At 39.5% G+C, this 72089-nt stretch overlaps 2 protein-coding genes across 2 annotated transcripts; both read left to right on the top strand.

The window, feature by feature from the left end:
- Nucleotides 1–28923: 28923 nt before the first annotated feature.
- Nucleotides 28924–35768, top strand: LOC311041905 (scavenger receptor cysteine-rich domain superfamily protein-like; the record flags this gene model as incomplete). Its single annotated transcript, XM_084052387.1, has 4 exons — nucleotides 28924–29076; nucleotides 31977–32050; nucleotides 33102–33416; nucleotides 35416–35768. Exons 1-4 carry the CDS (start codon nucleotides 29009–29011, stop codon nucleotides 35766–35768), a joined length of 810 nt encoding a protein of 269 aa, XP_083908513.1. The 5' UTR covers nucleotides 28924–29008.
- Nucleotides 35769–36350: 582 nt separating this feature from the next.
- LOC311041462 (serine/threonine-protein kinase/endoribonuclease ire-1-like) lies at nucleotides 36351–49393 on the top strand. The gene is made up of 12 exons (XM_084051843.1): nucleotides 36351–36471; nucleotides 38605–38739; nucleotides 39149–39196; nucleotides 41650–41697; nucleotides 42031–42078; nucleotides 42867–42968; nucleotides 46625–47158; nucleotides 47275–47429; nucleotides 47528–47748; nucleotides 47949–48063; nucleotides 48316–48413; nucleotides 48571–49393. Exons 3-12 carry the CDS (start codon nucleotides 39163–39165, stop codon nucleotides 48719–48721), a joined length of 1506 nt encoding a protein of 501 aa, XP_083907969.1. The 5' UTR covers nucleotides 36351–36471; nucleotides 38605–38739; nucleotides 39149–39162; the 3' UTR covers nucleotides 48722–49393.
- The last annotated feature ends 22696 nt before the right edge of the window (nucleotides 49394–72089 follow it).

The following is a 72089-nucleotide window of genomic DNA, read 5'->3' as shown; positions in this document are numbered from 1 at the left end:
TCCTGACCGCATCACTGGCGTGCCAATAATGACGGTAAAGCACCCCCTCTCGTGTAATATTGCTTAAATCAAAAACCACCAGCTCAGTTTCTCATTTTATTGCGAGAACGCTAACGCGACTCTAATCTGCTCTGAGGAAAGCTGCGGCCGAAACGTGTTAGCGTTCTCGCAAATACAATGAGAAACTGAGCCACTGTCTTGCATTTATTTTGGAGTGCCGCTTTTTCCACTTAGGTGGTTTTTGATTTGATTTGTATACATAGCTGAGCACCCACTGCCTAAACTAAGAAGGCATCCAGAGGAAGCGCACCAGTTTTTCTTTCTTATTATTGAATGTCTGTCACATGTTTTACTCATATTCATCCTCAAGCCATTGACATGCAGAACAGATAACTGTCATTATGGAAGATCCCACCAAGATGGAAATATTGCACCTTAGGAAGAATGATTGTAATGACATTGGCTGCGTGTGTTTGCTGGCATTTCTTTCTAAATAGAGGGACTTATACTGTACAGTATATTACTGTTTCTCAATCTATGGTCTGGGGCCCATCAGGGGTCCAAACGGCCCCGTATGGGTCTATAACTCTGAGAGCGTACAAATGGAAGCATAGTGCTATCTTAGGGACCCCAATCTACACTGTAAAATTCTCAGTGTTCATTCAATTGGGAGTGTACAAATGGAACCAAATGGACCTGACAGTGCTGTGTATCACATCCTGACAGAGTTACCGTCATACGGAATACAGTCCAGCACAACTTTCAGCTTCAGTTGTTAAACTTAAATAGTCTGCTGTGAAGTTGGTTTAGTTATGTACCGTAAGTGCTATGAAGTCCTTTAATCGTAATCCGAGGTCAATGATTAGTTGGACAGAGAAAACGAGGCCTTGAGACCAGTTGGTGCACTTGAAAAATTCTCACAAAGTTGCCGCACACATGCCAACTACTGTGTGTGTGTGTGTGTGTGTGTGTGTGTGTGTGTGTGTGTGTGTGTGTGTGTGTGTGTGTGTGCGTGTGCGCGTGTGCGCGTGTGCGCGCGTGCGCGCGTGCGTGTGTGTGTGTGTGTGTGGGTCTCCATTTATCTCACCTGGGGAAATGTGTTTCATAAAAATGTAAAATATTTCTTACATGGAATTGGTCTGCATGTGATAGGGCTTTCACCAACTAGTCGACTAGTCGACTAGTCGACTAGTATAACCACTAGTCGACTTTGTTAGTTGATAGTTGATAGTTGAAAAAAAAAAAAAAAAAAAAACTTTTTTTTTTTTTTTTTTTTTTTTGTTTTTTAATTTTTAATGCTATAGTAATGGCCCATCTTACTATTATTATTATCCTCCTGACTTTATTTTTTATCAAAAGGGGGTCAAAAGCATGCCCAATAAAAGCCTATTATTGGGCAATGGGGATCCTTGGAGACGCTGCTGTGGTGCTGTGCTGCTGTGCCAGAAGCGCTTCCCTTAAAACGCCATAAAAATAAGGGCAGGAAGATAATAATAATAGTAATATAGTAGTAATATAGTAGTATTAAAACAGTGCCACCCAAAAAAAAAAAAAAAAAAAAAAAAAGTTTTTTAAAAAAAATTTTTTTTTTTTAAATTTTTTTTTTTAAATTTAAATTTCGACTAGTCGACTAGTCGACTACCACTGGGTCAAATTAGTCGACCTGTAAAAATCTCTAGTCGTGAAATCCCTAGCATGTGATTGATTGTTAATGACAGTTTAAAAGTACAGCAGTATGTAAAAGAAGAAAGAAGTAAAAACATGTCTGTAGCACCTTTATCCAAATAGCTTTTAATTGCATTTTACATTCACATAATGACAGCAGTGGCAACCATGCAAGGTTATTATAGTTTACTAAACCTAACAAAATACTATAACTTAAACTAGAATTGACAAAACATTTTAGTCAACTGAAATAAAAATTAGGCTTTAGGTAAAAATTATGACTGAGCTAAACTGTAGCAAACTGTAGCAGTTAGGGGTTCCATGTCTTGCTCCAGGATACAGGAGGAGCTGATATTGAACCAGGCACCTTATTACAACTTACTACTCCAGATTCTGTCCAAAATAGGCTTCATTTACTAACCAATGGCTGTTCATATTTTCCATGGTCTATGATTGGTACACAGTATCTTTATAGTCATTAAACCACACAGGTCTGTCAGATTTTTCATATTCCATCCTGATTGGCTAAGATTGGCTGCCAAAGTTTGCAGGAGTGCTCCATTTTAAGCAAAATGCCTCAAATCATGAACGCAGCATCCGATTGCGGTAAAACTTTGCACACACATTTGCACTACGTTGACAAACAAATGCAAGCCTTTTCACATTGCCCTATTATAGCACCACCAGGAGGCCGATTTTTGCTAAACAATTTTTTTTATATTACTCCTACAGATTTTGTCCAAACATCACCCGTAAACATTATCTCTATAGTCATGTGATCAAGGTGGATCTATCCGATTCTTCATATTCTATCAACATTGCTGGCCCATAATAACCTGGTGGAGACATGTGCTCCGAGGAGCACTTTTTCTATTTTTTTATGTTGCCATTATAACCACAACCACCCAAAGGTTCATAACGTGACACGTTTGTAGAACAGCTATTTTAGCTATTTTACATTTGAGTGGCACAAACCTGTGTTCTGTATGGGTTCCCAGAACTCAGGGTTAGTATCACCAAATGAGGTTCTGAGAACCTTAACCCATTAAGACGTGAGGCCGATTCGGCACATCATCTCTGTCGGGTGGACACCTCATACAGATGTGCCACTTCAAAACTTCACACGTTACTGTTCTTTCCCTGAAAGTGCCCTGAAAAGGCATGTTTTCCTCCCTGTTCTGCCCTTAAAAAGGCACTGTTTTGCCCCTGAAAAGAAGTTGTCACTACACACCCCCGTTTTTCCCTTCAACAGACATCCATATACATGAGAACAAAAGAATGTGTGTCAGACTCATTATGAGGCGAAAAGTGATTTGAAGAGGTCCTTGACCAGTTGCTCAAATTAATTAGCATCATAAAAGCAGTGATCATCAAAACAATTCACCATTTTAAATGCCCTTCTTTGTCCCTCTTATTGCCCTGGGAATCCCCTGAAAATGTACTGTCTTGGCGATGGCAGGACATGTGAAGTTTTGAAATGGCACATCTGTAAGTCCAAAACTGCTACTTTTCAGGATTCAAATTCAAAAACAGCAAAAGCAGCAGATCTACAAGCTCAAAATGTGACGCTTTGCGCCGCGTTTCGAACTTGTGGATCTGCAACGTTTGATGCTTTTGTGTTAATTTACAAAAAAAAACACAAAAAGTTAGAATATAGAGGTATCTACACAACAGTTAGGAAATGCCTATGTTGCTATATATATACATTTGACCACTTTGACCATGTTACATTCACATTAACACCATCCTGATCCTCATACTGTACAGGTGCATGAATCTATAAACCAGTAAGTTCTCAAAATGGGGTCCAGGGACTAAATGAGTTTAAAGCATTAAGATAATTTTAACCACTTACCCTGTACCCTATACAGCGCATTGGCCCATTTGAAAATACCCAATCTACATGCTCACAACACGTGACACCACGGCACATTGTGAACTTGTAACTACTTTTCTTAAAAACAAAACATTTTAACAACACAAATCTTGAATGGGGTCCCTGGCACAAATTATTTTCAGATGGGGGTGAGCGGTCTACATGTTCATTTGGGGGTCCTAGACATGAAAACGTTTGAGAACCAGTGCTATAAACAATATAAAGTAAAGGCCAAATCACTGGAGAGCAAGACCAGGATGAAAAGGAAGCTGGGGTTAGATGGGTTAGATGTCAGGTTGTGTTAAAAGAAAGCTACACTAAAACTAAGCCTTTAAAAAAAATACAAACTAAATTAAACCAACAAACCCACATTAAAAACAAACTTAAACTAAACTGAACATGAAAGCACACAGTCAAAACAATATAATCATAAAAACTAATGAAAAAGGCAAAACTATTAATAACCTTGCTCCTGATGCACAGGTGCAAAGTTCCCACATGTTTATTTCCCAGCATTTGGCATGAACACATTTTTCCAGTCAGTCAGTGATAGAAGTTCCACACAAACATGTTGACATTGAACACGTTTGGATGATGTGTACGGTAACCAGCACATACTGTATATAAAGGACCCTCACCAAGCCTGCTGTCTGGACTCTCTGACCCAGGATGGTAAGTATTTCACTGACCTGGAGAGGGATTTGTATATTCAGTGGTGGACAATGAAGTACATTTAGGCTACTTACTTAAAGCGGCACTATGTCACTTTTTTGTATTGAATATAATGTAATTTAGTCCAATCTGTATGGTAGAGTATGTTAATACAATATAACTTATACAATTGAGGTGGTTGTATTCTGTCTCCCTGCTCTTTTATTGAGACATTTAGATTGTGTCAAAGGTCATGTCTCACCTAGACACAGGATCTGACACCAATATATCCCCTGAGCAAGCAGGCTGGCTCTTTTAGCACAATGGTAAACATGTCAGCACTTATGCGCAGCAAACCGGGTTCAAATCCAGGGTAGAAGATGAAAGTTACATAACGCAGCTTTAAGTACATTTCTTTATTATTTTTACTTTACTTGAGTTGATTTGTTTCTGTCAAGCCACTACATTTCAAAGTCAAATATTGTACTTTTGACTCCACTACAGGAAAGGAAAATATAACATTATTAGTAGAATTACAATTATCCACTTAAAGTAAGTACGTTTTCAAATGAAAAAAGCAGATCTATAAGCGCACAACGTGTTGTGATGTGACGCGTTGTGAGCTTGTAGATCTGCTATTTTAATGCTATTATTGATATTTTGTGTACTTGGTCATTTGTACTTTTTAATACTTAAAGGGCAAGACCACTTTGGTAGAGGTTTGGGTTGTGTGGTTGGTTACCTTGCCATGATGTAACTCCAAAGGTGGACAAGAAATCAAAAATAATTGCTCCATTGATTAGAAATTGATAATTCTAAATTTGCTCTTCATTGACTTACATTGTACGGTAAAACGGCTCTCAAAGTCACTCTTTTAGCACGTAAATGAACACGAACAAAGCTAACTCAGACAATATAGAACATCACCAAACCCAGTACTGTTTGTTTTTTTAATAAAAATGTTAACTTCCTGCTGATTTTACTATTTGCGGATGCGGATCCGTGAATCCAGTCCGGGTTTTCTTCTAAATAAAAATACAAAAATCAACAGGAAGTTAACATTATTATATAATTTTAAAAAAACAGTACTGGGTTTGGTGATGTTCTATATTGTCTGAATGCGTTTGTTTACATGCTAAAAGAGTGACTTTGAGAGCTGTTTTACCATACAATGTAACCCTAACCCAAAGTCAATTAGGAGCATATTTTGAATTATCAATTTTTAATCAATTGAGCAATTATTTTTGATTTCTTGTCCACCTTTTTACAGTTACATCATGGCAAGGTAACCACACAACCCAAACTTCTACCAAAGTGGTCTTGCCCTTTAAAGGTAGAGTAAGTGATTTACTTTGGTGAAAATAAGTGTTAAATAGCTCAATATTCTGATAGTACTTATTGCTATAGGGTGTTTGTTCACTAAAAGGAGTCTCCCATGTCTCTACAGCTCTTTATTAAGCAGAAAATGCATTTTCAGTGCTCTCTCCTGATTGGCTTAAATTTTGTCACCTACCTGAAAATGTACTATATTCTGTTTACTAAGGAGCTGGAGAGACCCCTGTGACCGAACGAACACTCTGTAGCAATGATGATTACTATCAGAATATAGTAGTACAAAAATAAATAAATATATATATATATATATATATATATATATATATATATATATATATATATATATATATATATATATATATATATATATATATATATATATATATATATATATATATATATATATATATATATATATATATATATATATATATATATATATATATATATATATATATATACCCTACCTTTAAGTACATTTAAAAGCAATTACTCCAGTACTTTGTGATATTTGACCAGGAGTATCTACCAGGGGTCGACAACCTTTTTAACATGACAGGTTTTTTTTTCTTCTTGATAGTCAGCATGCCATATTAACATTAAGTTTAATTATGATACCACATCTACATAACATATTTCCAACCGATTTTGATTGTCCACATACTTTACATGTGGACAGTCAAGCCTTATGTTTTTCTTCTTTTAAAATATATTATTTCACATCAGGACATTGTAATGATCATTAGACTCAGAGCAATTACCCATATCTCCCAGTCTCCCTCCAGTCAGAGTTCAGAGTTTGAATCTAGAATTATGAGATAATTTGCATACAGATGTGAGGGGAATTAAAGGGATATTTCACTTTCAAACATGTTTGAAAGTGAAATATCCCTTCTTTTTTATATATATTTTATTTTCTCTCACACGTATGTGAATTCAAATAGCAAAATATATCGGGTTTAAGAGGTAAAAATGTTTCTTTTTAACCAAAATGTTGCTATATTAAACAATTTTGCTGGGGGTCCCCAGAAACCCCTTAAGGGCCCCTGGGGGTCCGCCGGCCCCACTTTGAGAATTTGTAAATCAAAATACTTTCAGATGGGGGTCTGCAGCCAAATTCATAAAGATTCGGGGGTCCTTGACATGAAAAGGTTTGCCAAACACTTTGTTATGGCATAATTGTTGTTACAAATAACTTATAACATATTGGTAATTGTTTATTTTTGTATCCACATTTGGGATGGTAGCCATTTGAAGTAGTGTTGGTTCTGTGTCTCCTGACCCCGGTGGCTGTGAGTTCCCTGCCAAGAGACTGTGATGATGTCTACACCCTGGACAACAGTGCTCTGAGTGGAGTCTATCCTATCTATCCTGTTGATGATGATACTGCTGTGCAGGCCTACTGTGACATGGACACTGATGGAGGAAAATGGACCGTAAGAATATTTCAATGTCCTACAGGATGATTGTATCTTTATTTCACTTTTATGTCATCTTACTACATTATACAGATTTCTACTTTTTCCTGAATGCATTGAAAGAGTATAAAATGTCATATCCATGGGTGGCAACAAGTTAGTATTTGTTTTGGTAAAAACAAAACGTTTTTTTCTTTTTTTGTTAAAATGTTAAAACTGTATATGCAGATAGTAATCATTACTATAGTAACACGTTGTTCAGTAGGGGTGTCCCCGTCTCTCCAGATATTTAATCAACGGAAAATAAATGTTCAGGTTGGTTGCCAATCTTCAGCCAATCAGGATAGGGTGCCCATTTGTCAGCTTAAATTTTATAGTGTTCCAGCTGCTCACTTCTTTGTGCCATCACTTCCATTTGTCTATCCTTTATTCGTTGTGTTCTCACTCCTGATTGGATCAAATTGGTATCCTCACCTGAACATGCATTTTCTGTTTACCAAAGAACTGGAGAGGTGGGGAGACCTTTACTGAACATACATTCTTGTCTACAGCAATGATTACCATCAGAAAAGAGCTATTTAACACTTATTTTACAAAACAAATATTACTTCTGCACCTTTATTTTTAAAAAGTCACATAATCCAAGGATAATCCAAAGGATATGGGACATTTTGCAGCAAACAAAGGAGTTGGTTCTTACTCAATCTTAATCTTTTGTTTTGATGTCTGGAAGATCTGGGGCTGCCATCTTACAACTCATACTGATACGTGTCAATGTGGGCTACTCCTTTGTTCTACACATGTGAGATACTGTAAGCATGTGCATGAAATTGTTCAATAATAACATTAAGTCAATGTTATTCTATATTGGACAAGCCCAATTTCTATCCCCTCTATTTCCTTCTTTCTGCCCCTCTCTCTCTCTCTCTCTCTCTCTCTCTCTCTCTCTCTCTCTCTCTCTCTCTCTCTCTCTCTCTCTCTCTCTCTCTCTCTCTCTCTCTCTCTCTCTCTTTCTGTTTTTCATTTCCCCACTCTGTGTTTTAAGGTTTTCCAAAGACGGATGGATGGCACGGTGTTGTTCACCAGACCCTGGGACCATTACAAGAGAGGCTTTGGCAATGCTGATGGAGAATACTGGCTAGGTGAGTAAGTTACTAATATAACATGCCAACAGGAGCAGAGATGTAACCAAACTACATTAAATGGTTGAGACACAACACACAACACTCTTTTTGAAAGAATGTGTGACAGCTTTCTTGGTATAATTATTGTCCATGCTCATATGGTCAAATAAATAGTTTACTTATTTCTATTTCTACTACCTATGCTGCCGCATTCTGCCAATTCTTTTCAATGCATGGGAACGGAACGCGTGTTTGCAGAAATTCCTTCTAACATACCGCTCCGTTCCCATTGAAAAGCATTGTCAGAATCCGCCCACATAGACAAAATTAAAGTTTGGTGTGACTAGCCTAAAATTAAAAACTGCTGCAGGTCTTAATCAGTGTTTTACTTTAATTGAGTGTTTCCATTTTTCGATCATTTAAACTTCTACTCCACTACATCTCAGATACAAATATTTTAAAACTTAAGTTACTAGTTACTTTACAGATTTAAATCAATATTACTCACAATGGTTTGCTATGCAATACATTGAGTTTGTAGATCAGCTATTTCGAAACATTGTGGCATATTGTTACAGCTTTAAATGGTGCTTTTACTTTGGTACTTAAATATTTGATGCCAATAGAATGCTTTTGTACTTTTACTCAAATAACATTTTGAATGCAGGACTTTTACTTGTGACAGAGTATTTCTTCATTGTGGTATAGAGGATATGCGCATGCTGTGAATGGCACATCGAGTGGCAAATCAAGTGGCAAAGAAACATGCAAAATGAGTTTAACATTGTTTAATGTTGTTTAATGCAATCAGATATGACTTTTCTGTTTGGATGCATGGGCTGTCAAGGCCAGAAAGTATTTTTTTGACACTCAGTAGGCATTCCTGCATAACTTCCGGGTTTGATGATGATGTCACACGCATATCCTCTATAGCTACTTTTACTTAAAAGAAATGTTTTTATGTCCTGTAGGGCTGGAGAACCTGTACTATCTGACGTACAAAAGAAGTGAGCTGAGAGTAGACATGGAGGACTTCAGTGGGAGCACTGCGTTTGCTCAGTACAGCTCCTTCTACATCGACTCAGAGAACTATGGATACATGCTAAATGTTGGTCGTTTCACGGATGGAGGAGCAGGTATGTTTGTACAGATGCAAAGATGTGGGTGAAATTTGTTAAGCTCCATTATTTATTTTTTTGTTTTACAGAAAGGGAGAAGAAGAAAGGGGGGAGGGGTGTATATATATATATATATATATATATATATATATATATATATATATATATATATATATATATATATATATATATATATATATACATACACACACACACACACACACACACACACACACACACACACACACACACACACACACACACACACACACACACACACACACACACGTTGTGAGCTTGTAGATATGCTACTTAACCCTTGCATTGTGTTAGTAACCTGCATACACCTTTGGTGTTAGCGGGTCAAATTTGACTCAGCCAAAAATAAAAAATAAAAAAATATTTGCATGTATTTTTTTCTCCTACCTCATAGCTGACTTCCTATCCATGTAAACACTTTTAAAAAATGTAAAAATTCACTCATTACATTTCCTATAATGAAGACGATGGATAATGATGTTATCTAGCTATGATAGACTAACACTTCCAAAAAACAAAAATAATAATAAAATACTTAGAAAATGTTAATATTAAAAAAAATAGTGACACTTGGTGTGTTAAGGGTCAAAATGTATCCGTATACCATAGGCATAGTAGGTAAATTAAAAAAAAAATCATTTTTCATAAACTCAAACTTTATTTTACTCATGATAACAAATGCTCATTGAGGACAAGTCTATCTCACTCACAAACATGTAAACATTGAATATTGACAATTTGGGGGGAATTGAGTCACACTTCTCTGCCGGATCAAATTTGACCCTTATAGAGACCATCAGAATAAACAAAAATGGTGGTAATTTATTTTGTTGCGTTAAAATAGCTTTTTCTGAGGATATCATGAAGCCTTGTTCCAATAAAGAAATGTAAAGGGTACTTTTTACCTATTTAAACTTGAAAACTTTTACCCTAACACAATGGAAGGGTTAAAATAATTTAAATAAATGCAAACTATAATCTTTCAAATCTCATTCCTTAATCCAGCATTTCAGCCAATCACCCATCAATATAAACAGTAGCAAAAATCCATTCACATGCAATTATTTTCATTCTCAAACCAGATTAATTATTTGGGAGATTAACTGGTGGTTTATTACATGTTTAGTATACAGTATTTGTTTTCTTCTTTTTTTGGATTTGTGCTGGTGGTGATGATGATGATGATGATGATGATGATGATGATGATGATGATGATGATGATGATGATGATGATGATGATGATGATGATGATGATGTGGTCAGTGTCGTACTGCATTTATCTTCTCTTTTTAACTCTTTCCACACAGGTGACTCACTGACCTATCACAATGGACAGAAATTCTCCACTCTAGACCGAGACCATAGCCCAGGAAATTGTGCTACACCATTGCTGGGGGGGTACTGGTACAGCAATTGTTTTTATTCAAATCCCAATGGACTTTATCTGTGGGGAGAATACGATGCGTGTCGAGATTATGGTGTTACGTGGTATCATTGGAAAGGTTACAAATATTCCCTGAAGTCCATCAGTATGAAGGTCAGACCTCTACCAAGAAGAGAAGAGCAGGATGAACAGACAGATGAATAGATTCATTGTCTGACACTTCAAACACAGGTCAGGAGTCAGGACTCAAATGTGTTAAACCCAGTTTATAGACTGTCATATGCAGTGGTCGAAAGTAACTAGTACATTCACTCAAGTATTGTATTAAGTGCAATTTTGAGTTACTTTAACTTTAACTGCTTGAGTATTTCCATTTTTCAATACTTTATGCTTCTAGTCCACTGCATCTCAGAAGCAACTAATGTACTTTGAATACTTGATTCCACTAAAATAATTTAATAATAATATTTCACCTATAATATTTCACCTATTCAAAAATAGCAGATCTACAAGCTCACATGAATCTAGTGATGCGTTGTGAGCTTGTAGATCTGCTATTTTTGAAAAGGTTTGACAAATTATGAAACATTGAAAAAGTTATTAAACACTGGTGTCCCCCAGGGATCTATGGTCAGCTCCTTTTCCCCTCTACACCAGATCTCTTTGTCAAAAATAGCTGATCTACAAACTAAGACTTCTACTGTAGCAATTATAACATGACTCCTGAACCTTCCTGTGTGGACTCCTGATTACCTGGCTCTGAATATCTGTCTGATCCCTGTCTGTTAAGTTAGTTTGATCTCCTGGTTATGACTCTTGCCTGTATACTGGATAAAAATATAGACTGTTTTTAATTGTAAAATTTGATCATATTCAGTGAATTAACTCCATGTTATTCCCTTCTCTGTAATGACTCAAATAAAATAAGTAAGCAACATTATTTTTCATGTATTTCATTCATTTATTAATGATTTTTTGGGGGGCTATCGATTCATTATTCAAGTAGTATACAGTATGTATCTTAGAAAGATAAGATAAAAGGATCAAATTCCTAGTAAATGTACATACTTTGCCAATATACAGATTGTGTTTAAAATGTTCCCTACACTGGATATTTGACATTATGAAGGTTATGTGGGATGAGGTCTTCTTCTTTACATCTTTCCTCTAACACCACCAGATTACGATTTTTCTGCAAGTCAACTAAAGTCAAGTTAATCTTTACTAGACCTCAAGAGTGTAATTCAATTGTCCAGACTCCAGCCATTGCACATAAAAGAAGCTCATAAAACATTAAATAATCAACAAAAAGGCTCTTTGACTAAAGCAAGCAATAAGAGGAGATTAACAAACCTGGAGGCTCTACCCGAACCTGATCAGTCATGTCTTTATTGTCATATTATGTACTGTGTGGTAAACAGTGTTGCATTGCTCATGGGACGGCCTTGTACGCCATGCAGGAACCTATTTGAACAGGAGCACTCGCAGGCACATGCATAGATTTAAAACAACTTTAAATTCACACCTCAACAAACACATAAAATAAGCACATAAAAGATTAAATAATGAACAATAAAGTTTTAAAATACTCTTTAACTAAAGCAAGCAATAGCTGGAGATTAACAAACCTGGAGGCTCTTCCAGAACCTGATCAGCCATGTCTTTATTGTCTTATTATGTACTGTGTGGTAAACACTGTAAGACTTGCAGTCTTGTTGGTTTGAATGAGATTAGTTTGTTGTGCTGTCCTATGAAACAAATGGCCTTTAAAAAAAGTCTGAGAGTCTCTCTTGAGAGCCTAATATAAATCCAAATGGACCCATAAAGGTCCATTTGGTTTCATTTTACCCTCCCAAGAGTTAAAGATCTTATAAGGGTACCAACTCCATCATTTATCTGGGGACCACCTGGAACCCCCTCAAGAACCACTGAGCTATGAGAATCAAGCCATTTATAGTCATACAGGTCTATCTATGTCATCACGCAACATGTTTTCGTTCACATGATGTATTTAAGATTGGACTTTTGATATAAAAATACACAAATGGATTTCTTTTGGCATCTATTGTTGGGTATGTCCATATTCAGACCTCAGATATGCTCTAAAGTGTGAGAAACTTCTTTTTCATTGCACTACGTCTTAAATGTGTAAATGTATTTCAGGCTCAAATATTTGTTGACCAGACCACCATCGCAGAAGTAAAAGGTATTTTCACCTACAGTAATGTCTGTACATTGCACAATTAATCTCCTGGTGTACATGTTGGCTTAAATTGTTGTTCTCTTCATAAGTGTCCTCTATTCAAGTGATTTTGTGCCTTTTCCAGAGCAGTCAAAGGTATACTCACCTACACTAATGTCTACACATTGAACCTTAGAGTTCATATTCTGGGGTGAACATTTAGCAAAAATGGCCGATTATACTAGCTCACAACACGCTGAGCTTTCAAAGTAGATCTGCAATTTTTGGAAAAAAGATGTAATGTAGAGGGACATATAATAGCAGAGGCTCTACTACAGACTAGAGCAGGGGTTCTCAAACTTTTTTATACCACGACAACATATTATGAGGGTTTTTCTTTTTGGACAAGGGAATTTTAACTGTCTATGTTTTATATGGTTGACTTAACTTCTCTCTCTTAGATTTCCTGCATTACAGCTCAGATTCTCGGCTGACCGTCAGCGCTGATGACCCGTCGTTCGTCCATCTCCCTGAGCAGTAAAAGGTATCCTCACGTACACTAATGTCTACACAAATAACATTAACCACTTGAACCCCTAGGTCATTATTCTGGGAAATACATTTGTCCAAAATGGCAAGCTTGCAACAAGTCGTGATGTGTTGTGAGCTTGTAGACTGGCTATTTGGTGTACATTACAAAAGTTCAGTGTTGGCTTAACTTCTCTCTCTTCTTAGGCGTCGTGCATTCCAGCTCAGCTTCTCGGCTGACCATCAAAGCTGACCCGTCGTCATCTCCCTGAGCGTAAAAGGTACACTAATGTCTACACGTATAACATTAACCACTTGAACCCGTGAGTCATTATTCTGGGGGATACGATTGTCCAAAATGGCCGACATGCAAACTTGCAACAAGTCGTGATGTGTTGTGAGCTTGTAGACTGTCTATTTGGTGTAGATCACAAAAGTTCAGTGTTGGCTTAACTTCTCTCTCTTCTTAGGTGTTGTGCATTCCAGCTCAGCTTCTCGGCTGACCATCATAGCTGACCCGTCGTCCGTCCATCTCCCTGAGCAGTAAAAGATATCCTCATGTACACTAATGTCTACACATATAATAATTAACCACTTGAACCCCTGAGTCATTATTCTGGGGGATATATTTGTCCAAAATGATTGCTCCTTATATTTTTTTTAACACCTGCAGTACCTGTGTATTCATTATCGCCAGGTGTGTGAGTGTTTTGGCGCACTTATTTTAAATCACTCAACGTCCTGCATCCCACCAGTATGAACCGGGTAGTCACAACAGCGACGATATATAATTCATATAGCCATGGAACTCATCATACACAGTTTCTGTTTGATTGGACAGTACTGAACCTTTGTGAGGACATCAGAAAAAACATGCATATTTTTTATTTTATTTTTGTAATACTTTAGACCACCGGGGATGTTCTAAATAACTTATTTGAGACAAACTGAGTTTCTGTTGCAATATCTTTATTTCACTGTTATGTCATCTCACTACATTATATAGTTTTTTCTTCTTTCCTGAATGCATTGAAAGGGTATGAAATGTCAGCTACATGGGTGGCAACAAGTTAAAGGTAGTGATAGTATTTGTTTTGGTAAAAACTAAACGTTTTCTTTTGTTAAAATGTCTATCTACAGGTAATTATCATTACTAGAGCAGGGGTCTCAGAGTTACTACAGGGGGCTGCCAAATCATTGTGTGATAAACTACAGGGGGGCCGCCAAATCATTGTGTGATAGGATTTTATATATATTTTTTACATTAAACACTTGAACGCTAGCATTCCTATTATGAGGATTCCTTTTTTTTCACATAGTGAGCTTGGCTATTTTCTGCAATGAGGTTTGGGGTAAAGGGAAAAGAGCAGACCAAGTACTGAGTGAAAGGTCAAGTTTACTATATATTGACAGTTTAAGTGGTTAAATGTCTGAAAATACATTAACATGAATCCAACATAGTGATAGTGTCAAACAAGTCTATGAAGCTATCTATTAAATTACCAAAAAGTTTAATCTGCAACACATTTTTTTACAATATGTAGTTGGGGTCTCTGCTTCATCTCTCTCTCTCAGCAACGGGGTCCTTGGGCTGAAAAACATCAAAGACCCCTGCTATAGAGTGTTTTTTTCACTAATAGGGGTCTTCCCGTCTCTCCAGATGTTTAATAAACAGAAAATACATTTTCAGGTGGGTTGCCAATTTTCACCCAATCATTAGAGTGTCCATTTATCAGCTTCAATTTTATAGTGTTCCAGTTGCTCACTGATCCTTGTTTATCCTGTATCCTCTACGAGTTCTCTCACCTGATGAAAATTGGTATCCTGATCTGAAAGTACATTTTTTACTCCCATCTTCTGTTTTGATGTCTGGAAGATCTGGTGCTGCCAGCTTAAAACTAATACTGATAAGTGTCAATGTACGCTAAAATTGTTCAATAATAACATCAAGTCAATGTTATTTTATATTGGACAAGCAGAGCTTGTGTCATTCAATCATATTCCCCCTTTCTGCCCCTCTCTCTCTCTCTCTCTGTGTCTGTCTGTCTGTCTGTCTGTCTGTCTGTCTCTCTGTCTCTCTGTCTCTCTCTCTCTCTCTCTCTCTCTCTCTCTCTCTCTCTCTCTCTCTCTCTCTCTCTCTCTCTCTCTCTCTCTCTCTCTCTCTCTCTCTCTCTCTCCTGTTATCTCCACACTAGGAAGGATTTGTGTTGTATCAATAGTATTTTTCACAAGTCACTAATGCCAGTTCCCGTCACATCAAGACTGAAGACTTGTGATACAACAAGTCTTCAGTCTTGATGTGAAATAGGTGAGCTCAAAAGAGAATTACAGAAATGTAAAAAAAATATATATATATATTGAATTTTAGGAATGTTTTAATTCCCTACTTTGGTATAGGAGAGAGTCAAGCTAAAGTAGCAAAAAATATTTTTGTACATTATATTAACCACTTGAACCTCAGCATACATATTCTGGGGGAAACATTAGCATAAAAACAATAACAACAACCTGTATTATAGTATATGTATATGAGCTGCTTGAACATCTGAGTCTTTCCGTTTCCAAAGGACAATTCCTTGTTTCAAGGGACGGTTGGCAACACTAACTGTAACTCTGACTCTCTCTGTCTCTTCTAGATGTTGGACTCAGGGCCGGGTGTTACCATAATGTAAATGTCTTTCTCTGTCTCTTCTGGCAACCCGTTCTCACTCCCAAGGCGTCACATTTTGCCGCTCTGTCAGTAGCCCTGAAACGTCAAGTTTTGACATGATATGGGACACCACGGCGATGTCGCATGTTGACAAAGCTATGCCTAAACCTAACCCTAACCTCACAAAAATATACCTCAACCTAACCCTGACCCTAACCCTATAACCTCACAAAAACTGTGTGTCTGTCTGTCTGTCTGTCTGTCTGTCTGTCTGTCTGTCTGTCAGGATATATTATTGTACATTATTGTATGTCTTTAAATGTCTCGATGAATTGAATACAGGACCACAATGGAAACAAGCCCTCAGGGATTTTTGTGTTATCCTTTTAGCACCATTGTAAAATCGTACCACTGTACTATTTGCAAACTGTTAACAAAGTATTCAATTAATCAATCAATCAAAACCGCCCACATTCCAAAGGTTAAACGTTTACAAAAAAAAGGTCCAAAGGCCCATCCCTGACAGGAAAAGAAACATAAGAATGTGAAAGCCTATCATAAAAGAGGCCAGACGTGTAAGGCTCTCAGTATCCACTGAGGCTTTTTTCGTCGGTGAAAACGCCAGGGCGCTCGCTCCAAAAATGTGGCGCTCAAACAATTAAAAACATGCACTGCTCTCAGGACAAAAACATCTTGGTGGACACGGCCCCTAATAGATGCAGAGAAGACAATATCCAAATGAACAAACCAATGAATTGTCTATACTAGTAAAGTAATATTCATAAATTATACAAAATCATATAGACAGTTTTAAAACATAATGAGGGATAATTAAAGAATCAATGAAGTCAACAGGACCAAAATATGATGCATGCAGGTCAGTGGAGAACAGGCATGCACGCACACACCACGCACGCACACACACAGGCACACACGCACGCACTCACACAAGCACGCACGCACGCACGCACGCACGCACGCACCTATCACTGACTTCTTGGAATTGTGTATAATGTGTATGTGTGATGTCTATGTGTTTATGTAAGTGCAGAGGGGTTGCATTTAGATTTTTTTTTTGTTGTGTTGTTCCTCTGGTATCTGCTTCATGGAACACTCCTGCCACTTGGACCCTCGTTCTAAAAGCGTGACAGAGTTTTGTGCGAGGGGGGTGCTTTATTATCACACTTCTGATTGACCAACGGTGAGCAGCATCGAATGAAAAAGCTATGCTAACAAGGATAACAAAATGGGAGTCTTGGGATTTATACTGTAGCCTACAGTATGTGTTGGTCCTGTGCACAATATGCAAGTATGTGTTTACTGATTATTTGTATACATTCCTGTGTACACGTTTTAGGACATAATCTGACTGAGGCTGAAGGTAAGGTCCTCAACTCGGGCCGTTTTTAAACAGTAGAAACAAGGAAAATAGGTTGTTGTTTTTTACATAGGCCTATTAACACAGTTCGAATGTTGAAGAAGGTTCTCATTCCAACAGATAGCCATTTTAGAGTCATTTAATGGTTAGACGCCCTTCAAGTATAGGGCCTCAAGAGAAGCATAATTCATAACTGTCTCAATCGTATCACTTGTGGTGGTGGATGTAATGGATGCGGTTGAAGAGAACCCAAACCCTAAGATCAGTATTAAGTAGATGTGATTTGATCATGGATAAGTAGAAATAACAAGTCCTGTAGAAAAACGTGTACTTGTGTTTAGTATCGCTGAGCTTGAATTGACACAAACCATTAAAACTGACTTGTTTTTATTGATTAATTTATAGCTGTACACTGATAACTATCTACTGGACATGCTCGATTGTGTTGGCGCGTCTTATTGATAGCACTGTTTTCACAGCTAGCTCATAGTCAGGGGATATTAGCAGAAAGATTTCCAATCTTGGAATAAATTCCTTACCAAAATAAATCTTCACCAATGTGTTTGTAAAAGTGTCTAGTAACACATCTCACAAAGACTGAAATGCAGGTTCCCTAGGAGAATTTTTGACAGCTGCTGAAAGTTGGGGTACCCACCATAACCTTATGTGGGGAAGAAAAAAAAAAAGTATTCTGTTTTAAGTAGCATGTGAGGGGTCAAACTAGGGTGTTTTTATGATTCTGAATCCATTGCAAGCATTTGTTTTGCACCAAAACCACTCCTTGGGCTAAAAACGGCCCAATCTCAATGGGCTTTTTACACAAAAAGTATATCTGGAAAAGGATGGCTATGGCCGTTTTTAGCCCAAGGAGTGGTTTTGGTGCAAAACAAATGCTTGCAATGGATTCAGAATCATAAAAACACCCTAGTTTGACCCCTCACATGCTACTTTGAAAATAATAATAATAATAAATACATTTTGACTCCCCCCCCCCCCCCCACATAAGGTTATGGTGGGTACCCCAACTTTCAGGAGCTGTCAAAAATTCTCCTAGGGAAACTGCATTTCAGTCTTTGTGAGATGTGTTACTAGACACTTTTACAAACACATTGGTGAAGATTTCTTTTGGTAAGGAATTTATTCCAAGATGTTTTTAATATCCCCTGACTATCAGCTCTCAGGACCAGCTTTCATGAAACAACAGTAATGTAGACCACCTGATCACATCCTGTCAGAAATCTACTGCCAACATGGTGTGTGTGTGTGTGTGTGTGTGTGTGTGTGTGTGTGTGTGTGTGTGTGTGTGGTGCTTTTGATACTTTCAGTGTACTTGACCTACATAGTGTGTGTGTGTGTGTGTGTGTGTGTGTGTGTGTGTGTGTGTGTGTGTGTGTGTGTGTGTGTGTGTGTGTGTGTGTGTGTGTGTGTGTGTGTGTGTGTGTGTGTGTGTGTGTGTGTGTGTGTGTGTGGGTGGTGCTTTTGATACGGTACATGTGTTTCTGTGGTTTTGGTACTTGCCACTTTCAGATCCTGTGTAGGCTTGTAACTTAAGGCCTGTGTATGTGTGCATATGTGTGTGCTGTATCTTCTGCACTGCTTATTGAGTCTTGTTGAGAAACACCATTATCTATTGAGGGTTTTAGTAGAGAAGTACAGAGAAACATTGGCAGTAGCAGAAGCAGTGTGTGATGTAATGTACACATACTACACGTGACACTTAAGGGGCTTACATACTTCAAAATAATCCAACCGACATCTGAACTTTTTTGGCTAACTTTTTCTGCCACCGAACTCAGAAGAGTTCTGAACGCCAGGCCCCGCCCAGGCGCCCACTCAGTAATCTGCCCAATATATCTGCCCAGCAACACTGTGGCTCGTTTAGTTGGTCTCAAGCCACTGAAGCACATCCGGAGCTGTAAGCGGTGGTTTTAATACATGGATCTCTCTCTGATGCACTAAGGGATGTCACAGAGGTACAGAGGTTTTGCCAGAGGTGTTTGTACCTCCTGGACCTTGGCTTGTTCCTCTCCTCAGCCATCATCTCTTCAAAACAATTGCTTTCACTGCTGGCAGAAGCTTTATTGGGATCATGCGGAAACAAAATAAAACTAGACAAAGTGCTCCTCGGAGCACAACTCTCCGCCAGAAGACTTGTGTTGGGAATGTTGGGAATGTTCTGTCTGTATAAGTGTCCTATCCCTCCTGTCTGTATAAGTGTCCTATCCGTCCTGTCTATGTAAGTGTCCTGTCTGTCCTGTCTGTGTAAGTGTCCTATCTGTCCTGTCTGTGTAAGTGTCCTATCCAATTGTTACAGTATCCGCCATTTCTCAGCCATTTCGTGATTGTTCCTGTCTTACCTCACTTTGAAAGAGGCACAGACTCTTTCAAAGTGACACACGTATTTATAGGCCGTTATACCCAACCTAAGAGAACATTAGAACATGTTCTCTTATGTTCTAATTCTTACAAAAAATCTGTCCTGTCTGTATAAGTGTCCTATCCGTCCTGTCTGTATAAGTGTCCTATTCGTCCTGACCAATGTTTGCTTGGTTGACGGAAAGTGAAAACAAACTCTCTTGGCGGAAAAAGTGACTTGTGCTCCTCGGAGCTCCTGGGAGCACAAGTCTCCGCCAGCAGACTTGTGTTGGGAATGTTGGGAATGTTCTAATTCTTATGTTCTAACTGTCCTATCCATCCTGTCTGTATAAGTGTCCGATCCGTCCTGTCTGTATAAGTGTCCTATCCGTCCTGTCTGTATAAGTGTCCTATCCGTCTTGTCTGTATAAGTGTCCTATCCGTCCTGTCTATGTAAGTGTCCTATCCCTCCTGTCTGTGTAAGTGTCCTATCTGTCCATTTCTCAGCCATGTCAACTCGAAATCATGCTCGCTGGTTTGGGCGCTTAGCTGTTAACTAAGCATTTGTAGGATCGAGGCCTTCCCATCTAGAGAGGCTATAGCTTAATTAAAGTATCTGCTTTGCATGCAGGATTGTTGGAACTGTCTTACCTCACTTTGAAAGAGGCACAGACTCTTCCAAAGTGACGCATGTATTTTATAGGCCGCTATACGTCACTAGCCAATCGGATCACACTATTTCACCGTATTGTCACGTGTCACGTGAGGCTTGACCAATGTTAGTCCCAGTTTCAGAAAGTGAAAACAAACTCTCCTGGCGGAGAGAATAAATCACACCCACCATCCCCAACGTCTGATCAATTATGTCCATTATGGACCATCCTGTCATAGACCACCCTCATTATGAGCCATCCTGTTATAGACGACCCTCGTTAAGAGACCACCCTCGTTATGAACCCAAGTGACGTCCGTCCCATTTTCTATGGCAAATTAAGACTGCAAAATCCTGTTATTTGAACTGAACATTTTACAATATACAGACTGTTCTGCCTCTTTCAGTACATGTATTTACATGTATATAAACATGGGGATACAATAATAGCTTGTTTACAATGTTGCTTGGAATTCATTTTAGCTTTTCTAGATTTGCCTTTTGTTTCTTACACAACAAAACCACATCAGCACGTATCATGTAATGTTGTGGTTTTGTTGATAGAAGCATCCTGTCATGACTTCCTGTTCTCTACAGAGTAACATTACAGTTGGCTAATGTTCCACTTCAAACTAAAACCATATGAATACATGGCAATTATAATTTTCCTCTTACATGCAATTAAAATAAAAAATAAAACATTTTTATTAGAATACTATTTACATCATGCACAGACTAGACAATTAAAGACAGTTTATAATTACTAATATTGATGAATGTACAGACATGACATTTAATATGAAAATTAAGATTGGCTGTAAATTTTCACTCACACAGACAGACAGACAGACCGACAGACAGACAGACAGACAGACAGGCAGGCAGGTACGCACGCACGCACGCAGGCAGTATTAATCAGATCCATTATCCATCTCTGGGCACAGAGAAGATTAAACGTGCATAAACATCATACATGCAATGAACAACTTAATACAACCTCAGGGGTCATCGACAAATCTGCCGGCTGCAACCAATCGTCATTTAAATAACATACCCCTAAATATGCTCGCCTTAACTACATGAAGAACCGTAAAACGACCAAAAACTTATGGATAGCCAATAAGAAAGGTATACTGAAAACAGCAGCTGGTGGGATTACCATATATTTTGTGATGATAATCTTTGCCAACTATTGCATGAATCACAAAAATAACATAGTCGTAATCAGAATATGTTTTGATATTAATTTAACCCATTACCAAGCAGTGCGCACTTGCATGCTTGAGGGGAGACATCCGTACACTGCCGTTTTGCAAAATAAAGCAGTCCTGTGTCCGCCGTGAGTATATATATATTATAATATATTATATATTATACTTATAAGCCATCGCAAGCTGTCATTGGGTGCATTAAGTAATCTATTGACATTCCTGAAGGTGTAGGCAGAAACATTCAGTCATTTTATCACATCCACTTGTCAGTGGACTGTGTGACAGGTATGTGCTATGATCACCTTCAACACTTCTGATTGGCTACACAGCTACCTCCATGATGACATCATTGATGTCTCTTATCCTCCTCGCATTGGCTGCAGCTGAGAGAGAGAGAAAGAGAGAGATAGAGAGAGAGTCATCCATAATATCAGCTATACTTAACATACCATGAAATAAAGTTAGTATGATTCTATAGCAGTTTATTATTTGTATTATTATTATTTTTTTAATCATTCAGTGAGTTAGTTTATTCAACATAGGACGATAACAACTATATTACTGTTTAGCATTTGTAAATGACTGTATAGTGTAGTAAGACTTGCTACACTATAACACTATAGAGTGTAGTACATACTGTAAGATGGTTCTCTCACCTCTGGGTCTGTGTGTGTATACGAGTACCAGTAAGATGGTTGACACCACGTAAGGAATGGCCCCCAGTAGATAAATGGTCAGTCTGGACATGCGTGCAGATGAAGGAGGGCGGGAGTCAGTTGATGTTGCAGGTGGAGATGCAACTAAAACTGCAGAGAAAAAGACAACCATCTCTTACGGCTTGACAGAGACAAGTACACTGGGATAACGACATCAACAAATACTTTCCTAAAGCACATTCTTTGTATTAAGAAGGTACCAGCTGTGAATGTATGTACAAGTAATAGTATTACTTGTACAGTTGTCATTGTTCTGTCACGTGTGAACCAATATATTTTAACATTTTAATTTCTGACCTCTGACCTCTGAATTTTTCAGATTGGCCTGTTATAGCGCCACCAGGAGGCCACTTTTTGTAAAACACATTTTTTTATATTACTCCTATAGATTTTGTCCAAACATCACGCAAATTGGTACACAGTATCTCTATAGTCATGTGATCAACACGGAACTGTCCGATTTTCCATATTCCATCCTGTTTGGCTAAGATTAGCTTCCAAAGTTTTGAACAAAATGTCTCAAATCATGAACGCAGCATGCGATTTCTGTGAAATTTTGCACACACATTCCCACTAGGCCTTGGAAGAAATGCCACCCTTTTCACATCGGCCTGTTATAGCACCACCAGCAGGTCTAATTTAGCAAACACATTTGTTGAACAAAATGCCTCAAATCATGAATGCAGTGTCCGATTGCTATGGAAGGCCTAAGAAGAAATGGTACCCTTTTCACATTGGCCTATTATAGCGCCACCAGGGGGCCACAATAACCTACCTGACCTGGTGGAGCACTTTTTTTTATTTTTTTTTAGTTTTCTTCAATAACATCCTAAAACACATTTTGATTGGTGGTGTGGTCCTTGCTTGAAAAAGAGTTGAGTTCTCACCTCTCACACCTCTCACATGCACCCAGCTCTCTGGTGATTCTCCAAGGTCAAAGATGTTACACTTGTAGAATCCTTCATTAGACTTGTTAACGTTGTGGATGGTCATCTGTCCCGTAGACTCAGTCCTGATGACGGATCCATCTTTATAGAAATCAGCTGGGAGGCCAGAGGATGGAATACCAGTTGTCTTGTCTTTGGACAAGCAGCGGAGCGTGACATCATTTCTTTCCTTCACAGGAAGTACAGGGCTCTCCAGGATCACATATCCATCTAGAACCAACAGCAGGATGAGTTATGAACATCTAGTAGTTTGAATGAAAATTTCAAACCATTCAATTCACAAACGGTCACTGTTTGCTATAAACAAATCAAGCAAGAACAGCGTATATTTATAGCGTAACAATGCATTTTAATAGCTCATCACTAACACAACACTCTATCTCAACACCATTACAAGTGGTTTCTCCAAATTCAACACAAAATACCACTTTTAATGACGGCTTCTGGCAGCTTTCTTGGGGAATTTCAGCCCATTCCTCATGTGCAATGGCCTGCAGGTCACTAATATTCTTGAGGTTTGCTACTGCCCTCTTCAAATCCCACCAATAATTTTCTATTGGGTTAAAGTCAGGAGACTATGACTTCTAGAATCTTCAAGGACTTGCCTTATTGTGTTGTGCAAGTAGAGCAGCATGGCGGAGCAAAACAAGCAAGATGACTAGTAAGTAGGGAGGTTTAAATAGCCAGATGATGTGCATGTGAACAAATCACCTGATGTTGAAGAATCAACATCAGGTGATGAACTAGCTCTGCAGGCTTCGTATCATTAAACCATTATTGTTTATCAAGAGAACAGACTTGACAAAGTTAAAGGTAGGGCAAGTTATATTGTTTTGTGCTGTAAATAGCTCTACTTGCTGATAGAACTCATTGCTATAGAGTTGTTCAGGTCGGGATACCAATTTTATCCAATCAGGGGAGACAACTCACAACAGATTGAGTAAGTGAAATTAAAAGTGAAATGATGACACAGAAATGAGCAGACACAATTGGAAATGGAACACTATAACATTGCTGATAAATGGATAGTCTCTCCTGATTAGCTGAAATTGCCAACCCACCTGAAGATGTATTTTCTGTATATTAAAGAGCAGGAGAGTTGGGGAGACCGGACCCCTGGCCTAGGATGTTACTGAACTGAACAAACACTATAGCAATGATTACTATCAGAATATAGTGCTTTAACCTTTTACAAAAATATCATGTAATCTACCTTTTACACAACACAAGACGATGTTACATCATAGCTCTTGAATGGCACTGAACCTATCTGTGGTAACATTGATATTATGTGAATTATGTCTGTCTACCCATTACAATATATTGATTATATTGATGAAATTATATTGATTGTACCAGAGATTGTAATGTTGATGGACCGGCTGAGTTCTTCTGAGTTGGACTGACACCAGTAAACTCCACTGTCCCAAGGAAATGGGACCATGGAACAGGATGCTCCTACACACAATCACAAAGAAAAGAAAGAAGGATTTCAGTTAAATGTTATCTATCTATCTTACCTACAGTATGCATGTATGTACTGCATGCATACATACACACATACTGTACATACAGTACATGCATTATATACAACATACTGTACATATCTATGTACGTACACCTATCTAAGTATGTACTGTACAGTATGTAGTGTATGTAATACATATCCATATGTATACATACATATATATTATGCATCTATCTATGTACGCATGAGCATACATATATGTACTGTATGTCCATTCGTCCTAAATCCACTTTTGTTGATCAAATCCACTTTTCACAGGACATAAACATACGTATTCAGTATTAATCTACAATAATGTACAAAAGAATGAAACTAAAGCAAAAAGAAAAACATTTAATGAGAAGGTATGTCCAAACTTTTGACTGGTAACGTATGTTCCTCACCTTGGTTTGGTCCCTGTTCTTTGCAGGCGTCATTCACACCCTCACTGGACTTTCTTTTCACAGACCACCCCAGCATAGGCTTTCCTTCTTCCTCACAGCTCAGTGAGATGGACTCATGTTTAAAGAACTGAGCTCTTTCAGGACTCACTCTCAGAGACACTGAAAGAAAGAAAGAAAGAAAGAAAGAAGCTATACATTATTAGATGACTTCATCTGTGGAAGTCTGTTGAGGATGATTACAGATCATATTTTTGTGGGGGTTTTTTGGAGATCAGTGTTGTTTTAAATGGTTTTTTTTTAATCTCCCTCCCCACATCAAAACAGCACCCATCCTCTTTTAGAACCACCTTAGAACCAAACCCGTCACAATTGCCTTCACACCTAATCGACTTACTCTTAATATATAAACACACACACACACACACACACACACACACACACACACACACACACAGTTTCTTTGCTTTAATAAGCAATGTTTTGCTGTCAGTAAATCATCTTTTAGTACGCTATACAAGCGCTATACAAGTGTGATGTATAATTAATTATTATTAATTATATAGTTTTGTGTTCTCACAATTGCCAAGTACAATACATGTCCACCATGGACTGGTTGGTGGCTGGACAGTGGCTGTCACAAACCCAACATGCCCATTATGGAAACCACTTACTAGATTTTCAGGACACAAAGTGGCCTGGACATCTTACATACATTTATTTGTTCATGTGGACAGTGATGGGTGAAAATCCATGAAACACCATCCATAGACCATATTCACACAGCGGCCATTTTGCTATTAAGTTAATGAAATGCCACCCCGTTGCCACCCCGTTTTCCAATGCAAAATGCCAACATGGCCACCATGTCAATATGGTCTAAAGGAAGACTTCTCTAAACAAAGGGCTTGTCTCACACTACCCATAATGCAATGGATTGAAGTTGTCTCACCATCTGGTTGAGCGGGTCCACAGCAGGCAAGGAGATACAGCACTGTGTGGAGAGACAGAGGGAGAGAAAAACAAAAGAGAAAGAGAGAGAGAGAATGTCATCAGCTTGCATACATTTATTGTGTACCATACATTATTAATATGGGGTAGGTTGACTGAGCATTAACATGGATGGCCTTTTAGTGATACTAGTGCAGTAGTGACCGGGTAGCTCAGTCAGTAGAGAACTTCACTTTAGACCACAAAGTTCTGGGTTAGATTCCTGGGTACCGCCAACTCAGCGGATGAGTAGCATGGCTTGGGTATTTAAGTCATGTGGTGAGTATAGGCGCTAATGGGATGTTGTAGATTTTTTTCAGTTTCCGTTCCAATTGGTTATTGGTTAACTGGCTTCCAAAGTTTGCTCTGTGTCTCGATCTTACTGCCATTGGCAACTGAATCTCCCTGTGGGATCAATAAAGGTCTATCTACCTTTACTCACAAACAATTCCATCAAGGCAACTTGGACTGAAAAGGTTCCACGTCAAACCAGACCAAGGTTGAGCGATCTTTAATCCACTCTCATATCAAGATGATATGTAATACTAACTGTATATACTAACTGAGATCATCTCAGGTTGACTAACATTATGTACATCTATAAGCACCTCAGCACGTATACTTCCATTTTCAGCTTAGGCTTCCACTAGCCTGGTAACCTAAAATATGGATTTCTATCTTGTTAAATAAATGTAAATGAAACTGAGGCAGAGTGTTAGTGAAAAAAGCAAGTGTTCAATGAGGTTCTGATTAAATACAATGTAATGGTTAAACTGAAACAACATATAAGTACTCACATGATATACAGGTTGATGCAAATTTCATCTTGACAAACTGACTGACTGAAAGAGACTGACTGAGCGAGAGCTAGGTGGTTTGACTTAGACCCCTCTGCTACTTGTTGGTTGAAGGGTCCATTTCCTGTTTGGTAAGAGACTCAGTCTCTCTCTCTCTCTCTCTCTCTCTCACACACACACACACACACACACACACACACACACACACACACACACACACACACACACACACACACACACACACACACACACACACACACACACACACACACACACACACACACACACACACACACACACACAATTTGAAGTGAAAAACCTGAATCATGCAAATACACATACGTCACATAAGTCCAGCAACAGTCTCCAAACATACAGCAGGACTGTCCTCCACAAACAGCTGGTTTGATAAATAAATGAATACATGGATAATTGAATAAACAAACAACAATAACAGTATGCATAATCTGTTGCACTGTGCTTAATGAACTAATTGGACTATGACACATAAAGGACACAAGAGGGAGCCAGATGTAAATAAATACATAATAATTAACAAGGGTTAAGGTTAGCTCCATTTTGTTTAATTCTTACTACATTAGCTAGGTCACTTATGTTATGGCTTCAATGCTTGCAGTCACAAAATCATAACAAATGGAAAAGTATATGTTTGATTATAAACTTTATTTATAATAAACTTTATTTATGAACATGCCTACATGTTTAACTACAAGTACAGGCTATACAACATTGATACCGTACACATGAATTCAAATCAATGATACTTTTGAGAAATCATATTGTTACCCCGCTACATAAATGTAAGGCAGACCAAAGTGTAGGGTATAAAAATAGCAATTATTTTATTATAGAAAAGCTTACAAAATGTCAAGTCAAAAAATGAAATAAAAAAATGGAAATACTGTATGAAAGTGTCCACAGCCCTCCTATGAGACAGGCAGAGTAGAAAAAAATGTGAACAATTTTATCATGAGCATTAGTGAGGATCAATTATATGAAGATAGGTTGAAAATGGGTGAAGTCGTCCTTTAAGTTACAAGCCTGTTGTTTCTCCAGTAGTCATGCTTTAAGCTGCAGGTCAGTGTTGCCAGATTTTGTGAGATAAATAAGCAACCAGGTCTATGAAAACAAGCCCAAACGAAGCGACTAGGCACATGAGCACTTTAAACCTATATATAATGCATTAGCCTACATCGGCTATTTGAAAAATAAACTTGAAACTTGAAAAATAGCCCAAAAAGCCCACAATGCGTTGCGATGCGACACGTTGTGAGCTTGTAGATTGATCAGCTATTTTCAAAAAATCTTGAAATAACACAAATCTGGTACAGCTGGCTCCCTGGCACAAGACATTTTCAGATGGGGGGAGGGGTAGGGACAAATGCATATTAATTTGGGGGTCCATGACATGAAAATGTTTGAGAACCAACCACTGGTTTAATAGCCTGGGATCCAGCCTGCTTCGCTACATTCGGCGCTGGTTTAACACTTATAAGTAAGCCCAAATAAGCAAAAACAAGCCCCAAAAAACGTAACCCGCAACAATATTTATAAGCGACTTAGCAGAAACATATTAAGACCAACGTCGCTTATAATAAGCGGACATGGCAACACTGCTGCCGGGTAGCACTAGCAGGCTTTCCCGGTTTTCCACACTAGTCTAGCAGCACCACCGACACTGTTTATCAGAGGGAACAGACTAAACCATTGAGCAGGATACGGGGGTGTGGGTGAAATGAATCCTACAAAAAGTGTCATGTTTGTTATTTTGTAGGCTACCACGCTGTGTAGCCCAATGTAATATTCAGACAGTGCGCATATCCGACATAAAAGAACACACACACACACACACACACACACACACACACACACACACACACACACACACACACACACACACACACACACACACACACACACACACAGGAGTGAAAGTCCACTCGTGAAAGCGAAAGTACAAGTTGACAACTCCTCTCCATGGAGTTGAACTTTTCATGAGCTTAGGGTCTGTGACAGTTGACCTTCATTTACATGTTGCCTACAACATATAGAACATTTATTTAATGTTGTTAGAACAAATCTGTGACTCAGTAAAAGTTGGGGCTGCCTGTTTTGTAAGTCGACAATTAAGGTAGGCCTAATGTGTTTTTTATTATGTTGATGTTGTCTAAACTGTTCGTTTAGTGTCATTTTCAACAGTTGTTTCCTGTTTTACTGTTGTTTGAATGTCAGTGCCAGCAGTGGCCTCTGCTTTTCAATTATTATTTATTTATTTTATAAAAGGACGCCTTTTTAATTATAAATGATTAATGTTATAATGAAGACTTGTTTAAAACAAAGGCCTTTGTGTTGGATCAAGTCGTTTTCCGTGAGGCATGTGCACAGATACATACGACCTAATTGGGGGGCTTGAGCCCCTAGCTGCCCTAGCCCCTTTGTCCTCAGATTTGAAAAATGTTGAGTTTTGATGTAAAAAATGTTTTTCTTTTTTTCTTTTTTATTGAAATCCCCTAAAAACAAGGATTAGGTGGGGTACATCATTCAATCAAAGTAATTGATTTTAGAAAAGTAATCCATAATTTAATAAAAAAAAACTGATCTGTAGTAGCCTACTACTAAAAATAGACCATATCAAGTACCCCCTCACCACTTAAAAGTAGGGTAAGTGATATTTTTTGGTTAAAACAAAAAGGTTTTTGTTAAAAGGTTAAAGGAGGAGTTCACCCAAAAAATGGCATATTTTCTATCAATTGCACACCCCATGAAGCCTTGAATTCATGGATTTATTTTTGTTTTTGTGGCATTCCTAAGCCAATAATTTGATGACCGGGTGTGTATCCGGTAGGAGACGGGAATCAAAATATTGGCTTAGGAATGCCACAAAAACAAAAATAAATCCACTACACTATTTTATAAAATGCTAGGAAAAAAATAGAGATAAATAGTAGCCTACTATAAAAATGACTAGACCAAGCAATTGCAAATGAGCCACCATCATTGCTACAGATCTTTCCTTTCACACAAAGTGGAAAGCAGGCCTTTAATGATGATAATGTGGCACTGTTTCCAGCATGGAGATGAAATACCCCATTCTAGACCTCTAGGCTTCCTAGAGGGCGGGCCAGAGAGTACAGCGGCACAATTAAAGGTGCACTGTATAGAGGACCCTCAACATGTGATTCCAATTTGGAGATACTTCGATGTTGTTTTCATGATATATGGACTTTTTTGTAAGTAATGCCCTGCCACAAATATGAGAAGGCAATTCCAGGCAAACTGTGTGGATTATCAAAACCCTGTTTGATGGTCATCGGACTCACAAGACCATTTGTACCTAATTTGGTGAAAAGAATCACCTTCCTACAACAAACGGTGCCAATTTTTGCATTTGTGGTGTCTCCAATGGGTGGAAGTGAAATGGCTTTTGGTTCTATGCTGTTTAGAGGGATACATGATGAGTGGGCACCTAAATGTTGTGGGCACTTGGTAAATATGGCAACCTCGAGAGTGGGCACCTGGTAAATCGGTGTACCAAAAAAACAGAGTGGGCACCAAAACAGGGTGTGCACCTATACATTTGGGCATCAAAACTGATTTGGCAACGGTACTACTAGGCACATGAGAAGTCTGGGCACCAAAACAGACTGGGTATACATCGGGAATATTTTGTACAAGAAGTTGGGCTGTGTCCACAGATAGCATTTTTTTGGAGCGTACGGGTATCCTCAGTGATGAGGCAAGACGTTAAGGAGTAGTGTAAAACTATTTGCACAGGATTAGTGTGGGGATCTCTGGTAATTTGTTATAATTATGGAAGACGTCTGTGTTCTAATCCTGTCCGACTCCGAATAGGGCTAAAGACATCAAGAGCGCAAAATAAACACATTAGGAATGGACATATGAATGGACATTTGAATATAATAAAAAATTCAAACAAATAAAACATTTAACAGAAAAAGGAGAGAGTAAAACTATAGTGCAGAAGAAGGATAAAAAAAGGCAACGGCAAACAGAAAGGTTTAAAAGAACTGATATTTGTAGCGGACCTGCAGTTTTCTGCATGGCAGTTTGTAGTTACGTGCATGTTTCATCAGGATTTAAAACATGCCCATGCATTCATCTTCAATAGACTTGCGTGGCAAATAAACATTTGGATAATGTGTTTAAAAAATAAATTGCAGCGCTATATTCCTCATTATATAGTCATGTTTTTTTTGGGTGCACTCACACAAACACAAACTGCAGTTTAAATTAATGACATTTAATCACACAAAATAAACACTTTTGGTATGTATTTAACTTCATGGTCTGCTTTCTGTCCCCAACATCAGAAATAAATGTGGAGACGCAACGTTATGGTACACACATGATGCCAAGCCTCGTTTAAGCCAATGGTCTTTACACCTGTTTAACCCACAAGTCAATTTCTCGCCTGCAACTGGTTCAAAATGCTGCTGCCAGGCTTCTGATAAACACTAAAAAACGTGCCCATATCACCCCTGTCATGGCAACTCTCCACTGGCTTCCTGTTGTTTTTAGAATTGATTTTAAGATACTTGTATTAACTTTTAAAGTTTTGGTCTCCTCTAGTTTACTCAAATGTGTTTTATTGCTTGTTAGAACTTGTGTTAAATATGTTATTCCCTTATCCCTAGGCTTTTAAACTTGCATATTGGGGGATTTTGGCACACTTATTGGGGGCACTACCTACACATTTAACTGTGTTTCTCATTACACGATTGCATAATCCTTAAAAGCTGTGCCTCGTTGTAAAGGTAAATAATCAATGGTAAAAATGATATAAAATACAATACCAATTGGTATTATTAAAGGGGAGAAATAATTGACTGAAGTTAAGTTAGGGAACTTTTTGTGGGCAGTTTATATATATATATATATATATATATATACACACACACACACACACACACACACACACACACACACACACACACACACACACACACACACACACACACACACACACACATATAAAAAATGTTTTGTCATCTTGTGTTGTGTCATCTCCAGGATGTGGACCTTGGTGAGATTGTCAGGTGTTCTGTTAGTCCTGTTCATGCATAATGTTACTGGAACCAGCCCAGGTAAACTGCCTCTATTGTCTTCATATTAGGATAGATACAATGCTTAACAATAATATTGATGGGTTTCATAGTTGTTCAGCCAGTTAGTACAGCTACTACATAGACACAACTTATTGTGATGACATCGGTTGAAGTCTATCACACTCTCAATCATATTTTATTTTTCATATATTATTATGTAACATGGTTATTACTTAATATTAGGACTGTCAAAGTTAACTCGATTAATCACAATTAACCATAATGTTAATCTCGAATATTTATTTTAATCGCAATGAATTGCATATTTATTTATTTTTGTCATTTGGACTATCCGTAGTTTAGGACGCAGATCTCTATGTCTGTGAGCATGCTCCTTATGTTTTGCTGTTATGTGTTGTGGATTTCCATTGTAGATGTTACAGTACCATTGCTGTTGTTATTAAACAACACAACTCATTAGGCATTACATGTATTTCTTCAGCTACTTTCAATAGGGAGCTAAATGCTACTAGTAGATTGGAATGTAACAGGGAGGCCACAATATCCTCTGCTCAATTTATGTTTGTTTTATTTTGTAGAATCCTGTATGAGGTCCATCATTTAGGACACTACAGTACTCTTATTAGTAAATTAAGCAGATCATAATACCCATTTGCTGCAGCCTGTTTTATGCCAATGCAGTACCATTTGATTTTTGACTTTTGGCTTTTGGATTTATTTCCAATAATAAATAAACATATTTTTGTATATACCAAGCATATTTTCCACTTCCATGTTAATAGGGGTATAGAATATACCTCTAAGGTACATTGTGAACAGATAAAAAACGGATGACTTATTTGTGATTAATCGCGCGATTAACTATTACAAAGCATGCGATTAATCGCGATTAAACATTTTAATTGTTTGACAGCACTACTTAACATTAATGTATATTTCATTATTCAGCATGTGCAGTGCAAGTTTAATGTAAAAACTCTATTATTAGGACATCTTGCATGCACATAGGCTACAGAAGATTTCTTTCAGGCTGCTAATTTTTATTTGTAATGTTTTTCTTCTCACTTAGTTGATTATCAAGTGAGGCTGGTTGACGGACCAAACTGCTGTTCTGGCAGAGTAGAGATCTACTATAATGACACCTGGGGGACGGTGTGTGACAATGGCTGGGATATGAAGGATGCTCGGGTTGTGTGTAAACAGTTAGACTGTGGATGGGCCATGGAAGCACCAGGGGTGGCACGCTACGGACAGGGTGTTGGGAGCATCTGGTTGAATGATGTCAGATGTGACGGTAGTGAATCAACTCTCTCACAGTGCAGACATGCTGGGATTGGAAAACACAACTGTGGTCACAGTGAAGATGCTGGTGTTCGTTGTTCAGGTAAATATGAATACTTGTATCATTATTAACTGCAGTGTTTGTATGTGTGTTGACATTTGTTAACACGTTGGGAATGAAGCCTGTTTGGAACGCGTACCCCTCTCGTTAGCCTGGTATCCAGACTGATTGCTACGTTTGGGAGTCACTTCCTGACACTACGTAATAGAAATACGAGTCAAATAGGACCCTGGCCAGACTGAGTAGCGAAGTGATAAAAAGACGAACATAGCGAATCAGTCTGCATTCCAGGCTACCCTCTGGTTATACAGTATCTGTTGTCAAATGACTTGTGCAGTAACCATTATCATAGTACTTGAGTACAGTTTATCATGTCATTACTATGAATTCATATTGATGACATCAGGGATATCCATGAATCCAATACAATTTATTTATATAGCATATTTTAGAAACATTAAGGGCCCTTTTTTACGCGAGGCAGTATCCGGTATTTAAGGCATAGCGCAAATGCGCAACCATACTTAGTGCCTGGAGGAGTGGTTTATATGTAAATAAGGCGCTATACTATTTTACCCATAGACTAACCGCATAGTGCTAAGACGACTCTGGACCACATCTTAACTGCAAAAAGGTTTGGTGATAGGCTACAAAAGTGTGTGCCCCGCAGGCGGCTTTATAGTTCACTTGGGCAGTTCTGATTAAAGTGATTGTAAATGTGATTGGCATTCAAATTTTACTGTAATACACAAAAGTGTGACTGTTAATTACTTGTGTTAATTGTGTTTTTTTATCATCTTTGGCTAATCAAAGACACATAAAATGTGGTGGATCTGCGTGGTGGATCTGTGTTCGTTCGCTATAGCCACACCAGACCATTCAGTTTAATTAATCCATAACACACCCAATTCTCAACTGATTGCTACTATTACAATTCAAAGTTCTCTGTAATCTGTGAAGTGTCAATGTTAATTTGATGTATCAATTATGATTTGATTACCACTCAATCAAATGCTATAGGTTGAAATGGAAGTGTCGGGTGCACAGCGCAGGCATGCATGAAAGGCAGCAAAAAACCCTGCTTAATCCGTATCAATCCAGACGATCTGAAAGACTCACGTTTCACTCAATTTAGGTGGCACTTCAAAGACTTTGCTTCATGTTCTTTCTTTTTCTCTCTCTCTACAAGCGAGCAGCGCACTTTCACTTTCACTTAGTTGGACCCCCGACTATGCTGCCCAAAAATATCTGATCTCCAAGCATACATACTGTGTGCTTATGCTTAGGCTCGGAGATCAGATATTTTGGGCAGCAGTAGCAATAGTGAGCAAACAAGTGAAACATACTGATACATACACTTGCTGCACTTTTGGAAAGCCAGAGACACAGGGGGAGATGCTTTAATAATAGCCAGCTGAGAATGTGAATATTATTTTGGTTTGTCAATATATCACAAATGTGTTCTGCACCTGAGACATAATTAGACAGAGGCTACAGTGATTGTGACGGCCATGTGCTTGTTCATCTCTCCGTTCAATGTGCTGTTTGTATGCTCTTTTGATCTCGCCACTTACAGAAGATGGCACTGCGTGGTGGTTGTAGCACACATTGATCTTAAAGGGTATGGCCGATACTCCGATTGGTTTTATTAATGTAACGCCCAAACCACACCCATGACTAATTCAGGGCTGTTTAGCCTCTAGAGCCGTGGCACATTTTACCATCCTCAAAATAGCGATAGCCACACCTCCATGGCGCAAGTTAAGACCTAAAACCAGGCGGTAATTACTGCCTTCGAAACAGGACCCAAGGTTTCCAAAGTGCTGCACAAGAAAGAAAAAACGAATAAAATACATAAAGCAACCAAGAGAAACTAAAATATACAAAAAGAAACACAGTCATCAACATCTAGCAAATCGACACAGAGACCACAACTCAAGCTGGATTACAAGCCCAGGTATAAAAATGAGACTGAAAGTGAGAAAGAGTTTCAACATTGGGGGCCATTTTGATTTTGGGGACAATTTTGTTTTGTTTTAAGGCAAACCTCAGGTGATCGGGTCCTCTCAGACCCTGCTGGCCAAAATGGGGGATGATGTGATCCTTCCATGTCACATTGAGCCATCTGTCAACGTGGCCAAGATGACAGTGGAGTGGACAAGACCTGACCTGAAGCCAGAATACGTGCATGTCCGCCAAGAGGGACTTGACATCACTGACCATCTGAACCCGTTATACAAAGGGAGGACATCCTTGTTTCCTGAGCAACTGCCTGATGGCGACATCTCATTAAAACTGCTCAGGGTGAAGCTCTCAGATGAGGGAAGTTTCAAGTGTTTTGTTCCGACCCTGGCCAGCTACAGTGTAATGCAGCTCCTTGTTGGTAAGATGTAGTGATCAAACATACTGTAGATGGAAAAACAATCAGAAAGAAAAGAACAGGACAAATTTGCTTTTATTACAGTGTTTTTGTTTTTGAAGAAAGACTTCTCAAATTTGACTCCTGAACTGTTGACAGTACCTTCCATTGCCCAGTTTTCAATTACACAGCTAGCTAGATAGATACAAGACAGACAGACAGACAGACAGACAGACAGACAGACAGACAGACAGATGACCGACCGACCGATTGATTGAATACTTTGTTTGTCAGAAATGTAAACAGCATGTGGTACAGTAAGACATTAAGGCTAAAAGGATAACATTCCATTGTAGTCCTAAAGATTGATTGATTGATTGATTGATTGATTGATTGATTGATTGATTGATTGATTGATTGATTGATTGATTGATTGATAATCATGTGTATTTGTTTTTTCAGGGGCTGTGTCTCAGCCAGAGATTTCTGTAGTTGGACCAGAATACAATGGTTTTTCTTTGACATGTGATTCTGGGTGCTGGTATCCAGAACCTGAGGTGTCTTGGCTGGACAGTGAGGGAAACCTCCTCCCTGCTGAACACTCGGTGACAGACAGACGTTCTCAACATTGTTACACTGTGAGGAGAACCGTGACGGTGCGGCAAGCAGGTCACGTGAACTGCAGAGTTCACCTACCACACATCAGCTACAGTGTTGAGACACACCATTACATTCCAGGTAATGAACATTTCCATCACTCTTTACACCTTGAGAAAGTAACACTGTCTAACAACATAAGTATGACTGCTTTTGTTGCAAGGATCACAGTCGTATAATTCTTATAGTTATGTTATTATAATGCTATAATGCATTATAATCACTGCTATAATTAGATGTGTATCCGATCTGGTCGAATCCAATACAGGACGTTTTTTATGCGTCTTTATGACCAAATAGGATGCTACAATTGCAAGCGTTTCAGTGCTGATTTAGAGCACATTACATAGTTAAGTTCAACAGAGACATATTCATATTTATTTTAGCATTTTAAAACAATGCATCCGTTAAGATAACTACATAATTATGATGGCAGGCTTCTTATTTTAATTGACGACAATATATCAGACTACAGACTGTGTGTTATGTTATGCACATCCAGTAACTACTGGTGCAAGACAACGTGTACACATTGTTTAAGTCACAGGAGCATGGTTTTCATATTGTAAAAGGGACACACTAAATATTTCCACCGGAAATGGCCAATCTGCAAGCTCATAACATGGAGGGCTGTGACGCGTTGTGAGCTTGTACATCTGATATCTCACCGAATATACGGCCCCAGAAGAGGGATGCAAGGGTTCAAATGTTTAAGTAAAGTAATGTGCAGGAGGTGGCAGAAATTTAGTTTTTGTTTTTCTTGAATAGACTTGTTTCGCTTTACTTAAAGCACAAAGCAAACACTTACAGTGACTTACCCAATAGTAGAATGGGACATCTATACTTTGTATAGTCTGCTAAATCAGTCAATATCCTTGCTACAACAACACTACATTACAACTAAACAGTGGTTATTCTAAAATGTAAAGAAAAACTGAAAACTACGGAAAAAGACAATACAATTACTCTAACGGTGCGTTTTAACAGCGGGCAATACTGGGCGACATCGTCCAAAAATATAATGAAAGTCTATGAGAGCCGGCGATCGGGCGAAGTGGGCGGGGGGGCGATGAAAGATGGATTTTCTTTATCTTTTTGGGCGATGTTGCCCGGCATCGGCCAGTATTGCCCGCTGTTAAAACGCAGGGTTAGACAAAAACAAGGAGATCAGCTTTGATTACAAACTGTGTGAAATCCAAACATTTTAAAACAGCCGCTGCTGTTTTTGTCAAGGTTTTTCCTATCTCGTGTCTGTAGTACATGAAATGAGTTAGCCAACATGAAATTATAGGTGTCTGTGTCAACTAACAGACGGGACCCAACACGTTTAGTTGCGTCACACCAAAACTGGTGACCAGTGGAAGTCTGGAATTCGGTGACCACTCATTGACACAAATCATTTGCATATTCTTATGCACATACACACACCAACACACCGCCCCCCTCAACGTGGATATCACAAAAAAAGCCGAAGCTTCCATTCCATACCTGCTGACGTCGGGACCGGGTCCACTGGGGCTGCGGCCGTAGGCATGCGATAACCAAAACATAATATAGCTCGCTATTGTTGTCACCGACCTCCTCCCGAAACTCTTCTTCTGACTGTTTGGCGGCAGGCTCGAGAAGTGTATTTTGTTCCTCCAGTCTGGCCTTTTTAAAGTAGTTACTTGACTTGCCATTGTTTTGCCATTTTAACACACTACAGTATGCCATGCATGCTGCATAAACAAACATCTCCGTTTCACCTTGGTTTGTTTGTAGTTTGTTGTTTGTAGTTCGCGCTGATCGTGAATCAATGCTTTCTGGGAGCTGTGCTGGGATGTGTAGTCCTTTTGCGAACCAACAACAGAGGCAAAAGAACCGACAGTTGTAAAGTGCTGCCTATTTATTCACATTAAGCAAGACGATCACGCTAAAAACACAACAAAAAACATTTTAATGAAAGAAAGTAAGACATTATGAAATGTATTTATGTATTTATTTATTTATTCATTACAAAATTGCACAAAACCGATTGGGTGGGCCAGCTTTCTATGTGGGTGGGTCACGGCCTACCCAGGCCCACCCGTGTCCTCGCCCCCTGAATGGTGGTATGTTAATAGTTGCAGCCCTTATACAGTGTTAGAAACTGATTATAATACATTCTAAGTATGTTTATAAGTATTGACATGGGCTTCATAGAAATGGTCACCAACATTCATGACTGTCTTTCAGAGAGTGATATTCCTACAGAGGGTGGACTAACTGCAGGAGCGATTGCAGGGATTATTATCACAGTGATTATCATCATCTTGGTGGCATCAGCAGCAATACGACGATATTTCTACTCGAAAAAACAGAAGCAAACTAGTAAGTCTTAACTTATTCAAATGTATATTTATTTGATACAGTAAATCATCCATCTAGGAATCTATAATGATAAGAATGGGAAGATCGAAATGAGTAACACACACACATAACTTTATCATTGTTCAATAATCCTGAAAGTCTAGTCCGTTACTTTTGAGGGGAAGAAATTGACTTCTAAAATGCAGTAGTCATGAAGTATAAAATCATGATGTACTGTAGTGAGATTTTGTTGCAGAGTTCCACTGCAATCAACTGCACTGCATCTGTCATTTTATTCTGGTTATATGAATGTTAAATTAACCAAAATGAAATTTAATGAATCAACACATTTTCATGACACGTTACCACACATACTGTAAGCTGTCAATTGGTTAAGAGTCCCTCAAAACACGATTTTAATTTGTTTCAGAGACAAATCCATTGATGAATGCTTCCAGTCATCCTCAGGTGTCTTCAGGTAGGTCCTCTGTTTTATTTTGAAGTCTGTAGCCTTAAGACAGACAGGGTGCGATTTTTCGCACGGAAAAAACGGACAATATAATTTTTTAAATGAACACATGGTTCTCAATGACCTCATGCACACCGGCTCCGAATTTACTGTGCAGCGATGCAATGCGGCGATGTGTTTTTTTCCAATCGAACCCAGTTCGATTTGTGCGTCTTTTCGCATGCGGTAAAAACTGATTGACTAATCGCACCCTGTCTGCAAAGGCCTTTAGGTCCACTGATTCAGCTCTACAGGTTGCCTTAAGTCTTTATAAAGTCAATCATGATGGGAAAACTCTGGATTTTGAAATACAGATGTATCTATGAAAACACAATGGGGTATAGCCTGAACTAGAAAGGTGCTACTTAATAATATATTACTAAAATTAATAATGATAAAACATTTATTAATGAAAAACAAAAGGGTGCTATAATCCAAAATGCACACATTATTATGGAGGGGAAAAAATACAAAACTCTGGATATTGAAATAAAGATCTATTTATGGAAAACACCAAAGGGGTGTAGTGGAAAGTGAAGTGGAAAGTGAATCTTGACCATCAGGTCATAATCTTTGTCAGATCCTGTATCTAGGTGAGACATGACCTTTGACACTATCTAAATGTCTCAAAAGAAGAGCAGGGAGACCAAATACCACCACCCCAATTGTATAAGTTATATTGTATTAACATACTCTACCATACAGATTGGACAACATTACATTTGATTAATTTAACAAAACTCACATAGTGCCACTTTAATATGGCATTAATTAAATAATTAAGATGAAAAAAAATTAAAAAAATAAGGAAAAACACAAGGGGTGGGGGATCTAGACTAAAGGGCATTGTTCTAGGCTAACCTGTTTCATACCCTGGGTGTATGCCCATAGTGTATATAAAATCATGATATACTTAGCAGTTGTAGCAGACTGCCTACAATCAACTGCACTGCATCTGTCATTTTGTTCTTGTTATATAAATGTTAAATGAACCAAAATAAAATGAAATAAAGCATGAATATTAAAAACATATGTATATAGTTTAGCTCCGTCCCTTAAAGCAACAATTTAATAAAACATTTGTCATGAATTGTTACCACACATACTGTAAGCTCCAGTCAACAGGTTAAGATGCACATCAAAACACAATGGGCCTCATGCAGCAATAAGTTCCTAATGTTTCCTCTTACATTTCTTCCTAAGTGAATTCCTAAGAGAAGTCGAGTCAGATTCATGAAGCGTTCTTAAATGGCAGAATTGTTCGTAACTTATGTTCTTATGATGATGAATCCCAGTCCTCGTAACTTGAAGGGGTGTGCCAGTTAATCCAAATTACCATAGGTAGCCGCCCCACCAATCCCCATATAAGGCATGACTGCATGGCCCTGCCTGCAGTCACACCTGTGTGTGATTGCTGCTCACAGACATCACAGGAAATCACACAGAAATAAAGTTGAGAGAATGAAGTAAAGAATACCTAAACTAAAGTCTAAAGATGGTTGAACACCAGACTCCAAACATAAAAATAAATAAATCAATAGTTCTGTGGAGGTATTTCTGAAGTGAACAGCACATTATTTTATTTAATTAATGAATGTATTTTATTATTTCTCTCACATTAATCAACATATCACCACTAGACATCAATGTAAATTTGCTGAAATTACCATGTTATCCATATTTCATGTTCAGTAGTAGCATTAGTAGTGGATATAAAAAAAAATATTACTGAAAGCTGGTGGGTGGATATGGAGGGTCTTTAAGGTAGCAGCTGCTTGGTATGTAATGGGGTGGAAATAGGGGTGTGGTGGGTGATATGGTGGTGCAAGGAGGGGTGTAGGGGGCTGTGTGGGGGGTATGGGGATGGGGGTGACGGGTGGGTATAGGGGGGCTTTTGGGTAAGAAGGGGACGGGAAAATGGGGGTGTGGCGAATGTCGGGGATATGGTGGTGGGGGTATGGGGGGGGGGGGCGATGAGGGTCGGGTTGGGTGGGGGGTTATGGGGTGGGTACGGGGCTTGGGCTTCAACTCAACCGGGTTCCTCGTTTGCTGTGGACCCCCTGGGACTCCCTCAAGGACCCCTGGGGGTCCCCAAACCACACTTTTGAGAACCTTTTTTGCTCTAAAGATATGATAAAAATATTATTGTAATTTAAATCCCATATTATACAACTGTAGAATTGAAGAAACTTCGAGAATGAATTATTTTTGCACAAACATGTCACACTTGAGAACTCAAAGGCCAGCCTAAGAGTGCTCTCTAGTATGCGTAGATTTCTTCTTAACTTAAGAACAAATCACAGCTAAGAAAACATTTGTGAATGCCAAAATCTCTTAAAAAACTTCTTAAGTGAGTCTAAGAACAAATTTGTTCGTAAGTACGGTTCATGAATCGGGCCCATTGTTACTCAAATGTGTTTCAGAGATGAATCCATTGAACAATTCTTCCAGTCATCCTGAGGTGTCTTCAGGTAGGTCCTCTGTTTTATGTTTAAGTATGTAGCCTTAGGTCCACTGATTCAGCTCTACAGGTTGTTCCTAAGTATGGGTTGGTGACCAAGAGTGACAGGTGTAACAGGCCAAAATATACCCCCACCAAAATGTATAAATTATTATGGAAAATCTGGAATACAGATTTATTTATGGAAAACACAAATTATAATGGAGAACAATAATGAAAAACACATGAGGGGGGGTGGGGGGGGGGGTATAATCTGGACTAAAGGGGTATTTGCTGGGCTAACCTGTTGTATGGCCCTACTGTATGTCAATGCAGATCAAAACACGATTGTAATGTGTTTCAGAGATGAATCCATTGATGAATTCTTCCAGTCAAGCTGAGGTGTCTTCAGGTAGGTCCTCTGTTTTATTTTGAAGTCTGTAGCCACTGATTCAGCTCTACATTCAGTCCAAAATATACCCCTGCCAAACTATGCCCGGTATACTAGGTATTACTTAATGCTAAATCCAGTATTTGATTTACTCGAGTTACCTTATTTATGAAACAATTTGAACAGGAAAAATACTGTTTGGTCTAGCCCAAAATATATAAATCATGATGGGAAAACTCTGGATATTAAAATAAAGATCAAAGATATAAAAACACAAAGGGGTGTTATATGGAATCGAAGGTTTTACTCAATAAGGTATTACTAAACTAATTATGATTAGAAAAATGTATAAATGAAAAACAAAAGGGTTGTATAATCTGGATAGAGGGGTAAACATCCAGTATATTATTCACCCGAATTATCTTATTCATGAAAAACACGAGGTGTAATCTGGTATGGAGAGATATGGGCCCTATTTTGTGCCCAAGTCGCACTACCCAGTTGGGGATTTAGCATTGCGCAAGTGGCGTTCCCAGTCACACTTTTGTGGTTGCAGTAAAATTGGAATCACATTCACAATCCCTTCATTCAGGAGTGCCAGTGTTCGACTCTGCGGCCGCATTGAGGCACCTACCTGTAATGTCGGACATATCCCGATGTTTGCATCATAAGCTCTTTGATTGCCTTTGAATAAAACCACATGTATCACCCACATGACACATGTTACTGATTATAGAGGATGTTATATTATTATAATCTGTTAGCGCAGCTATAAAATGAACACAGTTTCTGATTTTCACCTTCTAAAGGAGACTCGGCTGGTGGTGTGACATCACCACAGCAACATGATGATCTCTGTGAAGAGGATGCAGTTGGTGTCTTGACTTTGCCTGAAACAGAAGAAGAAAAAGGTGAACTTTTTGTGTTCTTGGTACAATGCCTTGAGGTAACTAATGTTGCTGGTTCTTCCTTTTGTTTCCAGGGTGAGCACTCCAAAACTATAGTTTCTACACTGCTATTTACTATTATGTGTGGATGTATGCAGAGAGCTTCATTTTCTGTCATGCATTAATCTCGACTAGGTCTGCACAATATTTTATTTAACATTGCACATTGTGATGAGGAAGAGAGCAAGGAAGTGTGTGTGTGTGTGTGTGTGTGTGTGTGTGTGTGTGTGTGTGTGTGTGCGTGCGTGCGTGCGTGCGTGCGTGCGTGCGTGCGTGCGTGCGTGCGTGCGGGCGGGCGGGCGGCACACGGACACACGCTGGTTCCATTCCATGCTGGGTGATCAGCAGCTGCAGGAGAAAGACCACTCACTCCTCTTTGCTCAGTAAACGCAAATGCAATTTTCTCAGTCAAAGTTAAAGAAACTTTCATATGGCAACAATGAAAAGTTAATCTATAAGGAAACGTAGTTTAACAGCCCTCGGTCAACGAGGTGTGTGCATCTTTTACTCTGGGACCCATGGAGTTATGAGTAAGTTGTAACATGACTCCTCTCATTAAAGCCCCATTCGATGGTGTGTGCGCCCGTTTCAGGAACCAGTTGTAGCACAACTGTTACATCTAAAAGTCCACCACGCGTTCCTCTGGTACAAAGATGTTCACTAACACTGGCACAAAGATTTTTGCATATCCGATCTGTGCACCCAGTACCACAAACAGTTGCGCGACGCACGCACCAACTTTTAGCGGCTTAAGGAAGAGGCTAGCCTGCTTACTGTGAGACGAGACCTTTTCGGACGGGCAATAACACTCTCTCTCTCTCTCTCTCTCTCTCTCTCTCTCTCTCTCTACAGCTTTGAGAGACAGAGAGAGAGAGTCGGAGAGCGAGAGAGCGATAAAGAGAAACAGAGAAAAAGTGAGAGAAGTTAATGTAGGCTACATTTCAAGTTTATATTTGATTATTGGCTGATGATAACAATTGGCACAAGGCATTAATAATCAGACATTGAAGATTACAGGGAGAGAGTAGGCTAAGTCAATATCACCATAAAGTACATTTGGGTGTCCTCACCACAATCACTCAAATATCATGAAAATGTAACAAAATAATGAAACTCTGAGGTCTTATTATGAATGGCCAAACATTTACACACTTATCAGTACAATGATGAGTCTCTGGAAATGTGTTTCATTCATTTTATACAGATCTGTAACATTGGATGTATATGGTTTTGGCATGTCCCACACACCACTCTGCTAACTACAGTGTGTCTAATAAGTGGTTAATTTTTTGATTTTTCTTTTTCTTTTTACATAGTTTGATTGTCCACAACACCTTATTTGATAAAACAAGTCATTTTGATTTTAAATTATATGATATAGTCTGTTTTTATAATCAAATTGAACATTTTTTGTGTGTCCCTGACATTGCTGTCCACCCTGTCATTTGGGGGTAAACTGGCCCTTTAAGAAACTTACTTAAGTTTAAGTTCCCATGTTGTCTTCTTCCTGTCTTACTTCAATGGAGGCTGAAGCTATGGCAAGTTGCCAGTACATATTTACACTTATATATATTGTATTTTTCATAGTTTATGTGTGTAGTTGTATGTTGTCAAGCTTAGCATGTCCACTCTGTCATACTGAAATATCAATGAATATAAAAACTTTTCTGAAATTTGAAATATATCTGTTAAAAAGTATAGAGTCACCTTGCTAACTGAGCTAAGTTGCTAACAGAAGGTCCAGCATGTGCCGATTAAATCCTAAAACTGACTACCCTGTCATTGTCCATCCTTTGAATTTTTCCCTGACAGGGTGGACACATTTTACTGTTGACATATATTACAGTTAATTCATAAAAAGTGTGGTAGCTTGACCAACATGCATTTCTAACTGTACAACATCCACTTAATACAATGAGTAAAAAGTTAAATCGAAAATCACAGTTTAAAAAAATAAATAAAGCTAAGTCCCAAATGTACTTTATGGTGATATTGACTCCTTATGACAGACATCCCTTCAGAATGACGCGTGGTATAAGACGCGGTATAAGACCCCACAGGATCCGCGCCCAGTGGCGTGCCCACCATAGAGGCAGGGCAGGCGGCCGCCTGCCCAACTAAAATCTCGCCTCCCCTAGAAAATAAAGTAAAAGACTGACTGAAAAACAGGCAGTGAAAAAAATCCAAACAGAATGACGCGTGGTATAAGACGCGGTATAAGACCCCACAGGATCCGCGCCCAGTGGCGTGCCCACCATAGAGGCAGGGCAGGCGGCCGCCTGCCCAACTAAAATCTCGCCTCCCCTAGAAAATAAAGTAAAAGACTGACTGAAAAACAGGCAGTGAAAAAAATCCAAACAGAATAGTGGGCGTCGAGCCATTAGCTCGCCTCCTCGTCCATTCACGCGGGCAGGCAGCTAATCCCCACCGTATCCATTCAGCAGAGCGACCCTCGCCTATAGTGATGCAAATGTATGCCTTTGTCTTCATGGGGTGCCAGGAGTGGGGTGGGGGTCTGTGCCATCACCTGTACTCACCTGGTATATAAGGGGCTCTGAGAGCAGCTTGAGCCATTCATTACTAAACTACAACATGAAGAGACCACCGCTGAAGAAGAGATTCATCCAGAGGACGCTATACCTTTTTATTAACTTTTTTCAGTTTTGTAGTGTTGTTGTTAACTTGTTTCCCTTGTTTCCCCTGAGATTTTCCCCTGAGTACCCCCCCCCCCCCCCCCCCCCCCTTCGGAGGGGAGGATAAAAAAAAATCTCGCCTGCCCTAGATGTAATTCCTGGGAACGCCACTGTCCGCGCCTATGGGTCGAGAGGCAACTCTTGTTGGGGGATTTGCTAGACAGAAAAGGTTGAGAACCACTGTATAGAACAAGAATAGCACTACTTTGCTATTTACAAATGAGGTTATGTGGAATATAAACATAAAATGGCCTACTAGTAAGCTACTTTGTCATGGATGTTAATGACCTAATGTGATAATTAAGCTTCATTAGTTTAATACACTTTCAGGGTACGGATATACTGTATAACCTCCTGCAATCTCCTGAATACCTTCCAGACACTAGCCTTAGTTTGGATTGGTAGAAGAATAATAAAAAATACAAACAATGCTGGAGGTAATTTGCATAATCACTAGGCGTCAATCTAAGTATAAATTCAATATTGTCTTTGTAAGTATACCTGCCTAATTGTCCCAAAATAATTTCAGAAGACTAGTCACATCACATGCTATTGTGTTTGGTGCATTGACATCAATTGTATTGTATCAAAGTAAAAAAAAAAAAATACTTAATATTGCAATAGCCTATCGACAAAATGTGTTTTTTTTTTTAAATATTGTGCAGCCCTAATCTCAACCACTCTCTTTGTCTCTTTCAAACTTCACATTTTGTGCAACACAGGCAAGTCTAAAGGTTTCCATATTCCACAGTGTTTGTACGTGCATGCAAGCGTGCACACACACACATACACACTCGCACTCACACTCACACTCACACACACACACACACACACACACACACACACACACACACACACACACACACACACACACACACACTCGAAAGCCAATGTCAGAATGTGAAATCTCCATGACTATTATTACAGAGCCATCAAGATCCAATGAGAAGCAGAAAAGGACATCACCAAAACCACGGAAATGGTTCCCAATCAGTGAAAGATGGAGGCAACAATTGGAGAAGCTTGCAAACATTGATGACTGTAGTGTTACAAAAGTTGGCAGTCTTGTGTTAGGGAAAGATGATGAATTCCACATAGCAACGGGAAGTGGTGGAACCGAAGTCTTCTTGGGCTTAAGAGAGGATGGCACTGAAGTTGCAGTTAAGAGAATGACTAAAAACAGCTATAAAGTGCTGAAGAATGAGGAACGCTTTTTACGTCTCCCAGAGCTTGATGATACTTCGATTGTACGATATGTTGACTTTGTGGAAGATGAGAACTTTGGTTACCTTGGTCTTCAGCTATGTGAATACTCCCTAGAGGAATACATCAATGAACACAGCCTTTCTGAACTGAAGAGGAAACAGCTTTCAAAGCAGGTTCTCAAGGGCTTGAAAGTTCTTCATTGTCAGAATCCTCAAATTCTCCACCGGGATATCAAGCCCCAGAATGTCTTGATTGGTAAGCTTCAAAATAGAAAAGAAAACAACATTAATATAAGTAACATATTGTAGAAGTATTAGTTTTTCTCAATCTAAACCCCTGTATTATATGTATCTACCCAATTTGCCTTGCAGATATTCAAAACAAGGCAAGATTGGCAGATTTTGGAATAAGCAGACAATTGCCCAAAGGACACACGAGCTATCACACAAGCATTGCAGGAACGTCATGCTGGAAGGCAAAGGAGGCTTTGGATGGTGGAGTTATAAAAGCAAGCACTGATATTCAGGTAGTTTTTTTAGGTAGTTTTTTTTTGTTCTGCATGAGAACAATTCCATTAATGATAACAAGATAATGTTCTTGATAAGTTTCATCCTCATTCTTAAGGTGGCTGGGATGCTGATATATTTCATCCTTTCTGGAGGACACCATCCATTTGGCAAAGGCCCTAGATGTGAAACCAACATTTTGGATGGAAAGTACAATCTGGATGAAGTTCAGGATGTGGTTGCTAAGGATCTCATTGAGTCGATGATCAACGAAGACGCAAAGAAAAGACTCACAGTGGAAGAATGCTTGGCTCATCCCTTCTTTTGGTCAAATGAGAGGTATAACAGTCAAACATTTTCCCTTCCACATATTATTAATCAATTCACTGATGTAAACATTATTTCAGCTCATCTTAATCAGTTTTATCTAATGGAAAAGAGCTTATGCTAGCCTTAATCCTATATAACTGTCTGTCTCTCTGTCTGTCTGTCTGTCTGTCTGTCTGTCTGTCTGTCTGTCTGTCTTTTTTTCTTGCCAGGAGAGTAAAGTACTTGAGAAGGTTTGAAAACTTTTCAGATGATGATAAGGCCCTTATCAAGAAGGAATTAGACCAGGATGATGAGCAGGGACAGTTCACCACATGGAAACACAAGGTGAGTTTATTGTGTGAAAAGTTATAAAACCATAATTGCACTTTGACTTTTTCTTTTCTCTTTTCCCTACAGTATGTTATTCCTTCTATTCTTTATTTCTCTCTAAATGCCCTTTTAATGCCTTTAAATTATTTGTGTAGGAAATGTTCACACTACACTTGCTTTGCCAAGGAAATTAAAGCATAATTTCATGCTCACGTTCATCCTTATTTTCCCAAGTCCATTTCATCTTTCATTTGTATGTTTTAACAGTTTCCACCTGAGTTGGTCCAGAAGATGGATGAAATGAAGAGCTACCCTATGAACTCATTTGGACTGCTGCGTTTCATTCATGATCTCCATGAGCACTAGTGAGTTGTGAAGTTTAAAACAACACAAAGAGAAGTCACTCCTTCCATTTATAAATGAAATATGTGTGTTTTTTTAACGGCGTGTCGTGGTGTGTGTGTGCGTGTGCCTGTGCGTGTTCACCATCAGACGAGACTTGACACTGCTTTCTATTTACAGTGCTGGAGATGCAGCTGATATTAACCTGATGGAGATGTTTCCTGGTCTGTTTGGATGTGTTTACATCTTTGCCCTTGAACAAGACTGGAATTCAAGGCCCACCCTGAAGGAGATGTTTCAGAGAGAAGACGATGACGCCAGTGCTATATGAACGTCCACAGACCCTACAGAGAAAGACAAAGACACGTTTCAGTTAACAGAGTGTAAACGGGTGGAGTTTTCAGTGTATGTCTTATACACCAAGTGATTGTGGTTTATTGTGTCATTGAGTGCAGGTGTACATGTGTTGAGATTTGGTGCATCAGGATTGGTGAGCCACTCTGATGCCATCCAATCATGATCTAGGCCTTTTAAAAGCAGGAAGTTGGCAACCAGGAAACAGATTTGTCATGGGTGAGTAGAGTAGAGTGTGCTCCAGTGCCACCGGTATATGTGTGTTTAATTCTCAAGTGAAATAAGGCTACCTGATTTGAGTATGGTGTAGCACATTTATGTCCACTGCGCATCAGGAATTAGACTCCTCTGCGTGAGGGAGCTTTCTGCTTTAAGGCGTGCTTCACTCTGCTCACCCTGTAGTAAGAATGTTTATTTTATTACGTGCACCTAATGTTAAGTCTGTTTGAAGTATGTATTGAATTTTATTTTGTAACATTTTAACCCACTGTATCAATAGTTGTATTAGCCCCGAGCTCCTCTCCACTGCGATGCCATGTCTAGCCATTAAGAGTAGTCAAACTAATTGTGTGTGCTCTTAATGGCGCTGAAACCTCTTTCCCCTCACTCCCCACACTCCCTGCCTCCCTCCTGTGTGCGGACACCTTTGGCACCCCCGGCTACTGATATAGTACTGTCATTTAAATCCTTTTTGATAGTAATTAGCAGCTAATTAGTAGCTTTTTTGTAATTAATAAATATATATTTCTAACCATGACCTTCTTTTTGCAGTTTGAAGTCTTTTACTCTGCCTTGAATTATAAATAAAAATATAGCTGCAAGCAGCGATAATACGGGGCCAGTGAGAGAGAGACAGACAGACATGGAAACTAGAGAGAGAGAGAGAGAGAGAGAGAGAGAGAGAGAGAGAGAGAGAGAGAGAGAGAGAGAGAGAGAGAGAGAGAGAGAGAGAGAGAGAGAGAGAGAGAGAGAGAGAGAGAGAGAGAGAGAGAGAGAGAGAGAGAGAGAGAGAGAGAGAGATGGAAACTGGAGAGAGAGAGAGAGAGAGAGAGAGAGAGAGAGAGAGAGAGAGAGAGCCATGGAAAGGGAATAGATTGAAGAGAGACATGGAAACGGAATAGATTGATGAGAGAGAGAGATATGGAAACAGAATGGATAGATTGGACATCTCAACCTATTGCCATTAACAGGAATCGAACTCTCAACCTTCGGACTAGGATAAGGATAATTCCTTTTAACAGGTCGTTCATGAAAGTCCTTGTGGTCTTGTTTCCAATGAGAACCTGTGAGCAATTAGGGGGTAAGAGTCTTGCTCAAGGACAAATTTAATTTCATCGACGCATATGCTGGGATGGCCTGGAATCGAACCTGGGGCAACCAGGGCCTCTGGTTCCCTAGGCGTGCTCACTAACCACCCAGCTATGGCCGCCCCATGATAGGCTAGTAGGCTGCAACACTACCTATAGTGCTATAGCTTTGTCCAGTCTGATGTTGTCTGTTGAAGATCATAAACTCTTGCCTTCTGTCATGAACGAAGCCAACACTAAGATCACTCGTTCACAAACCATTTACCAATAGAGAAATTGTATGTCTCCTCGCTACCGAAAACAGTGAAAGCAGCCGATCTACAAGCTCAGAAACACGTTGCTATCTGAAAAGTTTTGAGATTGTAGATCGGCTATTTTCAGAATGAAGTATGTCATACGTTGAAAAAACGTACTCTCAAATAAGCATTTCAGGTTATCTTTACCATTTGCACATGAATTCATTGATACAGTCATGTTGTTTGCAATTCAACTTAAATTAAGTCTGCATCAAGTGAGGCTTGAACTGGCGACCTTGAGATTGTGAGGCATTCATTTAAGGGAGACGCCATTGGCCCAACAGACAAGTAACTGTGAAAAAGGAGATCACACAGATGATACAGTTTCACGCAAATAGCTGAAAAATCCTGGGTTTAAGTGTTTTTCAAACTGCTCAAAATTGCGGACAATCTAAGGGCGGAGCTTAATGGTCAAATCGATACGTGTGTTCCTCATGAGTCAAGGCACATGTGTAAGCAAGTTTCACGACTTTCGGCCAAACGAGGCATGACTTATGCCTGTTTAAAGTCTGCCTTTTCAAAAAATTGCTATAGCGCCCCCTTTTGGCCAATTGGAGTGAGATTGGTTTCAGTGATATTTGGAATGACCCTGTACATTTCTGCAAAGTTTAAAAGAAATGTGAGTCTGCATGTATGTTTTAGGCACAGATGAATAATTTTCATAAAACTGTAATAGTTAAAATCTATCTCCTCCTGGGATTTTTGAGCAATCTGCACGAAACGTTTAACACTTGAACTTTGGACCACTGCCTACAAAAATTTCAAACGGATTTTCCATAAGTGAAAAAATGCAGAAGTTAGGAGCCAATGACTGTTTTACATATAATTCAAAATGGTGGGCGATCTAAAGGTCAGAGGTCAAAAGTCAGACCACAAAAGTTGTCGGGCATGAAGAGACGCATGTGTGTATCGAAGTTTCATGGTTGTAGGTCAAACAGGGCATGAGTTGTACCTGTTCAAAGTTGGCACTTTCAATTGAGTGATATAGCGCCACCCTTTGACGAATGAGTGTGAGAATTATTTCTTGGTAGTTTTTCATGAGCATCTACCATATGGCCGAGTTTCGTAAAAAGCGTATGCACGGTTAAGCCAGAACTGGCAAAAACAAGTATTTTTCAAACTGCTCAAAATTGCGTAAAATCTAAGGGCGGAGCTTAATGGTCAAATCGATACGTGTGTTCCTCATGAGTCAAGGCACATGTGTAAGCAAGTTTCACGACTTTCGGCCAAACGAGGCATGACTTATGCCTGTTTAAAGTCTGCCTTTTCAAAAAATTGCTATAGCGCCCCCTTTTGGCCAATTGGAGTAAGATTGGTTTCAGTGATATTTGGAATGACCCTGTACATTTCTGCAAAGTTTCAAAGAAATGTGAGTCTGCATGTATGTTTTAGTTACAGATGAATAATTTTCATAAAACTGTAATAGTTAAAATCTATCTCCTCCTGGGATATTTGAGCAATCTGCACGAAACGTTTAACACTTGAACTTTGGACCACTGCCTACAAAAATTTCCAACGGATTTTCCATAAGTGAAAAAATGCAGAAGTTAGGAGCCAATGACTGTTTTTCATATAATTCAAAATGGTGGGAGATCTAAAGGTCAGAGGTCAAAAGTCAGAGTGTGAAAGTTGTTCATCATGAGTAGACATGATGAACAACTTGAAGTTTTATTGCTGTAGGTCAAACAGGGCATGAGTTGTACCTGTTCAAAGTTGGCATTTTCAATTGAGTGCTATAGCGCCACCTTTTGACGAAAGATTGTGATAATTATTTCTTGATCGTTTTTCATGACCATCTACCATATGGCCGAGTTTCGTAAAAAGCGACAGCACGGTTCAGCCAGAACTAAGAGTAGCCTTCAATTGAGAGGGAGCGAAAAACAATTATCAATATAGCTGCAAGCAGCGATAATACGGGGCCAGTGAATAGAGAGAGAGAGAGACATGGAAACGGAATAGATTGAAGAGAGAGAGAGAGTGACATGGAAACAATAGATTGATGAGAGAGAGAGATGGAAACATAATGGTTTGATTGGACATCTCAACCTACTGCCATTAACAGGATTCGAACTCTCAACCTTCAGACTAATAGGCTGCAACACTACCTATAGTGCTATAGCTTTGTCCAGGCTGATATTGTCTGTTGAAGATCATAAACTCTTGCCTTCTTTCATGAACCAAGCCCCTGTTTCACTAACACTAAGATCACTCGTTCACAAACCATTTACCAATGAAGAAATTGTACATCTCCTCAGAACCAAAACTAGTGAAAGTAGCCGATCTACAAGCTCACAAACCATAAAAAGTTGTGAGATTGTAGATCAGCTATTTTCAGAATGAAGTATGTCATACGTTGAAAAAACGTACTCTCAAATAAGCATTTCAGGTTATCTTTACCATTTGCATATGTATTCATTGATACAGTCATGTTGTTTGCAATTCAACTTAAATTAAGTCTGCATCAAGTGAGGCTTGAACTGGCAACCTTGAGATTGTGAGGCATTCATTTAAGGGAGACACCATTGGCCCAACAGACAAGTAACTGTGAAAAAGGAGATCACACAGATGATACAGTTTCACGCAAATAGCTGAAAAATCCTGGGTTTAAGTGTTTTTCAAACTGTTCAAAATTGCGGACAATCTAAGGGCGGCACTTACTGGTCAAAGCGATAGATGTGTTCCTCATAAGTCAAGGCACATGTGTAAGCAAGTTTCACGACTTTCGGCCAAACGAGGCATGACTTATGCCTGTTTAAAGTCTGCCTTTTCAAAAAATTGCTATAGCGCCCCCTTTTGGCCAATTGGAGTAAGATTGGTTTCAGTGATATTTGGAATGACCCTGTACATTTCTGCAAAGTTTCAAAGAAATGTGAGTCTGCATGTATGTTTTAGGCACAGATGAATAATTTTCATAAAACTGTAATAGTTAAAATCTTTCTCCTCCTGGGATTTTTGAGCAATCTGCACGAAACGTTTAACACTTGAACTTTGGACCTCTGCATACAAAAATTTCCAACGGATTTTCCATAAGTGAAAAAATGAAGAAGTTAGGAGCCAATGACTGTTTTTCATATAATGCAAAATGGTGGGAGATCTAAAGGTCATAGGTCAAAAGTCAGAGGGTGAAAGTTGTTCAGCATGAGGAGACGCATATGTGTATTCAAGTTTCATGGCTCTAGGTCAAACAGGGCATGAGTTGTACCTGTTCAAAGTTGCCATTTTCAATTGAGTGCTATAGCGCCACCTTTGGACGAAAGATTGTGAGAATTATTTCTTGATCGTTTTTCATGACCATCTACCATATGGCCGAGTTTCGTAAAAAGCGTATGCACGGTTCAGCCAGAACTGCGAAAAGTGGCAGAAGAAGTGACAGAATACTGCCAATAACAAAACAGGTCCAGAGCTGAGCTCTGGCCCCGTAATAATAGCACAATAAGACATGGAAAGGGAATAGATTGAAATTGAGACAAAGCAAATGATTCCAACAGGCGAATATTCTTTTCAGCCCAACCCAGCTGAGGTGGTCATATATAGGACGCAGGGGGGCAATCCCAGGTGAAAAACCTCACCCATTAACATCTCAACCTATTGCCATTGACAGGAATCAAACTCTCGACCTTTGGATTCACAGGCTGAGACACTACCTATAGGGCTATAGCTTTGTCCAGGCTGAGGTCATCTGTTGAAGATAAAAGTGAACCAGTGAAAGCAGCCGATCTACAAGCTCAGAAACATGTTGCTATCTGAAAAGTTTTGAGATTGTAGATCGGTTATTTTCACAATGAAGTTTGTCATACATTAAAAAAACATACTCTGTCCAAGAAGCATTTCATCATTACCTTTAACAGTTGCACATGTATTCAATGATACAGTCATGTTGTTTGCAATTCAACTTAAATTAAGTCTGCATCAAGTGAGGCTTGAACTGGCGACCCTGAGATTGTGAGGCCTTCATTTAAGGGAGACGCCATTGGCCCAACAGATAAGTAACTGTGAAAAAGGAGATCACACAGATGATACAGTTTCACGCAAATAGCTGAAAAATCCTGGGTTTAAGTGTTTTTCAAACTGCTCAAAATTGCGGACAATCTAAGGGCGGAGCTTACTGGTCAAAGCGATAGATGTGTTCCTCATGAGTCAAGGCACATGTGTAAGCAAGTTTCACGACTTTCGGCCAAACGAGGCATGACTTATGCCTGTTTAAAGTATGCCTTTTCAAAAAATTGCTATAGCGCCCCCTTTTGGCCAATTGGAGTGAGATTGGTTTCAGTGATATTTGGAATGACCCTGTACATTTCTGCCAAGTTTCAAAGAAATGTGAGTCTGCATGAATGTTTTAGGCACAGATGAATAATTTTCATAAAACTGTAATAGTTAAAATCTATCTCCTCCTGGGATTTTTGAGCAATCTGCACGAAACGTTTCACACTTGAACTTTGGACCACTTTCTACAAAAATTTCCAACGGATTTTCCATAAGTGAAAAAATGCAGAAGTTAGGAGCCAATGACTGTTTTTCATATAATTCAAAATGGTGGGAGATCTAAAGGTCAGAGGTCAAAAGTCAGAGTGTGAAAGTTGTTCAGCATGAGGAGACGCATATGTGTATCCAAGTTTCATGGCTGTAGGTCAAACAGGGCATGAGTTGTACCTGTTCAAAGTTGGCATTTTTCAATTGAGTGCTATAGCGCCACCTTTTGACGAATGAGTGTGAGAATTATTTCTTGATCGTTTTTCATGACCATCTACCATATGGCCGAGTTTCGTAAAAAGCGACTGCACGGTTCAGCCAGAACTGCGAAAAGTGGCAGAAGAAGTGACAGAATAATGCGAATAACAATACGTGTCCAGAGCAGAGCTCTGGCCCCGTAAATATAGCTGCAAGCAGCGATAATACGGGGCCAGTGAATAGAGAGAGAGAGAGAGAGACATGGAAACGGAATAGATTGAAGAGAGAGAGAGAGTGACATGGAAACAATAGATTGATGAGAGAGAGAGATGGAAACATAATGGTTTGATTGGACATCTCAACCTACTGCCATTAACAGGATTCGAACTCTCAACCTTCAGACTAATAGGCTGCAACACTACCTATAGTGCTATAGCTTTGTCCAGGCTGATATTGTCTGTTGAAGATCATAAACTCTTGCCTTCTTTCATGAACCAAGCCCCTGTTTCACTAACACTAAGATCACTCGTTCACAAACCATTTACCAATGAAGAAATTGTACATCTCCTCAGAACCAAAACTAGTGAAAGTAGCCGATCTACAAGCTCACAAACCATGAAAAGTTGTGAGATTGTATATCAGCTATTTTCAGAATGAAGTATGTCATACGTTGAAAAAACGAACTCTCAAATAAGCATTTCAGGTTATCTTTACCATTTGCACATGTATTCATTGATACAGTCATGTTGTTTGCAATTCAACTTAAATTAAGTCTGCATCAAGTGAGGCTTGAACTGGCGACCTTGAGATTGTGAGGCATTCATTTAAGGGAGACGCCATTGGCCCAACAAACAAGTAACTGTGAAAAAGGAGATCACACAGATGATACAGTTTCACGCAAATAGCTGAAAAATCCTGGGTTTAAATGTTTTTCAAACTGCTCAAAATTACGGACAATCTAAGGGCGGAGCTTACTGGTCAAAGCGATAGATGTGTTCCTCATGAGTCAAGGCACAAGTGTAAGCAAGTTTCACGACTTTCGGCCAAACGAGGCATGACTTTTGCCTGTTTAAAATTTGCATTTTCAAAAAATTGCTATAGCGCCCCCCTTTGGCCAATTGGAGTGAGATTGGTTTCAGTGATATTTGGAATGACCCTGTACATTTCTGCAAAGTTTCAAAAAAATGTGAGTCTGCATGAATGTTTTAGGCACAGATGAATAATTTTCATAAAACTGTAATAGTTAAAATCTATCTCCTCCTGGGATTTTTGAGCAATCTGCACGAAACATTTTACACATGAACTTTGGACCACTGCCTACAAAAATTTCCAACGGATTTTCCATAAGTGAAAAAATGCAGAAGTTAGGAGCCAATGACTGTTTTTCATATAATTCAAAATGGTGGGCGATCTAAAGGTCAGAGGTCAAAAGTCAGACCACGAAAGTTGTCGGGCATGAAGAGACGCATGTGTGTATCGAAGTTTCATGGTTGTAGGTCAAACAGGGCATGAGTTGTACCTGTTCAAAGTTGGCACTTTCAATTGAGTGCTATAGCGCCACCCTTTGACGAATGAGTGTGAGAATTATTTCTTGGTAGTTTTTCATGAGCATCTACCATATGGGCGAGTTTCGTAAAAAGCGTATGCACGGTTAAGCCAGAACTGGCAAAAACAAGTATTTTTCAAACTGCTCAAAATTGCGGAAAATCTAAGGGCGGAGCTTAATGGTCAAATCGATACGTGTGTTCCTCATGAGTCAAGGCACATGTGTAAGCAAGTTTCACGACTTTCGGCCAAACGAGGCATGACTTATGCCTGTTTAAAGTCTGCCTTTTCAAAAAATTGCTATAGCGCCCCCTTTTGGCCAATTGGAGTAAGATTGGTTTCAGTGATATTTGGAATGACCCTCTACATTTCTGCAAAGTTTCAAAGAAATGTGAGTCTGCATGTATGTTTTAGGCACAGATGAATAATTTTCATAAAACTGTAATAGTTAAAATCTATCTCCTCCTGGGATTTTTGAGCAATCTGCACGAAACGTTTCACACTTGAACTTTGGACCACTTTCTACAAAAATTTCCAACGGATTTTCCATAAGTGAAAAAATGCAGAAGTTAGGAGCCAATGACTGTTTTTCATATAATTCAAAATGGTGGGAGATCTAAAGGTCAGAGGTCAAAAGTCAGAGTGTGAAAGTTGTTCAGCATGAGGAGACGCATATGTGTATCCAAGTTTCATGGCTGTAGGTCAAACAGGGCATGAGTTGTACCTGTTCAAAGTTGCCATTTTCAATTGAGTGCTATAGCGCCACCTTTGGACGAAAGATTGTGAGAATTATTTCTTGATTGTTTTTCATGGCCATCTACCATATGGCCGAGTTTCGTAAAAAGCGACTGCACGGTTCAGCCAGAACTGCGAAAAGTGGCAGAAGAAGAAGAAGAAGAAGTGACAGAATAATGCGAATAACAATACGTGTCCAGAGCAGAGCTCTGGCCCCGTAATGATTATACGTGTTTTAACTGGAAACCGACAGCGCATTCCTCCGACAGCGCATCGCTCCGACGTTTCCAATACTAAACCCGAACCAAACCCGCACCCTAACCCTAACCGCACGCGGATGCCACATAGTCGGAGAAAAGGTCTGTCGGATTAACGCATGCCTCCCATTGTCAACCTGTGGTTGGGTATTTAATGTACATTGTGCATCATATAGTATTATCTGGGTGAAACTCTCAGGGTGGCGTAGTCTGGTATTCTGTTCCGGGCCTAAGTGTAAGAATGAGGGCTCAGTGACTCAAAGTGACTTGAAGGACTCTGAGGATTCATGAGTCCAATTTGCAATAGCCTGTGTATTGTTAAAATAAATTATTGTTTTGCCACTGGCTGGTACAGCCAGGGAGCCTACACAGAAACATCCTAAGTGACGTCCGTAGTAGGCAGTTTTGGTGATTGACAGCACGCAGATGTAGCTACGAGGACAAGGCAAGCCCTAGTGAATGTTCTCCATGACGTGTAGAAGAAGATGAGTGAGATGTATGTAGGCTATAATATGATCAGCCATTGCATTGGAACCAATTTCCCCCTAGTTTTGATGTTAAAATTTGTGGTGGCCAGCAACAAGGTATTTGATATAGCCTAGCTTATCCTACTACAAAATAGCCTATAATATCTAATATCTTTATCCCGTATTGGATAAATCCAACAGGATAAAGTAAACGTTTAATATTGCAGCTCTCACACTGAAAGACGAGTCTTGTATGAGTTACTCACAGTCACACACGCCCTCATTCCCACAGTGGCGGTTCTTTTAAGCAGTCCACTATTCATTCATACGTGCTTAGCTGTCACAGCTCGTTGTCAGCATTAAAATTCCCTCCACCTCCCCATCCTCCTCCCTGTGTCATTTAGTTCATGTTAAAGGGTGATTCTGTCGATTGTTCTGTGATTCTATGGATTGTACTATGATATGTGGTATCTTTACTCATGCAATTGAAAGGTTCAATGTTATGTTCATGTTGTATTTTATGCTCTACTCCGGGGGGGTTTGTGATCTCAGATTCTGTGTCATGCTTGTGCAGGTAATCTGTAGTATCACAGGAGCAGAGTCACACCACACTGAATGCAATATCATTGCAATAAATGGTAAATGGTTAATCCTGAGCTGAAGTGTCTAACTGAAGTATGTGTGACTGTTGTTTTTGCTTGTGAATTCTGTTTAGTATTATGTATAGGCCTACGTTTAAGTACTACATAAATTTTATCAAGTAAAGTAAAAAAGACTTATGATTTTTTTCATGAGTAAAGAACAGGAGTCACACATGAGTGACACATGGCTGACAAGGCGATAAATATTATATGGTACAATACTCAGATCCAGGGCCATCATCTGTGACACTTTGTTCAAGATACAATAACATTCAACATTGGACATTATACAAGAAAAACAACAATGTTCAAATGTTGTTTGAGATTAAAGCCAGTGCAGTCACATTCAAAATTAAGGATTTGGCTCTCTCTGGTGGACAGATGGGGGCCCAGCCTCACATATTACTTTGTCAGTAATCTCTCAAGAACAGATTCTGCTCTGCGTTTGAATCTGTCGGGGGGGGGGGGGGTTAGTCATATCGCGTACGCACTGGCCTACAAGTGGGCGTGCCATCAGATCAGGAAGCAGGCCGCGCTTTACCCAATCAAATGTAGTGGGCGGGATTTACGTGTCCGCCGATCCTTCCCCACTCGAAACAAACCGAAACTCATTTAACAATAGCGTCCTCGGAGCAGACAAAACCACGGAAAGATATTCACATTTTAACTTGCTCTTTCATCATAGAAACAAGTGGGCGTATAACCAAAACGATCCATGTTCTCTGGGAGAAGTGGTGTTAGTGTTCCGTGGAGAAATATTGTTAGTGGGAATGAAAACATCGCACCACCGGAAGTGAAAGGCTGAAGGCAGAACAAAACCCCGGTTTCCTTGCGCACGTGTGCTACGTCGACTTCCTCCCAGAGCCAACTGAGATAGTAAAAACAGCAGAGGGCACTGTTTTTCCTTTTCACTTGGCGATGGGTTCCCAGATTGCTTTGTCAGTGGTGATTCTAGGATCGGACCTTTAGGAGGGCTCAGCGCATGCCATCAACACACAATCAGAATCAGAATTTATTGTCACATCACAGGTTTACAGGTGTAAAACAGTGGAGAGTTTAGTTTACAGGGTAAACAAATCAAGAACTGAAAATCTATTCAAACATATTTGGTTATGTCTTTATTAAATAGGGATGATGTATTCACTGACTCCAATACATTTATATATGTAGGCTAATCATACAATGTCATAATGGCCAGGAGTATGACAATCTCTCCTCAGAGTATGTACATTATTATGAAGAAAAAGGGTTCAGAACATTATTTTCCATGACAGGGGTTTTAAAGTTGTGATAATCTCATGGAGCCTTTATTGACCACTACAGTTATGTTTAATGTAGCAATAATATCACATGTATTGACTATTTATATTCAACAGCATAGTTTCTGTCCCTATCTACGATATGACCCTATAGCTTCACAGAGCAGGACAACTTTCAAATGAGGCCATCTGTTCTATAAAGTTTCTAAGCATGGAGGACATTACTACACATCAAAACAAACATTGTGGAGACAAACGGCCACCATCAAAATACCCCCTGCCCTGGTCGTATGCTACTTCATGTGTGTGTAAGATTACCCATTTTATGTTACCTCATCTGCAACAAGACAGTTTAAACACATAAAACATGAACATTAATAGTCTATTCCTCACTTCAAATGTTTTCAGAAACATTTTTGAGAGCAATGGTTAGCTTTAAATGTTTGTTTGTTTACATGGCTGCCATGTTGGATACAGCAAAAATCAAGCAACACAGATTGATATGAGCTAGGTGCTTTGAGCCTTTGATTAGACAACCGTCTGTTATTGAGTTCAGTGGTCATTATTAGAAATTAACAGACCACTGAATTCAGTGATTGACCGATCAGAATCAATTGACACTTCACCGGCGCGTTTCACCGTTTAAGCGCTCCTTCTGCAGCCGCTGCTTCTAAATTTCGGCACTTTTTGGCGATAGCTCAGTCTTCTTTCACTTTCTCCCCGCCGTTTGGTGCCCCCCAAGGTTGGTGCCCTGTACTTCAGCACCTAAAGCCTTTAATCCTGCACTGCGGGGATGAGTGTTGCTGAGCCACAGAGGAACGGTGGCCCTGCACATGGACTCTAGCCTGGCTCCCCCCCCTGAATCGTTTGCCTCGCATTCAGGGTCTGGTGACGCTGTCGAAGGCGGGTGTTTCTCGGTTGAAAATCTGTCGACGAATCGGGATCGGGATAATCCAGTATGAACCAATTGCCAAAGAGTCCTTGGCCACGCCCCCATCTCAGAAATCAGCTGCAATGAGAGGGCTTTCAGACTGAATAATGGAGTGAAACGAAATGAGAATTAAGGCTGAGTGTCAGGCTACATGGACTCTTCTTCCACACAGGTTTCAGGCATCTTGGCGTTGACCCCCTCCCAAGCTAAGCCGGTACCACCCGTCCCACCCGAAAGAGTTGTCGCTGAGTGGCTTCTTTGGGTCCCTTTCGAAGGTGGCGGACCGCAAGGGTCAACACAGTTCTTGGTCCCGTTGACGAGAAGGCAGTCTTCACCATAGTTGCAGTACCTGTTCTGCTGCTGACAATAGAAGGCTGAAGACCAGGGTGCGGGCTGTTTTGGCATGTCCTCTGAAGATATAGAGAGATGGATAATACACATGTCTTGGTGAATGACAATTAACGTAGGAATAGGAACATAACATGAATGTGTGCGATAATCTGGCCTTTGTAAATGTTACTAAACACTTAAGCCCTACAGTACTTCAAAAAGATTTACAAGTTCAAAACTCATGACATGGCAACATATTGTGAGCTTGTAGATCCGTTTTTTTATGTTGCTTTTAAAATTATTGGGAAATGTTTGCATGCCCAAAACAGGGGTGCAATGTGTCTGCAACTATTGTTAGATAATGAGTGAATGATGTTCTTCTGAAATGCTGAGCGAGCACATCCACTGTGAGCTGATGTCATGGTGTTTTCTTCAGTGAGCTATATTAAGGCGGCACTATATATTATTTGTTTAATGAATTAAATTAAATATTGTCCAAGGGGAAAGTTATAGTGGATCTATTGTCAGTGTCATCTATTTTTGGTATAATAAAGGTGCCCACTGGAACAGAAATAACTTTGACAAAAAAGGTTCTCTAGATCCCATATGGTTAAGTAACATGTATGAGGCATGAGTTATGAACATGAAGTAATATTCACTCAATGTTTCTTTTTAGGTGATTGTTCTTCATGCAACCATATAGCCTTTTGGAGAACCTTTTACGGACCATTCTGTCAGGGGCCCACCGTTCCGGTTACTACCTCAGAGTGAAGATCAGCCGACCAGGTACCAGTGATGGGCAAGCTACTTGGAAAATGTAGCAAGCTACACTACTAGTTACTCTCGATTAAATGTAGCTCAGCTACAACGGAAGCTATCGCCAGAGAAATGTAGTAAGCTACACTACAAGCTACACGGCAAAAGTAGCTAGCTACATTGACACTACTTTTTTTTTTAATTTTTTTTTTATCAACTTCATGATCAAGAACAACTTGCCACCAAACAAATAGGCAGGCAAAAAACTGCCCAGTTTGATTGTTTATTATAATGTATAATGTGTGATGTCAAACAAAACTGACATTTTCAAATAATATTCCTATATATTCCTCATTTTGTAAGTAAAATCAATTGATCAATTTAGACTGTATTTAAATCCAAATAAATGTATATAAAAGATATGAATTATCAACACTGCTCTAGATCAGTTGTTCCCCAAAATAATCAAATTTGAACTGGGGACCCCTCAAAATAATCATATTTGAACTGGGGACCCCCCAAAATAATCATATTTGAACTGGGGACCCCCCACCCTGACAAGCACTTGGAATGTAGGAGTTGAGGCATTATTTAGTTTGACTTGGTTCCACAGATACAAATTGTGAAAATAGCAGATCTACAAGCTCACAATGCCACACAATGCGAAGCGTTGTGAGCTTGTAGATCTGCTATTTTCAAAATGTTTGCCTCTTTCTTATATAATTTGACTATTTGGCCAATATCTGACACAGTTATTATAATATAGTTTGTTGATTGTAACGGTCTACTTTTTGTTCTCTTTTTTTATGTATTAAAAAGGCCTTATAAGTCCATAAATGGTCACTTCACTGTCATCTGGGGACCCCCCAAAAATCATGTGGGGACCCCCCTGGGGATACCGACCCACAGGTTGAGAACCACTGCTCTAGATGATCTTTTCCCTCTTATGTAGCCTACTGTATGTATTTATTTTAGTTTGCCTTTTCTTTTCCCCACCCCATAATGTTATTCATTTTCTGCCTAAAGTGAAAAATAGCAGCTATCTACTATTAGTTATCTGTTGACAAAAAAAAGGGCATTGACTTGTGTGCTGTTTGGAAACAGTTGACAATGGTTATGTAAAGCTTTTCATCAGCTTATTTGGGGCTTATTTTTATAGACCTGGTTGCTTGTTTCTTTCGCACAATTTGGCAACACTGCTTCTAATGGCTAACAAAACTAGCTGGCTCCGTCTGTGATCATAGAGTTATAATATATCGTCTGTGATCCATGCTCTGTGGCTTTAAACAGCCATGGCTGGGACGGTGGATAGGTGTTTCTGTTACTGTATAATCCATCTAAAAGTATCACACACAGCTGAAAAGTATAGCGGACACAACGTTATTATGGATCCCACTGCCCATGGCGGACTGCTCTTCATGTGGACTGGTCTGTGTTTTGATTTCCTTCCTGGTTTGGCATGCATGACCCGCCCTATGCTGACTCTGATTGGCCTACCCGTAATGTTCCTTAACCAATCGTGAGTCGTCATATCTAAACCAACCAATCACCTCCGTGGATTTCTTTTTTCTTCACAAAACTATAGCAGTCAACTTTTCTCTCCAGTGAGAGTAGCGTGTAGCGATGATGGACGTTACATCGCTACTTGGGTCTAAAAATAGCTACACTACAGAAAACGCTACTTGGTTCAAAAGGAGCGACGCTACCGTCACGCTACTGGGAAATGTAGTTAAGCTATGTAGCGTCGCTACTTGTAGCTCGCTACTGCCCAACACTGCCAGGTACCCACATGTTCCTAGAGCCCAGTTGTCCAGGTGCCCACATGTCTCTAGTGCCCACATGTCCCTAGTGCCCAGATGGTTTTGGTACCAACCTGACTGGTTACCGGCCAGGGTGAAGACTTGTGTTGGTAACCGGAATACTCGCCCCAAAACACGCTCACCCCCCTTTTTTGTCGCAGACCAGTGGTTCTTGTATTCTTATATTTGTTTTACTGAGGATATAAGGTTAGAAATAAGTTTAGGGATAGCCATAGTTTTACTGAGGTAACGTTTAGGAATAAGGTTAGGTTTTGGCACCATTTTACTGAGTTTACGTTTAGGAATAAGGTTAGGTTAGGCATAGTTTACTGAGGCTACGTTTAGGATTGCCAGGTGAATAACGCCGGATTAGTCCCGGGGCGACTGTGTTCTGGGGCGAGGTATTCCATGCGCGCCGCCTACAGGCTACAATATGGGGAAAATTGGCAAACATTCTGTGATTATTAGAAGTGGAGACACGTGAAGGTAGAAAAGTAGATGGTTGCCTATAGCCAAAGCCATGAGCGATTTTTGTGGCAAGTTGGGAGAGAATTGGACAACTGCTTGGCTCTGATCTAGTAGGGTACAGACAGGCTTGGACCGGGCTCCAATTAGGTAGCAAGATGTGCAGGTTTGTAACATTTTCATGCAAAGTGAAAACAAAGTGAATATACAGAAATATGAAATAAACACAATGTCAGAAGGCACGTGCACCTGCATATCACATTATTGAACTCAAGTGTGTTGTGCACAGATATGGCGCCCAACTCTTAAAACCACTTAAAACCCCCAGCATCCGTATTGTGGGAAAAGCTTTCGCAGAAAATAGCTGATCGACAAGCTGGTCGATCGGCTATTTTCAGCGAAAGCTTTCTCCACAATAACAGAAAACAGAAAAGACACGGCACCCATGCGACCTACTCCAACACTTTGTTCTATCTACCCTGCTGGTCAGAGAGCCTTCAGCACCCCTATGGACATCCCCTTCTCCTGTGTCTACCCCATGGATGCTTACGCTAGCCTGGATGTGGCCATAAAACCCTACCTGGAGTAAGTGCAGGAATACAGTATAATCAATACTGAACTTAACACTGGACTTTCACACTTACAGTACATTAGCCTCATCATATTTCACTGTGCATTCTTTCACTGAGTGGAACACCTCAATGTTTCACTTTTAAACCCCAGTAGAAGTTGTTGCAGCTAATGTTTAAGATTCTACAGCAGTGTGTGTGCTGATCTCTGAAATAAAGTATAGCATAACAGATTTTAGTATAAGAAATATGACATTGGTAAGGACCTAAAATGTGTGCTCATCGTTAGTTAGTTAGTTAATTAGTTAGTTAGTTAGTTAGTTAGTTAGTTAGTTAGTTAGTTAGTGAAACTGGACAGTTTTTCGTGGCGACATAATCATTAATTTAAACAACAGGATTGGATGAGTTTCTTTTTTATTTTTTTATTTCATTTCTAATTTACAGTACATTTCATGTCTCTGCAGGCTGAAGGGAAGAAGCATTGTAGGACTTGGTGACAAAGCCAGAGCCTCCATGTTCCAGAACTGCAACTACACAGAGTGTTACCCAGCAGGCCCGGTCACCCTGCCACTGGGTTCTGCCCTGCATGTAGGAGTGTCTGTAGAGAGGAGACAGAGACAGAGCACTTCGTGGTCGTTCTGGACGACTGCTACGCCACTCACACCTCAAACCCTGATGACCCCATGAGATACTTTCTCATTCACAACAAGTACGTGCTGAGATTACAGCCATAATACGTGATCAAGTGTGATTCTGTCTCCTTTAACCTACAGTATTAAAACCGGGAAAGCATCTGTGTCATTTTAGAGTTGAGCTATACAGCACTTTGTGTTTTTTTCAGAAAACTCTTCGGATTTGGAACAGCGGTTTAGCTATTTAGGAATAGCAGATCTACAAGCTCACAGCACGTCACTTCAATTTTTTTATTTTAACACTTTTTAAGAAAGTGTTATTATAATTTTAAAAAATTAACACGAATCCTCTCTTCTGGGGTTCCTAGCACAAAAAGAAAAATCAGAAGGGGTGTCCGTGGCCAAATACATATCATTTTGGGGGTCCTTGTCACGAAAAAGTTTGAGAACTACTGATTTAGAAGGCATTTTTTTAATCGGCCTGCAGGTCTTAATGTGTTATCTGTTTGTGGATGAATGCTCCTCCAGGTGTCCTAGGGACAGACGTCAGGTGACAGTGGATGAGAGCGGATTGTCCCTCCAGGCTCGTTTCTCTGATCTTCCTGTTCCTGTTCCAGGGAGACTACAGGGGCCCAATTCCAAACCACCCCCTCACTGACTCATTGAGTCACTTGGGTGCGCGTTCATGTGAGCTCCGTAAGGGCTTGAGGGTTGTTCCAAATGAAATCGGAAAGTCAGCCTGAAGTTAGCGAGGGCTCGGGAACGCCCCTTTCTGCACCCTTTCCGTAAGTCAGTACCTTTGGAGACTTTGGCAAAGAAATTGCCCACAATACATTGCGTAGTGGGCGTTACCAGAGGACGCCGACGCCACGGTGCCTGGATTTAAAAGGGAAAGAGGCCTTTCTTCTGCGACGTCGCGAGAAATAAATGCAGAATTAAGAGGCACAGGGGCGAGCGACCACCGGTCTCAGTGGGGGGGGGGGCGGGGGCGGAGGGCGGGGGTTGGGGGGGGGGGGGATTCATGTCATGGCATCAGGCCAGGGTTCATTAGTGAGGAAAATGGAATAAAAAAATAAAAAGAAGTTCAGTTGAAAGTTTGAGAACCTTCAAAAAGCAGGTTTTTGAGGGATTATTTTTATTTATTATTTATTTTATTACTAAAGGAAAAATTGTAATAGAATTTGTATTATCAAATAAATTGATTAAACACTTAATCAACCCTATTTTATACTGTTGTACAAAGTTGTTGTGCAAAATAACAACATGTCCCAAAAATATACAGTTACTCCTAAGGCTATCATATAATGATTTACTTACTGTATCGATAGCTCTTGCACTCATGATACAATGTCTCTTTTTTATAATATTTTAATATAAAAGTTTATAATATTTAGAGAAATTCTAAGTTTCAAACGCAAAAGTAGTGGCAACTGGATATTTATTATAGTTAGACTGCATGTTACCTTTAAAGTTTAATGCACGTCTCCCATAGAGTTAAAAGGGGACGTCTCCCCACCCCCGCCTCCGCCCCCCGCTACTGAGACCGGTCGCGGCCCAGGGAGGCAAATGTCAGTCGCATCTTTGGTTGTCACGGCAACGTTGTCATCTGTCATCAAGGTAACGTGGGACGTCACAAAGGGCTGTTCCATTGCTTTTGTACCCTTTTGGAGCCCTTAAACCCTCCCACACTCAGACACTTTCCAGCTGACTTACCTTAAGCTAATGATGGTGCAGGGCTTGAGGGCTTAGGGCAGAGTTTGGAATTGGGCCAGGGATGTCTTCCTTCACTGCAGCCTCAACCTGTGAGACCACATGACCTCCTCCTGCTCTCATGTAAGCCGTTTAAGTCGATCTTTCTAAAGGACAAGCACTGCCCCGAAAATGCTGGGCAAGTTAAGATGACATGATATCATTTATATTACATTTCTACTTAACTTCTGCTGACTTACGAAACCCAGTCTCATTTTCCACCGTTACACTTTGATGATCTTAACTTAAATGTTTACCTTTCATGTAAGAAACTTTAGGCTATGTATTTGGGAAACATTGATTAATCATAATCACATGCAAAGTTTGGGTTACAATATATTTTTGATACAACCCATAAGACCCCTGGGGGTCCCCGGACCCTACTTTGAGAACCAATTACTGACCCAAGTAAAATGGTCTGAAACAAGTTGCAGTGAGCTAAATTTGGTCTCTTTTGTTGTTGTTTAACTGTGGTTTAACAAAGAGGCCCAACAAAGCTCACAGTTCTGTTTGTTGACTTGTACACCCATGTTTTGATGCACATGACATGAATAGGGCGACTTTGACGTAGTTCAATGTACTGAACCTATAACTTTTTCTTTAGGCCTGTAGTAAAAAGAAAGCCCGGTCTGCTCCTAAATCATTTCTTCTCAAACCACTCACCCTTGGACCAATCACCTGTGAGTATAGACTTTTCCTACAAAGTCAACCATGTTGACATAATACTGTGGAGTGATTCAGCGACCCACAATTCTGAGGGGACACAATTAGAGGGGGCGGGGGGTGATTATGTAATTTTCTAATGACATATGCTGCAACTTATCTTGAAAAATACCAAATCCTGTTTGCTTCACCCCAATAATATCAAGGGTACAACTTCACACATCAATAATGCAAATTAATTTAAAGCACAGAAAATCTGAGATTATAGAAATCTGCCAACATGGTAACAGCTGTATTTTAAAACACATTTTTCAAGATATTTACCATTGCATCTTAACATGGAGATTTCAAATGGAATTCAACTATAACCTTTGATAGTGATAGTTCAAAGTACCAGCTCACTGCCATATGATTCAGACATCATAAGTCACTGCTAGTGACCTACTATCACCATTCATAACATTAACAACATAACAATCTTGATGTAATTCTCCTTTTCTTGCAGTGTCATAGATGTTGCACTAACCCAGTTTTCAGAGTGCCTGATACCTCCTCACAAACCTCCTCACTTTATTGCTCCATAGCCTTGTGTTCTCTACATAAATGGAATATTGTGAAATAAATCATTCCCACATATCGTTTTTATATTCTTTCTCTGGGGATGACTGACTATCACAGATTTTAAAAACCTGTTATAGCCTACAGTAGCCTAGGCCTATTCCCAGTATCCTGGAAGTCCAAAACACAATACTTCAACAAAATTCAGTCAACACAATCGTTCAGAATACAGAGGGTAGAAGAAACTCTCAATGTCTCTCTGTATAGAAAGCTGATGATGGCTGTGTACGGAACACATCTGTTTGTGCTATTCTGTTCATTTGTAGCATTCTGCTGCCCATGCATTAAAGGCAACTATTACACAGCTTTTTGTTTGACTGCTTGATTCTGATTGGTCAATCGCTGAATTCATCGATGTGTTACATTTGAATAATGACGACACAATGTCATTTACAGCTAAACATTGCTGTCAAGAATGTTTTTGAAAGCAAGGACAGCAGTTGTAATTTGCTTCTATGCCACTAGACTGGGATCATGAGCTTCAACCTTTGCTGAACCTCTGCCATTCGAACAGTTCAACCTCATTACCATGCAGGCTAGTTTCACACCACACACAAGCAACATAAAATTTACTGTAAACCTTGCGGTCGTATTTTTACATCATTATTTAAAAAAAGAGCTTATAGCAGTGAGTATCTTATTAAATCCATTTTGAGGCTTGTAACCACATGTTCACATTTTAATTTAATAAGCGCTCATGTCAGAATAGTGAGACGTTGTACGGGAATACATGTTATGTCTATGCTAGGTCTTGATAATGAGAATGTGGTTCATTTAAATCATACATGGGCAACTGGCGGCCTGGGGGTCCACATGTGGCCCCCACCTTCACTTAATGCGGCCCGCAGGTTAATATCGGAATACTGATATATTATTGATTTCAGCTGTTACAATTCCAAACATGCAAACATGACCCGCTTTAATTACTTCACTCTATATTAGCTTAAACATTCTATTGTCTTATGTCCAATGTATTTGTATTTAACTTCATACAGTTAACAGTATAACTAAATGCATTTGAAATTGAATAAATTGAATAACTTTTCAGGATTCAGGATTCCAATTCAAAAATAGCAAAAATAGCAGATCTACAAGCTCAAAACGCGTCGCAACGCAACACGTTTTGAGCTTGTAAATCAGCTATTTTTGCTACTTTTGGGTGACAAAGAATGGTGGACCAAAAAAAATCAAATACGGAGGTAAGAGGTGTCCGACAATATGCAATTTGTCCCTCTGGAGTGAGTGCGAAAATATAGTGGCCCTCTCCATCATCAAAGTTGCCCACCCTTTAAATCCACTTGGAAGTCAGTACAGGTCTGTATAGGCAAGAAGGTAAAGCTGACTCTTGCAGTCCATCATAAAGTACAGTTACACACTATTATATGACTGAGCATTCAATTAGGTTTTGGATGCTGATTTTGATCATAATCCGCTATTAATTCAGTAGGTAGTAGCTCTAATAAATGACTACATTTGTGAATAAATCTGCATCAGTATTTTAAAGCTCCTCTAAAGGCTAAATAGAGAGAGAGAGAGAGAGAGAGAGAGAGAGAGAGAGAGGGAGATATAATGTTGGATAGAGAGGGAGGGAAGGAGAACATGCAGGGTTCCATTAATTCTTATTGGATAGTGCACTTTATTTAATGCGTGTGTGTGTGTGTGTGTGTGTGTGTGTGTGTGTGTGTGTGTGTGTGTGTGTGTGTGTGTGTGTGTGTGTGTGTGTGTGTGTGTGTGTGTGTGTGTGTGTACTGCACTATATAGTATAATGTCCAAATGTATCCGCATCCCTCAAAATAAGGCTTCACATCCCATGTACTGTAAAGCTTGGATTGTGAATCATCAGACCTGCTTCCCAGACAGCACAGTGAAGAGGAAGATTTTAGGTTAACAAAAATGTTCAAAGATAGCAGATATGCAGCTTGTATGTAAGATTGTGAGCTTGTATATCTGTTATTTTTGAATAGCCACCGCAAAAATCTAAAATGACACAGGATGCTCTCCCGTTTGTTTAAGTGCGGAGGTTAAAACTATACATTTGGCTAAGTCAAGTTTGTTTTTGTCAGGGGGGTGGCTCTGCATCGTTTATGATATTCATTCATATTTGATACAGCCTGTTTCTGGTGAAAATGGAATTCATTCTGCCTTAAACGTCTTAAGAACTATACTTCCGGGTCTGAAATCACTGTCCCAACAGCAGCCGCGTTCATGGGAAATGTAGTCTTTGGGTTGTTTGACTCGTTTCTAGTGTTTATATTCTGTTACTCTTTGGGTAAATGTGTACATTTACACCTTCAGTCGATGCTTCATATCAATTTGAGTAAAATCGCCAGGGTGGTGTGTTTATCTTTAGAACACAGTTCTTATATGAAGCGATCTAAGATTCCCTAATGAGGATATCAACACAAAAAGAAAAGCCACGAACCTTAGAAAAGCACCCTCTACTGGCAGTGACGTCAGGCCTTCGGTGCTGTATTGAATATGTCCTTGTGTTCCCAGTACTTCAGGTGATTGAGTTTGTATTACTAGTTCCCGTTGTGTTTGAGTTATTAAACACTTTGAACCGGCCTGCTCTGCCTCTACCTCATCCTTCATTTGGGTCCTAAACTCTCTCCTGACTCGAATCGTGTCACCCTTCCTCCTTTCTTCAGGTGGAAAGCCAGTGGCTGCATGGTGACTCCATGTGTATCAGAGGAGAACTCCTTCTAACGCTATGGACCAGAGCTATAAACAACATAGTGACACCAGGGGCTCCACAGCCTTTATCAACTCCAGACCCTAAAGAGAGGTTTGGTGTCTGCCCCGGACCTTATACAAACATTCATACAGTCAAATGGAAAAGGGAAAAACAGCAGAGGGCGCTGTTTTCCTTTTTATTTGACGATGGGTTTCCAGATTGCAATCTCAGTGACTAACTGTTGCTGGCAAAAATGTCCTTGTTTGTGTAAGTGAACGCTGTTTAGTGACTCACATATAATGCCAGACAATTTATAAATGTATCACATGAATTCATTAATTAGTATATGATTTTATTTGCTATTATAATAATACAATATACAAGCGCATACAGTATTAAAAGAACACCAGGAGGATAGCACTAGACTTATTTCCATTACAGTCCACAATAATAAATATATGATAATATATAGACAGGTTTCCTGTTAGTAAACATTGAGAGGAATATGACCGCGCAGCTGCGGGGGGAAGCCTATGGGTGCGTTTGGAAATTACGCACCGGAGCACACTCGCCTATTAGTTTGTATTGGCCAGTGCGCTCACTGCCGCTCAGGGCTGTATTTTCGAACGCGCCTTCCACCCCCAGGCATGCGCAGATTGCGCATTCTGCTCTGTGATGACGTCGCTCGGAAACCCGTCTATAGATAATCCCATCAATCACTTCACATAATCAAACATTCTCCATAGAGAAATATTACTTTAAAATACAACATAAAAGCATCACAGTCTCTCACTGTTTTTCTGTCCAGACTCACCACTATACCACTGTTTCTCAGCATCAGGCCCGGGGACCACTAGCGGTCCAAATGGACCCTAAAGGCGGCTTTCCATATGCATGGCCTCACCCTACCCCACACCACACCGCCCACTTATGCCTTGGTTTCCACTACAATGAAGTGGGTAGAGTGGTGTGTAAGTGGTACTA

The sequence above is a fragment of the Gymnoscopelus microlampas genome (genome assembly GCF_963454915.1).
Source record: "Gymnoscopelus microlampas genome assembly, chromosome: 3".
Taxonomy (NCBI): domain Eukaryota; kingdom Metazoa; phylum Chordata; class Actinopteri; order Myctophiformes; family Myctophidae; genus Gymnoscopelus; species Gymnoscopelus microlampas.
This window is presented reverse-complemented; position numbering and strand designations above follow the sequence as displayed.

Bases quoted from the DNA above. Each gene is read 5' to 3' on its own strand.
- LOC311041462 (XM_084051843.1), top strand. From the start codon at position 39,163: ATGAATGCTTCCAGTCATCCTCAGGTGTCTTCAG. The intron at 42,969-46,624 runs GTGAACTTTTTG...CTATTATTACAG, and splicing joins TGAAACAGAAGAAGAAAAAG to AGCCATCAAGATCCAATGAG. The intron at 48,414-48,570 runs GTGAGTTGTGAA...TTCTATTTACAG, and splicing joins CATGATCTCCATGAGCACTA to TGCTGGAGATGCAGCTGATA.